Raw genomic sequence first — 72,089 nt, 5'->3', positions numbered from 1 at the left:
TTTTGAGTAGTACTGAACCAAAAATTCAGAAATTAGTAAAGAGAATGCAGTCACAAAAATGTCATTAAAATCTGTAATTTTTGTTTTTTGTTAAATAATAAAGAAATGAGTGCTATTTATAAAGTGTGCTCGTATTCTTTATCAAAGAACCCTCAATTTAGGTAAACCATTGGGGTGGTCCGGGGCAAGACAAAGTTTTGGTAAAGTGGTCCCTCATGCCAAAAAGGTTAAGAACCACTGGCCTAGTCCGATCGTCAAATGAAACACGCATTATCTACTCTCGCTAATATTGCTGGAGGGATGGGCTTGTCAAGTATCGATATAATTCTATCGATGAAGACTTATAATGTCGATATGTCTGGTGTGCTAAGCTATAAGTATTAATCGCTAAGCTATGGTATAAGCTATGGGATGGTAGTAAATACATAAGATTGATAAGATGCCTGAAATAAATAAATAAACACAATCACTGTGTCACATAATGGAATTTCTCTCCTCTACCAAATTCGGTGAGTTAATTCTCTTGTACTAAAAGTTTAGAAATAAATTCGTTTATCTATCGATATTCAGCACACCACTAACCCATATCGTTAGACTCATAAACGCGAACGGCTCATTATTTCCATATTTAACGATGATTGCACACAAGAATGGAGCAATTTCACAATATTACCACCATTCTAAATTAGAGTTTACGTCGAAAAACTTGGGCTTTCAACCGACTTTGGAATTGGTCCTTGAATGAAGTCGTTAAAAGGATGGGAAGCGATTATGTATCGATTATCTGTTATGTAGTATGGAGTAATCGTGGAGGAATTGGAAGTTAAAGTTCATTGTACTGAGGGGATTTGAAACATCTTGTAAGCATTTAGGCATTTTTTGTATGGAATTGGTTGTATATTTGAGTCGAAAACTTTTACAGGTTTTTTATTATTTAAAGTCGTTAAAGTTGTAATTCAACATCCCCAAAACGTCTGTCCTCTATCGAAGGCTTGTCTAAGCGGCTGGTTGTCATTTCTTGTGATCAAATACCTACCTTGCTCTTACCCCATTAGTATTTTTCACTAATCGTGCTTAAAATTGCACGCTTAGATAATACTAGGTCACGCGTAGTGACCACTAGGGTAACGCGGTAGGCTGTTACATAAAACACCAAATAATCTAACAAAGGTTTTATTAACAGACGCGCTAGTTGTAACATATTGTTCGGTTTTGGGGGAACTATCTCGTTCATTCGATGCAATGAAACGAATGAAGTTTTGCGTGCCTTTTCATGAATGAACTTGTGCCTGTGCTTTTTAGGTATGACATGCCAGATAGGTTAAAAATAAATAGTTACAAGTTTATTTCAATAGTTTTTTTGATACTTTGAAAAATTATATACAACTTTGAATCTATAGGTACTTGTGGAACAATATCAGATTGATTATCCAAGATATGGCATACCCTGCATTATGGCGCACTATCTACTGGACATCCTGTATTATAATTAAAGTTATTTAGTTTTCCCTTTCGTGTCGGTTTTTATATAGGTTCTCTATCTACTGCATATCCTTTTTTTTTTTAATTTTGTGAAAATTTCTATATATTCAGTAATGAAAATTGAAAAAAAATCGAAGGACACTAAAATATCCCCCTAGCTCAATCAGACGATATGTCAGGGAATGAATTGAGCTGATAGTTGCGTATGTTTTAAAAGATTGCTTCCATTGCAAACAGATCAACATCGATTGGACGATTTAAATGTTTATTTTGTGTGTTTGTTTGTTTTCTAGTTTTGGCGTTAGTTAGGCTATCTGTTGGTTTGAATACCAAAGCTTTTTCATACTGAAATTGGCTGTTTTTTTTCGGTTGTACCAATAGAAAAATGTTTTGAAACGTTTTTTTTAATACGCATATTTTTTCAGCTGTGTATGTTCGCCCGTGTTTGTCAAACCTGGCCATTCGAAAAAAATGTTTTAATAATAAATTGTACCCAATATTTCAATGCAAACTAAGCTGCATAGAAAAATGTAAATATTACTTCACATTCGAAAAAAAAACTCTCGCTTCTATTACGTTACGAAAATTCGTGTTAATAAGTTGTAATAATGTTTAGTACACTTTCTCAGTAACATGTTTATTTGTCAAATTAGCACGTCAAGTTAGACTGACAACACAAGGTATGAAATGTCATTTTAAAATACGGCACTGGACTGAACTGAAGTTCTGAAAAAGAGTTTATAAAAAGTTTTTTTTTGTCACAAAATTTGTTAAAATGAAGGCAGTATTAATTATGTTAATATTTACATTATTGTGTAAAGTGCAAGCTTCGGAAGAAAGTGAGAGTAGAAATGAGGTGGAACCCAGAGGAAAGGCCAAATATGCTTTAATAAGTGAGTACTAACATACTACTTTAATAATTAATAATAACGCCCATCGAATGAGGTCTTGATTGCCTTCAGACTCAAGTGTTTTGTTATGTATATGTCGCAGGGATATGATAAAAACGGGGATATGATCAATTCCCTAAGGGATTTGATCAAATCACGGAGGATGTTAAAATAACAACACGATTTTATCTTTTCCCTAAACAAATCTAGTGAATTGAACAAATCACTAGATTGGTTCAGTGAAATGACAAAAATAATTTTGCTTTGATATTTTAAAGGTTTATTTGGTAAGATATACCTACATAATTATGATAATCAGGTGTATGCAATACAAGGAAATATTGATATAAAAAATCACCATTACTCAGAACAATATTTTAATTTTTGAAAGAATCAACAAAAATTTCTTTAAAAAATATTTTAGTTGCGTATGATATGCCTATTTGTAATAATCACTTATTAAAACATGAAGCTGATTTGAGGCATCGTGAATAACATAAAACATTATTTTTCTTACAGGCACATCTATGACACCTACGGCTTGCCTAGTGTTTGCAAGCGCGACCCAAACAAGAACTGACAATTTTTTTGTCATTTCACTGAACCAATTTAGGGATTTGTTCAATTCACTAGATTTGTTTGGAGAAAAGATAAAATCGTGTTGTTATTTTAACATCCTCCGTGATTTGATCAAATCCCTTAGGGAATTGATCATATCCCCGTTTTTATCATATCCCTGCGACATATATAATCGTACATTTAAGGGCTTTTTTGTGACTTTATTCAACTAAATGTCAAACGTATTAATTGAAATGAAATAAATAATTTAGATAAAAACTATTATTATGCTAAAACATGTCTGAAATGACATTGAATAAAATAACGAATCTGAAATTATTCTCTATCACTATTTTAAGAATCCCGATTGGAAAAAAAAAACTATTTGTAAGGAGATACAAAGTAATACCAATCAGAAGAATCTACTTATCTCAACAAACCTCTTTTCTTATAACAAAAAGGAGTTGTATTTCTTAACCGGACTCTTTGGAAACTTATTGGAACTCGCAAGAAATTAAATGGTGTCCATTCAAAAAGTAAATAGATAAAGTTAGCTTTATATTGGTTTTGTTTACGAGTCCGTTTATCTGGCAATTAACTCTTTTATTAACTTTCTGGAATAATGTTTCTTTATTTAATTAGAAGATAAAGTGCTTAGATAAGAATTTAATTTTGATTTTCACTATAAAAAAATCACCGTACATTGCCCGTCATAATTCACATAACTCACTGGATCACGTTACGCATTAGTAATATCTACAACTTTTCATGACTCATTTCATACCAATCGCATCGACACCAGGCCAGCTGTTTACCATTCCAATCGTAACAAATAGACAGACGGGACATTCCGCGTCAATACAAACAAGAATAGTAACTCGAAGAATCACGATTTTCTTTTGTTACCTCATACTCCTGAAAGAGAAAGTTGTATGTGATAATAGGGTCTATGAATTCACATCCGTATTGTAATATATTGCGTCAGTTTCTTAGCAATTCTAACAAATGCTTTGGCGATGACTGGGAATTTCCAGTTGTATCAGGATTGCGAGATTGTTTGAAGGGGTTTTGCAGCTCTGGGAAACAAAGGAACCAAGGTCGATTTTAGTCACTAAAAGTTCTAAAAGTTCACTTCCTACCCTGCAGCCACTGTGGGAAGGGTCAACTAATGTTTTCGCAACTAATAAAGATGCATTCCTGCTTGATAGTCTGGGCCCAACCTGCCTGAGCTACTACTCGGTTTTTTTTCAAATTGACTACACCTTGCTGAGTTTGTCACCAGTTTCTTAAAAGTTTAAATAGTATTGTTCCTTTGTCAATATAGGAATCATGTCTGTGTCGGTTGTCATTGAACATCTTTGGCAGTCGTTACGGGTAGTCAGAAACCAGTAAGTCTGACGCCAGTCTAACCAACGGGTATCGGGTTGCCCGGGTAACTGGGTTGAGGAGGTCAGATAGGCAGTCGCTTCTTGTAAAGCACTGGTACTCAGCTGAATCCGGTTAGACTGGAAGCCGCCCCAACATGGTTGGGAAAAAGGCTCGGAGGATGTCTGTGTCGATAGCGAATGGAACTTTTCTTTATTTACACGCGTACCTATTGCAAGTTCCTAGATATGTAAGACCAGATCACCTCAGGGATATTTCTAGAAAAGCGTTAGTTGTATCAAAACAAAAGGTTACGTTACTATTTGTAGCTTGTAAAGCCATGTATTCACTGAGAAACAATTGTTTATAAACACTGTTTCAGAAACAAAATATACGTGTTTCTGAAACAAATAATTTTGTTTCAGAAACATATAATTTTGTTTCTGTGGACGATGTGGACGGCAGAATTTCCGAAACATTGTTGCTGTAAACATCTACGTGATGTTTCAGAAACTGTGTATCTGAAACATTGTTTCCCAGTGAATACGTGGCTTAAGGTTGTAGGTATATCTATAACAGTGTAGTTCTCCGAAAAACACAAAATACAATTAAGTCTATAGGTAGAATTAATGGACACGTATCCCGAATTCATCTCTTAATTTTTATGGTAAACAAACATCATTGTAACACGAACATTTAAATGGAAAACTAAAAGATCTGAGCTGAAGCTTATTCCTGATTCCAGTAGCGTCCAGCTTCGGTTTATACAGCGAATTAAAGTAAAAGTCTGGACCGAGAATTTAAATCTGAATCGAGAACAAATTGGAAACTTCCCTCAGTTGAAACCTTAGCCTCCCAAGATGGAAACATTTTAAGATTCTTAAAAAACTGCGCTCGTGTTGCACTTGGATTTGTGAAGTTTGCTATTACGGAAGGAACTGTTGTTAAAGTATTTAAATGTTATACTTAATGGGAGTCATTTGAGTTTAAAACATAATATTGTAGTAACATGATACACAAAAGACTTATAGCTCTATGGCACATAGCTCGATATACAAAACATCGTAAAACATTGATGGCTAAAAAAATATGTTTATAAGTCCATTTCCGCATAAATATTTATTATCATTAATTGGGCCAAATAAACCTTTTTTCCATTGTTTTTCACTTCACATTACTTTAATTCTTAAACAAACGCATACCAACAAGGTGATCGGACAAACTGACATAAGTCGCGGGTATACAATCAAAAAAGTACTTTAGGAAATCAATGAGGGGAGGCTTATGATCATTACTGAACATTCTATAGCTGAGAATGTGAAGATGATGATGTTGAATTCTAAACCTTCAAATAATACCGCCATTTCTCTCTGTTGCAGCCAACCTCGCCATAGTATTAGCAGCGAAAGTTGGACTGTATAACCTGATTGTGGCCATAGCTCTAACGGTAGCTAGCGTGAAAATACTCCTTATCATGGTATGGGCATTGACCATATACAAACATGTGCCAGACCCATACTTGCATTATAAGAGGACTGAGAATTATTCACCTTATCAAGATCAGTTTGCTCATCATAGGGAGGGATATCAGGCCTTAGATTTGATTGCTGACTTTATCAAGAAACGGCAGGGACGGTAGATTTTATTAGGTGTGTATTCATCTTTTTGGCATCACTAATAATGTTCCCTTCCACAGTTTTAACGGACTGCAAAAATGCCCTATTGATTTTAAGTAATCACAAAAATTTTACAAAGGAATACAGAACGTTTTGAAAATGATTGCTAATGTTCTAAAATGTTAAAAGAGTTATTCCTAATCTTACAGCCTTTGTAATCTTACAAAAATACCACACTGTTATGTAAATTATTAAATGAACCTTTAGCCAAAGAATTTGTGATATTCAATTGTTTACTAAACTTTTTTTTCTTTGCCCACAGTCCACTTCTTCTACGTAGTAGCAACGAAACTGATCGTCCTAAAGATGGTGTACGGAGCCCTATTCTACGTCCTCGTCACAAAAGGATGGCAATTCGTCCTCTGGTTTATCCACTACCTGAAGAAACACAAACACGACCATCACGAGTATATTGAAGACCATCATTTTGATCACTACGACCATGGTCACCATGACTACAGTTATGGACCACCCGATCATAGTTATGGACCACCCAGTCACAGTTATGGGTCATCCGATCACATTTATGGGCCATCCGATTTTAGTTATGGGTCATCCGATCACAGTTATGGGTATGCCGACCATCAGCCGTATGCTTATGATAAATATGGTGGCAGTAAAAAGAAGAAGATATATGATTCGGATGGGTCTTATGCTGTGAAAGGACATTGAAAGCAGTAGCCATAGAATAAGATATCTTTATGTACTTGTGTACCTACATTGAATGGAGTAGTCAACCACTGATGTATTAATTTTTTAAGAAGGTTTGCTATTTTACACCATGTTTTTGTAAATATTTCACTTTTAAACGAATTTGAAATCAATCTATCAAATATTTAATGCGGGATACTCAGGGCTGCCTCCTGACTGCTGAAGTAACCAGGAGATTTTGTACTTGGTGAAGAACCATTCCTAGCGTTAAGACAGATAGTAAAATATTTCAATTGATTTAGCAAGATAGACAGTTAACTGGAAATTTCTAAAAAAAAATGATAGCTTAAATTAATCATACCTACAAAATACTCGTCTTTCCAATTCTCAACAAAGTTGTAAGCCGTCACTGCAAATCACTGCAAAAATGTACCTACGCTTTGTATAAATAAGGGTTATAATATTGACGTCCTCTCATTTACAGGTAAATATACATTATCTGAGTCACGTTTAATTTTAACGACTAACGGTAACTTTCCCATCATAAAATACAAAGTTTATTTAGTGCCCCGAACATAGAGAAAACGGATCGCATTTTCCTTTCAACCGAAGCCGAGGTAAGAGCTAGTATAGAATGTTATCGGCGGACTGTGAAAGCAAAGGGAAAGCTTCTCCTCAAGTAACGGGCATTTTCTATGAAGTATTAAATGTTTTGAACTTTTCTTTCAAGAAAGGCTCTCAAACTGTATGACTTTGAGAGCTGATCCTTCTCTTTAAGTCACAGGAGACATTGGTTATGGTTGGCCATTATATGACAAAGCGTCTAGAGTAGCTCATTTATGTATATTGTTTGCATGGGTACGGTTTCACTCAAAAGTCTTAAATGAGGCTTGCTGCTCCAATGGGCAGCACGGTTCTCTTCAAATTATTGTCTCACGGAGAGGAAAAAAATTGAAACAAGTCTACCCCTAAAAGGCGGTCATATTAAATTCAGGAACGGGTGAACCGATTTGGCTGAAAATTGACATAGGAAATATCAAAGTTGAATAAGAAAATATAGGATAGACAGGTTTTAAGCTAGTGTTTTAGGATGTCAGAAAAATCGTGGATAGAAGCTAGTTAAACATGAATATTATGATTCAGTAAAAGTGTCAACCCTAGCATTATATTCCTTCATCCGCTGGGAGGGGGAGATGGTTGATGGCTCACAAGGGCATCTGAATTCGCAGCTAGCTGTAATGGAGCGGTGCCGGTGACGCTGTCATTATGACTCCCCTAATCATTGCTTGATGACTGAGGTTTGAGAGGGGGGGGGGGCTAGATAATATTCATGTAGGATACTGGAATTAGTGTCTATTTTGAAGAGTGAAAACACAACTTATTGAATTTAGCTGTTTAAACCTTTTATCAAAGAATACCTACTAGCTTCACGTGGGAACTTTACGTACTGGCAATTTAGGCATAAGGATCAGCAGTTTCCAAGATTCGACCAAACAAACAAACTCTACAACTTTGTACATTAAAGTATGGTTAGATAAGACACCTACAGAAATATGAATGGACATGGAAAATAAATATAGTGTTAAAAACATGTCGTGACACTTGAAAATTGACGTTGGAAAAGTTATAAAGTTATAATATTCACGAGTAGTCACGACGACGATTTATTGCAAAATTACAGTCAGTAATACTTTCTGAATGTACGCTTTAGTTTATGAATTTAATTGTAATATATTCCAGGCATCAATTGAGGAAAAACTTATACACGTCTCAGACATTCTAAAATCAATCTGTGTAGACACAGACTATAAATAAGTCTGGAGTCTAGTCAAAGAGTCAAACCTAGCATTTAAAATCACGCTGTCAACAATAAAAATACATTGTGGACTAACTTCAAGCTGTGCATCGACTGCAGTTTTATTGCTACAATAGCTAAATCCCGCGGTTTCATCCGCGTCTCATGGAAACTGGTCAAATATAGGCTATGTCAGCTGAAGATAGTATAGCAGCCGGCCGTGGTTTGGGAGCCTTTACAAAATAACACACAAACGCAAAAAAAATCCTCTTTATAATTCACCTAGTCCTGTGGAAACTACTTCTCAGTTCCTGGATAAAATAAAGCCTATGCTATGGATAGCTTGAAAATAGTGAAAGATTTTTTTTGGACAACGGTTGAGCAGTTTTGGAAGCCTTTAATGTACAAACAAACTTTTTTCTCTTTGTACTATTAGTTTAGAAGGATTGCATGGCTGTCGACAACTGTCGAATGATCGCACACTAGTCAACAATATATTTTACAACTGTTCCCGATTGTACTCCATTATGTTGTTTGGCTAAGTTCAATGGCGTCAATGTGTTCAAGTTTTCTAAACGACTGTACGCCACAATTTAACGAGTTTGCTACAGTTTTGTTGTTGTATGCTGTAAGGATTATAGACTTATCTGTTGCCTTCTAAGTTTCTGGTCTTAACTTAATGTTGTTATGAATTGCACGTTTGGAAACTTGATACCAGCTTATTAGTATATGATACAGCCTGTACTGGGAATTTGTGGTTAAGTATTATCGATGTGGAAATTCGATATTAATTAGCAAGTATATCATCATTTCACATAACTGTGTAGTATTATATATAGGTAAGTTAATTCTAATGTCGATGTAGCTGCCTGAACACGTTATAAGGTTCAGAAAATAAATCCCATTGTGTATGTTAAGGTGCATAATATTTACATATATTGTAAAATAATGCGTAAGCTATAAAATTCCTAACTTCCTGCATCGCGATAGAAAATAACCGAAACCCTTTTTCGTTAAATGGACTAACACTGTAAGATTATTTAAATCGGATCAATAGTTCCTGCGATTAGAGCGTTCAAAACCAAAGCACCAACTTCTTTTGATTTATGTAAGTATTTTTAAAGGTAAAAAGCGGTCCCCCGACACGACAAAATTTTGTTTAGTCTGACATGCTTTAGTTGGTACTTACGTAGTGTTTAAAGTTATTTTTTGCTTTTTATAGGGTTTAATTGCGTACTTTTTTTGGGTCGGGGTTTTTTTTTAATTTATAATTCAATTTTTTTTCTTTTATTACTATGGACATATACATATATACCTTATGGAAAATAACAAAGAACTTTTCCACAAACTAAAACCTAGTATTACAAAATTCATAGGAGTCAAACTAAGAAATCAATTATTATAATACATTTTAATAATTAAACTTTTGTCCTTTAAATATATTATTCGGAAAATTCTAGAAATTATATTTAATTAAAGACTATTTTCATGAACTCAAAATTAATGTTCATTTCGAAAGCAATGATTAAAGTCCTGATTAATTTGACAATGCAAATTGAATAAAGTTTAAAAGATTTTTAATAATAATAGAAATTATTAGCAATTTCATTCGTCTTGGCCATTTAATTTACTTTGATTACAAAGAATATTTTAACAACTTAAACATTTATATTTAAATCAATCCTTCTAAGCAAAGATTAATGCTCAATCCTTCTCCATGTGAGAGGAGGCCTGTGCCCAGCAGTGGGACGATAAAAAGGCTGTAACAGTAAACATTTATATTATTTTCTAGCAGAGTTCGTTTAATTAACTTTAGGTTGTAAATAAATTAAATGCGCAGATTTTCATTATAACGAGCTTTTGCTTTGCTTTACTGTAGCTTTATGTTTTCTCTATGTGTAGCTTTGTCAATGTTATAGGTAAAGTATTTTTTTTTTTAAATTCCTTGAGCCTTATTACCATATCACCATTATGGAGAATAACCTGCCCTTATTCCAATTGTATATGGGGTCGGCATTGTTTTTCAATAATTATGTTTATAAATGCTAATGCGTGTGAGATTATTCTTTACTACTTTTTTTTATTGCTGAAACTAGACCATTGTCAACTATACTTACTTCTATTTTTACAGACACAATTGGATCGATTTATCCAGAGAGTTCTTCCAAATCTTCCCCCTGAGAGATATTATTTACATAAAGATGTTTCATAGTTTATATTAAGAGATAAAATTATGTCTATTTTAATATGTGTCTTATTAGACGAGTGTTTCCGCATTTAAAAAGGAATAAAGAGTACCTTTTGGTCTGGTGCGACTACGTTGATAGAACAGAAAAACAATTTAACTAAAGTGGCTAGTTTTATATTATAATTGACCCAGTATTGTAATACAAACGCCCATAGCCATAAAAGCACAAAAACAACGGTAACTCTTACTTTCTTTGTTTACCATCATTATTCTAGCTCACTATAATAATTCACAAACTTTCCGTCAATGTAAAAATGAGGATGTACACCGTTAAGGTATCATCTCATCGCAGCAGAGTGCGTTACACAGATTTACACACAACATTAACATAAAGAATAGTCTTATAAAACAAAAATATGACCGCGAGAGAAATACAAACACAGACTAATAAATAACACCGTTTATTCGTGGGGCAAATGTTTCAAAACAAATACAGTTAAACTTAATATTAATAACAACTATTTTCTCCTAGTAACCTTTCGAACGATTCACAACAATATGTATTTTTGTACCGATAAATAATACTCCGTTGTAAAATTATTTTGTCGTCCGAAAAGTAAGAGCACGCTTTTAACGACTTATGTCATGTTAAAGCTTGGTTCAGTCTTAATTCACTTATTAGGGTTAGTGTTCACTCTTCTTGTTCAACTAGTGCGTAATCTAATCCGTTGCCGTCCAGTCCTTTTGATACTTCGTTGTCCTTTGACGTTTTAGGAGTAGGTTTGAGCTCCTTCTTCCTGATCTTACCCACGTGGGTTGTTGCTTCAACTAAGTCTAACTGCTCTAGAGGTGTCGCTGAAGATGTCTGTACTGGAACCTCCTTCTTCTCTGTCGTTGTTTCAGTTTTGTCCTCTGAGACGGGTTTCTCTGTCTTGTCCTGCTCGACAGGTTTTTCTTCAACCTTTTCTGGAAGTCTCACTTCAATGGGCACTTCCCTCTCAGGTGGTGGGGGAGGAAGCTCGTGTTTGGGCACACTCACAGTAAGAACACCATTTTCCTTGAGAACAGCGGTCACTTCTTCCTGCTTGCTGCCGGGTGGTAACACAAACCGCTGGACAAAGTGGTTCGCCATAAACTTCTGAGCGTCTCCCGTCTCCTTGTGCTTTCCTTCAACTATGATGTAACGGTTCTTCACTTTGATCCTCAACTCGTCTGGTTTGAATCGCCTGACGTTGAGGTTCACTCGTAATTGCTCGGCGTCTGACACAATTTGTGGTTCTTCTAGAGCTTCCTCGATGTCCAAAGCTGCTGCTGCCCTGATGAGCTGACTCCAGGGCCAGAGGTAGTGGTATGCAAGTGTGTGGGTGATGTGTTTGTCCAGAGCCGAGAAGGGATCGTCGACTCTGTGCTTCCTGGGCTCATGGCAGGCCGCGGTGGCGAGGAATGCAATGAGTATAATGTATTTCTGCATCGTTCGTTGCGTCGTGTTTGCTTTCGTAATGTACTATGGCGGTTGCAGGCGAGCGCAGGGCTTATATAGGCTTGGTTGTGTTTCGAGAATGTACGCCGCTCATTGATAACCGCAGCGGTAAAACCAGGTGCTCTCAACATTTGGAAAGTTCGACTAATGTTTCCGTGTGTGAGTTAGGTGGGTAATATGTTATCGGGTGACATTGAAATTTTATGTCTCCATGAATTGTGATAAATGTATAATAAAGTATTTTATCCATCTGCGTCATTGCTTTTTACGCCTGTTTCACTTGAGCACTTAGGTAAATGTTAGTTACTTTTCTGAAATGAAAGAGTTAATTATTATTTAGGTACTCGAAAAGATAACTTTACTTACGCTGCTCTTCTAGAAAAATCTTAGATTGCTTTGAATTCATGAAAGTATATGTTTATCTAATATGTACATAGTTTTTACATTTTCTTGTCACACTATTTCATATCTTTAATAATGTTAACACAATTCTTCCATTTTCAGCCATTCGATCGTTAACTACATAGGTACTGTTATGTTACTTGATTGAACCATAACACTATCCAGGTATTTGATAACGTTACTATTATGCAAAAAAGGTTAATAGTACAGTGACTTACACTTCTGCTGAAACTACAAAATACACACAAAGTTGTAGGTATTAATCCACTTTCATAGCAAAAAGTTGTAGTTTGCAACTCCTGCGCAGCTCGACGTGTTTACTCACGCACACAGCGGGCAATGACCGCGTCTGTGTGCGCGGTACCGTTAGCAAAACTAGCGATGCACTCACTTGTAGGTCAAGCACTTTTACTCTTACTACAAAACAAAAACAAATAACACTTTCAGATGTTTTTGTTTATTTAGTTATCAAAATAGCAACCTTTCAAGTTCAACAAAAAAGGTTTCAAGTGATTGATGATTTCTTTGCTGTCTGTACTTGTGTGGTAATTATTTATGGATTTACTCTAGAGAGTGTCACTTACTTATGTTTTGTCTGTGTAGGTACGTATAATTTGAAGGAAATTACTATAATGTACGAATGCATCTCTCATTTAATTTTGTTAACTAGTCAATCTGAATTATGTGGTGTGAAATTTTACTTTACTTAATACCTAAATAAATAAATAATTAAAAAAAATTTGCAAGAAGTATTATCATAGTCAAATGTTTTTATTTCAAACAGGCCTTTGCAGGCTCTGATAAAACGTCACACTAGTTGCACGGTTCCCAAAAGTTGGTCTCATGGAGAAAAGCCGACAAAAAACTCCACAGGCACTCTTTTTAAGAAAGTAGTACAAGGAATAATAATATCAAAAAAGCACTGTTTTCCAGGAAGGAATAAAAATATGTAACACTTAAAAAACTTAATGAGTTACGCATTATATCCATAGACATGAGAATAATATATAACCAAATCACATAGTCAATTAGTCATCCATGTTTTGCCCAACTATGATTCACAGGAGATATCATAAAATTTCTTTTTAGACGTATTTTCCTCTTCGTTAATGCGTTCTTCGAAAAACTATCTCTTCGTAATGACGTCAGTTCAGAGTCGTCTTATTTTCATAACTGTAGATAATACGAGGGGAGATCAATAAGTTCGCGGAATGAGAACGAAGGAGGTTGAAATTAAACACCAAATTATTTTTCCTTTTCAATATATTCTCCTTTAACCCTAATACATTTTTCGAATCTCTCAAATAGCTTGTTTATACCATCGAAAAAAAATGATTTGTCTTTGGCGTCAAAATAGGCCGAAATTGCCGACTTGACTTCTTCATCGTCGTCAAATTTCTTTCCACGAAGCTTTTTCTTCATTTTTGGAAATAAATAATAGTCACTGGGGGCAAGTCTAGACTGTATGGTGGGTGGTTTAATTGTTCAAGGCCGCATCGGTGAATGGCAGCCGTCGCAACATGGCACGTGTGGACGGGTGCATTGTCGTGCAAAAGGAGCACACCTTTTGACAGTTTCCCTATTCTTTTTTCCTTAATGGCTTCTTTCAATCTTTCCAGTAAAGAAGCGTAGTACTGTCCTGTTATAGTCCCAATACAAGTTTTTCTACTTTTTTGACGATTTCCGGTGTGGTGGCCCCAATTGGCCGTCCGGAGGGGGGGTCGTCTTCAATGGACTCCCTTCCTTGTTTGAAAAGACCATGCCACTTGTAAACCATGGTTTTACCAGGGGCAGAGTCCGCGTAAACCGCTAACAGCTCTTGAAAAATCGTCTGAGCGGATTTTCCTTGCTTGGTAAGGAACTTAATAACGGCACACGGTGTTCAATTTTCTCCATACTGGCTGACTTCTTCCCGATTTAGTTGTTTGCAGGTCGATAACTCAAAAGTTAATGACCCGATTAGTTTCAAACTTGGTATATATACTCTTAATGAGGTGCTTAACTAGTGCCTACCTGGACGGGCAAATTTATCCCCGCCAACCCCTCCATTCCGCGAACTTATTGACCTCCCCTCGTATATTCAGTAATGAGGTAAGTAGGACTATGGTTAAAGCTGAGGCTAATGCATGTTATATTTTAGTCTGATTGGTATGTGTTTATTTTTGACTGGATGTTTAAGAAAGTAGCAAAGTTATGTAGGTTTTGTTTCCATTTATGTTAATTTTGCATGTTTTTGTTTAAGTATTTTTATGTGTCGGTCAGTATTATTTACTTACTAGCTTCTGCCAGCGGTTTCACCCGCATCCCGTGTGAACCTCTGCACGAACCCGGATAAAAAGTAGCGTATAGCCTTCCTCGATAAATGGGCTATCTAACACCGAAAGAGTTGTTCAAATCGGACCAGTAGTTCCTGAGATTAGCGCGTTCAAACAAACAAACAAACAAACAAACTCTTCAGCTTTATAATATTAGTATAGATTTTATTTCGTCCTACTATTGTTTCTTATTTATTTTTTTCTCGACTGCCAAAAAGGTTTATATGTTTTTGAAGGTCATATATATTATTAAATACAAAAAAAAGCTTTATAGCACACTAAATTAAACCCTAATTAAAATGTTTAGTAAAAGCAACTTTTACCATCTAACAACTTTTTAACCAAATTTTACGTCCAATATCTCAGTCATATCTACCGACCAAAGAGAAATGCTTTTACCGATGTTGACCAAATAAATAAAATGTCGTAACGCCATTGGAAATGTCGCAGGTCAACGACCTTCTGGTTACGTGTGTCGTGGTGACTCAATTGTCTTGTTCGATGGAAACCCACTTTGTAAGTTTTGTTTATTTATAGAATTTGTTATGATTATTACAGGGTTTATAAATAGTGTAATTAAGATAAAAAAATCCGTACTGATACAACAACATAACTCTTTTTATCCTTGAGGAACAAGAATACTTTTTTTTTTAACAAACCTTAACCAACTGTTTTATTTTCTGATAAATATTTACAAAAATAGTCCTTTGATTGATTTCAAGTCCAAAACAGTTGGACAAGAATACTTAAGTTTTTTTGCAGATATTTTTACCAAATAGTTTTGGTAAAAATATCTGTTTTTAAACGCTAGTTGAGTAAGAAGCAATGCATTATCGACGCATTTTTATTGTTATGTAAAAAATTGGCGTTTAAAATTAGCACCTTTATGACATTTAAAATAAATCTTTCTCTTTTTTGCAAATATTATGGAATGTTTTTACTTTGGTTCTTATATAACAGTAATGCAATGTACATTAAGTATATATATAGTACATTAAGTATACATATAGTATACATATAGTATACATATAGTATACATATAGTACATTAAGTATGTATTAGAGAATTTATAGAAAAAATATTGATATCAACCAAAATTATGAGTTCTGTATTCTGTTCATGACTTCGCCAATAACATCAATGCTTTCATACCACTACTGTAAATATGTATTTTTATTTATTAAAAAAACTAACGAGCATCAAACCGGTCCACTTAACATGCTGACGCTACCGTTGCGTTAACTCATTACAGGTTTTGCCACTAAACCCTACACCGGTAAAACTTATCATTCTAATTTCAACTTTCTCTTCACACAATACGGTTTCATTTCATTTGCAATTCATAAAGGATAAACGTCCGTCTGCCTTCTGGAACACTTGAGTCAATTTTTCTAACAGAATGTCGTAATACTCCAAGACTTTTAAGATATTTTGAGTCTTAACGTATGTTGTTAAGGTTCATTTTGGCTTGGCGATGTTGAAGTATGTAAGGTACATTCTAGAGAATTCGTCCGGTTTCGCGTAGCATTTGTAAATAAACACAGACAACAGGTTGGCCGGGACTTAGGGGAGATTAGGCCGAAGTGAAACAGTTATAACGATCAGTTATGTAATTATTATAATTTCACCTGACCTTTGACGTTTTATTATGACTCGTAGAGAGTATGTAGCAATGTAGTTATTAATTGTGTTTAACAACTTAACTTTAATGGTTGGCAGGCAATAAGGTTTACATCATATCAAATGCCAATAATTTTATTGGAAACTATCTGTTGTTCAACCGCGTCTCATAGAAACTACTGCTCGTACCCGGATAAAATATAGCCGATATTACTCGGGAATAATCTAACTTCCCAACAGCGAAACAATTTTTGAATCGGTCTAGTAATTTCGGAGCCTTTAGGGTACATACATTCATGTCTTCCACGGGTTATATTGAATTTATTCTCGTCCTATTCAAATGATGGAATTTGGGACTGCATCACGGACATGTGACCTGAAAAGGTGGTTTACTGAAAACAGGATGCCATTCATAAGGATCTGTGCATATATTTATAAACTGCATTAGTTATTTGATCGACTATATACCTACCCTCCAGATGTGTCCATAGAACTCATTATTAGGCTTACCTATAACTTAGACTGAAATCATAAACGCCAAATTATTATATCACTTATCAATTTCAATGAAAATTACATCCAGCACTGTCCTAGATTTGTTTCCTCAGAATGTAAGAGTAGAATGCATATTTGATTAACCTTGAAAGTTACAGAAATAAAAATAAATATTTGTAATAAAATTATCATAGCTAATTCGGTCCATTGTTTCTAGTCCAAAGATCCAGATTCTAGCGTGTGCTCGTTAACACAGTGCTTAGATTTGTGTTACAAAGTCCAGCGAAATGTTTGCATTAATAAAATTGTGTTAATTAAAACTGGCCTTGATTAATATAACTATAATTCATGGTCTGTAAACATTGTTATTTGCATAAACGTTCTGCGTTGAACGACCGGTCTCTACGGAGCCAATAATTTGTATTTTAGCCAATAATTTGTATTTTAGTTTTGCTCTGTAAATTCGGCCTATTTAAATGGAAACTCGTAATTATAATTTTCAGTAATATTTATTTACTTTTTGTGCTATAATTGTTAAAATAGATATACAGAATACTTATGTTCTGGAATATTTTTTATGTGGAACCTACTACTCACCTTTGAGTATTAATGAACAACGAAAAAATTGCTAAAGTTATGCAAAGAAAATAGTTACGTGAAAACAGCATTAAGTATTATTTATCGGTTAAAAGATATGGTACATTAAACAAAATTGTAGTCACTTACTGTGACGATAATAGTTTTTATGGGCAACAAAGTTATACATTAAGTATATCAATGTATAAGGTGGCAAGTACAATGTTTAATGCATGGTTATTAATAGAAAACAAACATCCTAACTGAAAATGTCCTTATTTTTGTGAAGTCGGTACAAAACAAAAAGATCTATTTTTCTGTGTTAAAAGACTTGTTCACAAACATCCAAACCCAATTTTTGAAAACACTTTTAAACCTATAATTTGCCTTTTGCCTAACTCAAATAGATGTCCCAATATTTCAACTTCTCCGTAATCTTTTACCTGCATCATGTTGACATGAGAGGTCAAACTGAGGTTATCTTCAGCTCAACTCAGATCTCCCCTACACCTATCTGATTGAATAATGTCTGAAATTACAAAGTCATTTCATTGTTCCATTTTCTTTACTAGTACAGGATCCTTGGTTTTTGTGTAGTTGCTTTTATAGGTCAAAGTTCTGTATTTTGAACATTCTTCTACAATATTATTATAGATCGATGATATGATTATTGTTTCTTGTGATATCTTTCATTCATCATTAGCTTCCAATAAAAGTATATAAGTGAAAGCATTTCTTAACCAATGGACGACATACATAAAATACTCAAGGAATTTCAAACAGGACAAGTATTTCCTGAGAATCTGGGAACCAAACAAGAAAACAAACAATTCATCTCTTTAATACTAGCATAGCATAGATGTTACACACGTTATTGTATGTATTGTTTTTATTAAACAAACAAACAAACTCACTCAGTGTGTTACTATGCACGTACATAGGTATCCCTATTGTCCCCTCCTACGGGGAATGATTGAATGATTGCAGGAGACACAACTTCTAGAAACATTCGATATGCGACACATAATCTGCAGTAAGGCATCGTCCTGATACAACGCTATTCCGCGATTATAGTAGATTCTCGTGTTTTTAAAACACGTTTAACTGTTGATCCAGTCTGATATTTACCATTTTTGACAGTCGTTAGGTGTAGTCGATAGTAAGTTGGACAACTAATCTTCCCAAAGGGTATTGAGTTGCCCGGGTAAATTGAGGAGGTCAGATACGCAGTCGCTCCTTGTAAAACTTTGGCACTCAGTTGCACCCAGTTAGACTGGGAATCGACCCCAACATAGTTGGGAAAAGGCTCGAGAGATGATGAGGTGTCTTATATGACAATCGTACGACGTTGTAGCACGACACAAATATTTGTAAATCAATAGTCACCTAGTCACGTGGTAGTCGCATCACTCAATCGCGTTCTATCAAGACGATGCCTAAGACATAACAATCGTGATTTTTTGTTTACCTTTGAATATTGTGCGAGTTATGAAATAGTAATCCGATAAGACGGAATTGTGTACAAAGGTGCGCTTGTGTGAGTAGACAGTACACTACAATGATCTTGTTATGTGTATTGATTTTTTGTATCTTTCAGTAGCACAATGTGTACACACAAACAACGTTGTGAAAATATTTATGTTATGGGTACAAGAACATATTTTACAATCTTGCACAACTACGCTTGACGTTTCTTAAGCATCTGTTCCAGGTCTTTATGAAAAAACCTTGACTTTGAATTCAATAAAAAGGTCACAATATTAACAGTAACTGCAGTCTCTAGATATATATCCTATACATCCTTAAGATGCTAGCAATAATTGCAAAGAATAAAGGTCTTTTGAATATTTACGAAATCTCAGAATCATGATTACCATAACTGCAGATTATTTTCGTAACAGCATTTGGTACAATGGTCTCATGCACTATTTCTGATCACAAAATTCAATGATTCGAAGGCCATCTTTTTAACTACGAAGTATAAAAACACCTTCGTTTAATAACATTTAACTTTCGATTGGCGTTAAATGTTTTGACCAAAATGCACTAAACGCGATATTTAATACATACAGTCATCCACAAAAGTGTTTTGTTTTGTAGGTATATTTTGTAAAACTGAATGCTATTTAATTCAAACAAAAAACACTGCGTATTTAATATTTTTGTAGAATAATATTCTAATATTTCAGAGATTTATCATTGAGATTGACGGGGTTTTGTCGTGTTTTTCGCTAAACCTCAAGAGAATGGTGTAAAGCTACAAAATAAGAAAATATTTTAAAGTACAGAAGAAAGTACTTTTTGGTTCTGAATAGGTACTCGTTTATGAATTGTAAAAATCCACAAAATAACATCTTGCAGACATTATGTTTAATTTTTATACTGTTGAAGAAATAGTTCTAGACAAGTTTTTTCTTAAGTTTTTGTTTTATGTTTCACTTGGGTCTATGGCTAGAATTAGCTTGAAAAATGAATGTTTAGATAACAAATATAATATCGTTTTATTCGCGAATAAAATTTATTTGCTTCCATTAAAAGTCATTGTAGGGAATATTAAGTCCGGGAAAATTTATTTGGGTATAATATAGGTACATGAATAATTGAAGTGTGCACAAATAACATTGATTCTCAGTAAATATTATTGAAAAATGAAATATATAATGTAATCGCATTTAATACAATAATTGTAACTACAATAAACACTCGTTTCGTAGAAATTGTCAAAGCAAAAGAGTATTATAAATCATTTTTAATGAGCCATGAAATCACACAGGGCTTCTACAGACAGAAACTTTAAATCACAATATGAAAAGAATATTTGAATTGAATGTTTCTGAAACGTTGTGCACATAAATATTTTTTTAAATTCTTGGTGTAATGAAAAAAATTACACAAATTGCTGATTATGAATTTTGTAGGTAGCAAACATATTAATATTTTTTTATGATTTTTGTATAAAAAAATGGCACCTAATTCTGGCCATTTTTGACCGACTTCCCAAAAAGGCGGAGGTTCTCAATTCGGCCGGTATGTTTTTTTTTCTATGTATATACATCGATTACTCCGAGATTTTATGTTACAATTTTTCTTATAATAACTCGATATGCAACCTACAAAGGCCGCCAACTCTAACAGTTGTTACCTCGTTGTTACCAATGGTCTAATGGTCTATCGTTGAAAGCCGGCACCTCAAGAGCCTCTCGTTAGGCAGTTGGATCAAGAGCTTGATACACAAAGCGCCACTTGACACGACGCGTATTGTTACGAAAACCACTACAAATCTGGACGAGCCGATTACGAGGTGATAAAAGATTAAAAAAAAAAATCTAACAGTATATTACTGTAGGTTTATTGCAAAGAGGCATTTTATCGTATACGTAGATATTTTACCGTTGGAGCCATAATTTGGCGAATATGTTTATTTTATATTATAAAAAATATTTTTACAAAATAAAATATTAACTTAGGTACGTGTATGTTATTGTGATTTTACTTATAAATAGATTAAAATTGGTGGTTTCACGAAACCATTGAATTATTGTTGGCTGTAAAAACATAGCATATAAATAACAAAAAAAAAACAGACATAAATAATAAAAAACTAAACACTTCTCTACTCGACGGTACAGTTGGACGTGAAAGTAAATACAGTGAAAGTGCTCTTTGCTTCGAACAGTTCTGAGCTGAGATGAAAGCTGCACAGTCGAACCTAGGTATAGGCACTTTTCTTATTTCTTATTTACCATGAGTCATAACACTGAGAATCGGCGGTAAATACGTCATCTTATTTTTGGGAAAAAAAACACTGACGCGTTTTTGACCGACTTCAAAAAAGGAGGTACTCAATTCGACCGCATATTTTTTCTTGGGTAAAGATTAGTATTATGACTATTTCATGAGAAAAAATGGTATGGCTCTCAAATATGCCGTCATGAGTCATTATGTTCGGTGGCATACTCTTTTTAAATGAATTCGAAATAATAAATATGTAGATAACAAAAAAATACCTTTTTTTACATACATAAACGCTACAATTTACAAAGAACTGTTATACATCTACAATATAAGGTGAATAGGCAGAATATACCACATTTTTGTATCACAAAGTCGATGCCATTATGTTTCTGCCAAGGCCTAGCCAAAACAAACATAGGGAAAATTACAAAAGTAGTGTAAATACCGTAGTAAGTTACATAAGAACAGTATTGGAACGAAATGCCTTATCTATGTTATGGCTTACGTTTCTGCTTTCTGAACATCAATATTTTGACGTTTTGCTTTGGAAATTCTCATTTGTAAGAATACTACATACAATCTTACTATCAGCAGTATTCTACCTAAGGTTTTTTTTATCATTGTAATTTCAATAGTAAAAAAAAAACAGAATTACTGGATCATCTACATTTGGAATATTTAAGCACTAATGTACCTAATGGTGGAAAGGAACATGTTAAAAAATTGTGAAATTAAAAAAAATCGTCCAATTTAATTTAGCGTGTAGTTCATAGATGACTAGAGGCACATGTGCAAAAGATTTAAGTGTTTTCAAATGGTGCCTGGCCTACTTTACAGGGTTTTTGAGAACACCTAGTGTCCATTGATTAGGCAGTCTCCATTATACTCGAAGCTTCTTGGTCAAGGATGGTGATGATCAAGAATGTTGGAGTGATGATTATATAATAGAAGTTCACACCCGCATCTCATTTTGGAAACCTAATATGGTTGATACCTACATATAAACGTGAATTCTTGTAAATATTTCAGCCACAATGTTACAGTCCCAAGGGCAGTGTTCACTAGAATTCAATTGGAGAACTTTCCGTTTAGGTTTGTTGAAGCTGTTTTCATCTCGATATGAATCGATTCGATTCGTACCTCTGGCGGGATCGGGAATACATCGGAAGGTGACATGTGATAGCAATATTGGTTTGCTACTGGATCGGTATTCGCCAATATGTTTGATGGTTCAAATCTATGGGGTTCGTAAAGGTTTGTGGGTTTTTATGCAATTTGTTTGTAGATCTGAATGAATTCGAGAAAGCATCGATATTACCTAGGGCTAGGGCTGAATCCGGTTTGACTGGAAGCCGACCCCAACATAGTTGGGAAAAGGCTCGGAGGATGATGAGGATGATTGATATTACTTAGGGCTTACTAATTGTACTCGAGACGGATTGGCGAATTGAAATATAAAGGATACATAATTTGTGATTAATTTTAATTCAACATCGGCATAATAACCTATCACTACTATTTTGATCTCATACAGAACGAAACCAAAAATACTATATGCTAGTACATATCTATGATCTATATTTTTCTATCAACACTGTGTTACTTGATTGTTATCAAACATTATTGTATCTTCTTCTTTATCCTTTATTTACCAATTGACTGTTATTTTCTTGACTAGTTCTATTCCTCGGAGCGTATCTACAAGATCCCGAGCCAATCAATGAACCGGATCAGTAGGACTGTTCACTGAGACGTTAATATCTGTCGTCGAATTTAGGACGGATATCTTAGGATAGGTAGCACAATATTGGGATACCTACTGGCCTTGTGTGATTGTGTAACGGTGACGGAATAAAAAATAAATAGGAATTTATATTGATTTTTCAATTAAGTTTTAAACTTGGGCTTTGAAAAAGTTGCCACAGCCCTGGCTCTCAAAAGGATTAGCCAGTAAAAATATGACATTCCCTCCCACAGCAAGAGGGGTCATATTATTATGATTTTCAAGAGGTTTAACAAATAAAGGAGGTAGATTGGCAGACCATGCTTTGGTCTGTAGGCAAATGTCAAAATGTTCGGCCCATAAAACTTAAACTTTACTGACGACATTAAAGAATCTATTTCTACCAGAAACCAACATAATTCTCTCTCAAACCTTGTAATTTCCTAAAAGACAAGGCCGGCACTAGAAGTGGCCACATCGTCCCCTAAGGTCAATGGCACCATAGCCTGAAGGCTGGTCAGACAGTTTCTTGGTGCAAATGTCGCGAAAAGGTCACCTTCATTATGGGACTGTCGCCATGAGCTTCACGATGGATGGTACATAGTGTTAGAAATGAATAGAAATGCCAATGATTTGAATAATGATTTGCCAAGTTTGCATTTGTGAAAATTGATTACATAATTTACAAATGGTAAAACGAGACTCTATAGCAAAAACAACACTGTCCGTCTGTCCGTCTATCACCAAGCAGTATCTAATGAACAGTGATAATTGTATACATAGATGAAGTATTCCTGTTACCACTTTAGCAAAAATACTGAAAGCTAGAATGCTTGACCATAAATATCTATTCCTAAATATTTTATTTGCCTATACAATAAATGTTAAGTCAGAAGTAACAAAATTTAAGTACCACTGGAAGACTGACTCAAGTATTTCACAAAGGATCTAAAAATTACTGCCACAATTATTTCGGGAACGGAACCGCGATATCCAAAAATAACTTCAAGTGACACTTCAGCTGAAAATCGTCGTTTAGTTGGCAATTGAAATTCTTCGAGTGACACAAAACGGAACAGAGAAGTACCCTAAAATAATTAAATATAATTGTGAACGCAATAAAAGTAATTAGGAAAGCGAAAAGATTGTATAGTTCTATGGTAATGTTCGTATAAAGGAGCTTTGTGAATTAGCTGCTTTAGCAATCTGGAGTGGTTATTGACCTTTACCCTTTTATTATAAAAACTGCCGCAAGTAGTGGTTTAAACCCATAGATATAATATTACTAAACAAGATTGCGCACGCTCAAAATATATATTTACGAAAATGAACTCTATTTTAACGCAATAAGGTACTAAATTGGTTGCATAATACACAGAGGCAAATCCGAGCCGAGCGGGATAGTTCGAACGGAGGCTGTTTGTCTCTTTCTAACACCTTGCCAGCATAAAAAAATGTTGTGATCAAAAGTTTTGTCTTCCCAAAAAACAATTGAATCACTTATATTTTTATCTTATTTTAACAATTGTAAGTCAACAAATTAATAAAAATCGCATTAATTTATTCGTATTTATTATTAAAACATAAACAACATAAATTTTTATTTTGCTTTTTTTTATTTTCTAGCGGTAACCCTGAACATTCTTGGCGCGTAATCAGCATTTAAAATTTTGTTTATATTTTTTTGTATTAAATCAATTTAAACTGTTAAAATGGTGAAAAAGTGTTGCGTTTCTACTTGCAAAAGTGAATCCTATGGTGGTTGCAATATATCGTTCCACAGGTTAGCTAATAATAACATTTTCGTAAACCAAACAACTAGGGTGCCCATGAATTCTTGTAACGAGTCAAAATATCGGTGATGTATTTTAAAACTGTTGTACTATTGTTATAGCTTCCCAAAAAATGAAGAAAGGCGACATAAATGGCTCAGCAGTCTATATATGAAGTAGAAATACAAAAAAAAACAGTCTTCACTTCGAATCTTCCTGCTTTTATACTGCTAATTTCCGCTAATTATTAAAAGCCTTTATTAGTATCTTAAGGTCACAAACTGCGTAAGTTAAAACTTCAATACTAATCTGTGTTTAATAATCTTAGCAAATTCGGATTTGTCTCACATAGCTTAATCTCATAGTCACCCTATTAGAAAGGGACAGACAGCCTCCGTACTAACTGTTTCACTCGGCTCGTTTTTTGGGTTTATATGCGCAGTCCTGTTTACTAATATTATGTCTATGTTTAAACCAGACTGAAGTCGTCTTGGTTTGTTACGGTACTTACGATAGTCTTTACATCCTTATTTCAAAACGTAGACTAAGAGAAGACGGTTTAGTACTTCGATTTGTCTGTGGTTCAAATAATATCCACAGATTATAATCAACAAATATTTAAATCATTCGTTCAATCGTTCCGAATTCTATGCGCCGTTCCTTTTTACATTATTTTGTTAAATCTATATTGAAGAAAAATAAATAACTATGACAATAAAAAAAATATCTCTGCAGTTGAAAATATTACTTTTTATTATTTAAAGGTAATTTTATATTTCTAGTATCTTTTAACGATATATATATGATCCAATTATTCTCTTTTAAACAACTATTGAGTTTGCGCGTATAACGGAACGTCAGCGCGCGTACCCGAGTTATGTTTTGTTTTTAGGTTAGAAATAACTTGGATTATTTTCATCCCGATTTAAATGATTAAATAAGACGTTGTGCATCTAATTAGAACCTCTTCAAAATTAAGTGCACAATAACTTACACACAGAATATCGTGTGCATTAAATTACCAAAAGAAAATGAAACAACAAAAAAGTAAAAAATTATATTTTATTTCGATGTCTATTTATACAGTTAAACACACTGATACTTGTTGGACACTGTTCTTCATCACACAATCTTGTTCCCTTTCTCACCTTGGCATTTTTGTATATTTTAGCAAGCTTCCAGCCTTTTACAAACATTGCATATTATTGGCAGAGATACGGCGTGAAAAACGCCAAAATAGTCTTGAATCTGTAAATAAACAGTAGACTGTATGATAATCTGATATATTTTCGAAGTTTCATCAAAATCCGTGTGGTAGTTTATGCGTGGAACACAAAGAAACATCCATAATAAAAACTTCGACTCGTATACAATTAATTAGGATTTTTTGGCAACCTACTTGCACTGTAAAGGTTACTTACTTTATGGCGAGCCCAGTTGAGCAGCATAGGATCATCCTGGATCACCATGGATTATCATCATGCATTCAATTGACTATTATTTCGAAAAACGTAAATCGATATTTATATCGAAAATTGTCGTCAGGTAATTTGAAGAGATTTTCTCGATGACGCACTCTGTTGGGTCCCCGGACACTCTCAATAGTATTCTAACACATCCAAGTATTCCAAATCACACATATTTATATCCACTTTCGTTTTTTTTCATCACAAAACAAATAACCTCAAAAGTAAATAATGTCGGAATTTGACATTTGTCGACTAAGTACTGCAGTTAAACTAGGGGGCTCGATGGTTTATCTTTTGTACTACAGATAGTAATAGGACTTGCGATAAACTGCGTTTTGTAATAACGTTTTTTCAAGGTCGTACTTAAAGGTGGATTAAAGGTAGTACAAAAGCCGATACTTATTTGATACCGCGTTTTATAATAAGAGGGAAGTTTTAATAGGTAATATTTCTTTAAGTTTTAATTAAAAAAGGATGAGATGACAATCATTATCGTAGTAGTTAACTTAATAAATAACTAACTTACTCAATCAACATCATCATTTCCTGAGCCTTTTTCTAACTATGTTGTGGTCGGTATGTAGCTGAGTACTAGTGTTTTACAAGGACCGGCGGCCTATCTGGCCTCCTCAACCTCAATCCGGGTAAAACAATACCAATTGGTATGACTTTATAAATAAATAGTAAATAAAACTCAATAAAGACGAAAGTAAGCATAAGACTACCTGCGTTGCAATCTAGATATTTATTGTTCTGAAGAATTTCCTTTTCGCAAGAGCTAAAGTCTGCGATTAAAGACGGATTAGCAACTTAAGATTTACACTCACTAGTTCGAAAACCTTTTACTCGTGATTCTGATCTAAGCTTTTAATGTTCAGACCGAAAGAACATAGTTTTGATGAAATCTCAAATGCTTACTGGCATTACTTTCCATTGAACTTTGTTATTTCAAACTCAGGGGCAGTATTTATATTTAGGTTATCAATAAATAGCCTTCTAATGTAAATAATATACTACAATACAAATTAATATACAACATGGAACTAAGCCTTTGTCTATATTTTCTTACATCTATGGCACACCAAAGCTATATTGTTAGGGTCTAATAGTATTTCCACTAAAGACACAGGTAGGAATCAAAAATAATGTCGGACCTGACATTTAGGAACCTCGCATTATTGTATCATTATATTTAAGCACTACAAAATAGGAGGCTGCGTAGATAGTATGGAGAAATGCTTTACTCAGAGGATTTTTTTTTTAAGTAAGAGATTGTAAGAACATTTCAGTGGACTGGGAAATGTTATAGAAAATACTTTTGTAAACGAATATTAAAAACTAGCCGTTTTCCTGCGGTTTCACCCGCGTCCCGTGGGAGCTACTGCCCGCATCGGGTTAAAATATAGCCGATGTTACTCGCAGATAATATAGCTTTCTTCTAATGGTGAAAGAATATTTAAAATAGGTTCAGTAGTTTTTGAGTTTATCCATTACAACCAAACAAACAAATAAACAAAGTTTTCCTCTTTATAATATTAGTATAGATAAAGTCTTAGAATTCCAAGTGAATTACTAAAGCACCTGGCTAGTAATTTCTCATATACCCAAGTACATTTTCCATGGGACTCAAGAATATTTCCCATGGGGCTTGGGCCTTGATAACCTCACTTGTGGCCGGAAGTACCCTCTTGTCACAGGTGCATACCGGATATACCTCCCGTGGGTACTAAGGGTCAGGAGTTATGTTAGCTTATCAGTAGGCGTAAATAAATAACTAATTGTGGGTAGATTTTTAGGATAAGTTCTGGAAATAAAAATAGTAAAATATTGCTTTTCAAATGGAGTGTTGGCACGTCCTTATTGAGTAGGTACACGGAATATAGTCTAGCTAGAGCCCGAGAAAGGACATGGGCTTCTTTTTATCCGGATGCAGGAAATAGTTCCTTCAGAACGTGGGTGCAAGCTCGTAGAACAAGTAGTGTTTGATCTTCCTTAAGAGGTCAGAAAAGTAGATAACTATTCGAAACTCAAACTGTACTTACTGCAAAATTAAGTCGTAACACAAACGTGAGCCCCAATTCTAATAACAGTTATTTCTGCATATAATCGGCCAATATAGAAATAACGTTAACAACGTTATTAAGTTCTTAACGTTATCGTAGAAAACGTTTCAATCAGGCTGGTGCAATAACTGGGGATAGTAGGTGCAGTAAAATGTTTCACGTTACAACTATTATGAGGCTGTACCGTCTGTAGGGGCTCTAAGACAGCGAATAAAGCTTTGGATTTTGCTATGAAGTATTTGTTTGATCCTCCCGGTGAGAGAAGGCCTGTGCCCAACAGAGGGTCAATTATGAAGCTGATGACGATTGTATGTACTTCTTGGATGAAAAGTATAACAAATCCACAACTAGCTACTTCCCATACCGGGACCTGGGTGTAAATATTCCTATCTCCGTCCCCTGGTTTTAAGCTACCTTCCTACAGCCATCAGCTCAACAATTCCAGAATTATAAATAGTGTGATTAACTCGTATTTTTTAATTACTTTTCATAAATAAGAAACTAAGGGACAATTAAGCTTATTACCAAAAATTATCATCTGCTTAAAACAATGAAGTGAAACTATCCAATTTTCCTATATTATCGAGCATAAAGCAGTGAATACCTGTAATTTAAAATACAAACAGTTCATAAAATCTTCTATTTAGTGGTTGTACTAATAAAATAGTTAGTCAGTCAGCAATTTAGTGTAACTGTAGTTAATGATGCACGCCCCAGCTGCACGAGTTTCAATATTGCAGCCGCCATTTTGTGAAATTATGTTATTTGAGCGGATTGTTGTTGCTTTCCTTGGACGGGTGAAACTAGGGTTAAGACGGCCATCTTAAGTTAGTAGCGAAAGATAATAATAGGATCTAGGAATGAAGGTACCTACTTGTTATATTTGGTTTTAAATGACAGTTGATATTTCTAAATATATGCAACAATCAAAGAATTGGTTCAAAGTCCTACCTTCTTTAAAATTGGTAATTATGTAAATTTAGTACTTAAACTTTCAAATAAAAATGCATCTTTCAATACCAATCAGAGAGTATCAGTCGGGAGAGACAAAATAAGAATCCAGAAACAAGGCAACCAGAAATGTTTAACTGAATCGAAGACCACCTAAACAATAAAAAAATAGGTAACACCTAACATTAGCCACGGGGTTGGGGGGTTGTATATTTTATCTAGCATAAAGAACATAGCACTAAGTAAGTGCATGATGTATAGGGCATGTAAACTAAGATTAATAATGAAGAATACATACATACATCAGCAAAATGATGTACAACCAATTATCCCCAAGGACGGACAGATTGAGCCGTAAAATTTTAATTAGACACACATTATTGCGAATTTATGAGTGTACATTATATGAATGTATAAGATTAATATCATGGTGAAAGAATGATTACTGTATCCTAGCATAAAAACTGCTAGGGTTGACGTAATATTCATATTTTTAGGAAAGTCAATGAACTCTTTTTCATTCGGAATACTTATAAATTTATCAATTTTCTGAGTTTGTTTCATAGTTGTTCAACAATATCAGTTTCCTGATAAAATATTTTTTTTTTATCCCATTAAGTATTGGCATCAAAATCGGTCTAAAAACTATAAGCCTGCCCTCCGATATCGGTGACAGATTTTTTGTATGTGAAAAATAGAAGGCACTGATAGCAATAGTTCAACACACAAGTCCTACAAAAAGTTGGTCTAAAGCTTTTTTGACGTTTGTGACGTCACTTGACATGAAAATATATTGAGTGCACTGTACTATTGGAAATGGCTTTGACGTTTCGTATCAATGACGAACTACGAGAGGTCTAAAACAATCCCTCCAATATAGCTGGTTTTAGAAAATTGATTTTCTTTCCCTAGTATGCATCGGATGCATGGAAATGTCTGCTTTAAAATGAATCTACGGCTTGCTACCTACGTTTTCAAAAAAGGCGGAGTTTCTCAATTCAGCTATGACAATTCTATTTACAAATATATGCTCGAACTTACCAATACCTATATGTGAAAAGTTTGGACCTGGAGTATGTTTTCTAACAATCTTTAATAACACCATCTTTACTACAATCTATATAGGTAACTACTGTTGTTCTAAGTTCTGCTATCATGCTCGCAATTTATCTAGCTTCACATCCAATTAGCCGAAGTTGACACAACGGCCGGCTGTCACAGATACGTTTAATGTAATGTATGTATTACTATATAACTAATTATGCAGTCTTGACCGGATTGAAATAGCAACGTGGCCAATTGCTATCGGATCTAATTTATGCAGGTGTGATAATAGTAGTACTGTTCATTTAGGTATTTGTTCATTTATATGAAGATCTGACTGTCTTTTGTCATCGCATCGGTCGATCGATTAGAAGGTTAAGCAACGCTTGTCGCGGTCGGTCCGTGGATGGGCCATGACGAGTTCTTTCGTGTTTCGGAAGTCCTTAAAGTGGGTCCCGATTGTCATTTGAAAATCTTTTGCCGATGGCTTTGTGATTGACTGTCCTGTTTTGGGAAGCGAAGCGAATAAAATAGGTTCTATATTAAATATATCCTGTTTACTCACAAGGAATTAGTATACGTATTTGAAGGTATTGTTCTACTAGATACAAATGTTTTTGTCTAACAAATCCAACGTAAGGGGAAGCTTATCAACGAAATAACAACAGCCAAAGCAGACGAGATAAACAGACAGACGATAGTGTCGTTCACAATTTGACGTTATTCTACCAATTGTAGGAAACTAAGGTTGGGTATACACTTGAGTGTGAATTTACAAAAATCATTTAAACTCCACCATGATGCTGCACGTTTAAACACTACATATCGTGTCTGACTTTTGTAAACTTCAAAAAATCCTAATTTTTGGCTTACTATCAATAAATTACTTTTTATATGTCATACCTACCTGTTCACAATAGATAAACTTACCTATCTATTCACACAAAATTCAAAAACTATAGAACTTTATGAGGTTTTCACTGAAATAAAGTGTTTAATTTTCAGTAATAGATAGAGTGCATCATTCATTCGCATTCATACCACTGGTGCAGAACGGGTGTCAATTTTGAAACAACTAAATTATTATTATACTTTGAGATGGTATTGTAATGGTTAATTCTAAGCATTTGATAGAGGTATAAAATATATAACAAGCCTCAAAATGTTTTATTTACATAAAAAAAAAAAATATTTACATCACTTGTGTTGTGCGTATTGGTTTGAATAGTACACTTAATGTTAAAGAACAGTAACATTCTAAGTAAGAAATAGTGCACCCTGCAATGTAGTTTCAGTATAATAGCGTAGCATTTTCAATCCGACTTTTTATACGCTCTTGATTAAAGCAAAGAGCTAACTGCGGATCGCATTAAGCTATTCTCAAGTCGTTCAGTTTGCAAACAGCCTAACCTACCTTAAGCTCGGGAGCCTCGGCTTTACGCTAATTTGGATTCGTTCCAGTTAAGGCCAATACAGACGGTGCGTTCTGTTTCTTTTTCAGAAATAACGCGAATGAAGATAAGTTCCGCACTAATCGGGGGAGCGGGAAAAAAGGAAATTCTGCAGCTTATGTCTTTACTGTTTGTTGCTGCGTATGTGATTATGGAAATTGGAATGGGATGCGGAAGATAACGCCAATTATGTTAAATTATTTATCTAGCAATGTTCATCAATAAAATAAGATCTCTTGAATCATTATTTTAAGATTCAGGCTGAGACTTTATCAAAGTTAAAGGGATGAGAACTAGGAGCAACTTATTACCTAACCGGCTTGCGAGATATTAAACCTTAAAGTTAATTTTTTGTAAGTCTTGAGTTACCACTGAGAGTTAAAAAGTTGCCTCTAAAATAATCAATAAAACTGTGTATTTTTTACATTAAGTTATGCCTAAATCGATGTTGTAGGTAAGTACTAAAAAAGAACTCTCTAATCTAATAGGTACGTCACCTGTCAGCACACCAATCCCCTTAACAAGTTCTCATGTCAAGCGATACCTGATGAAATTAGTCCGGAACAGAACGTTTGACAAATTGCCTCCACTTTGGAAGGTCGCCAGTTCGATGCCAACTCCACTCTACCTGGGAATACAATTAATCTCAGTATTGTGTTTAAATTCTACTATTAATCCGTACGTCGGCCGAAAATTTGGGAGGCTGTAGCTTCGAAAATGAGTTTTGTTGAACATAGTTGGGAACTATGAGCATTGCGGCGAGGTTAGAATTTCAGTCTTGTACTAACTGGTTTTGTGACTAATGATGATTATTGTTTTGGTGTAAAATTGTGTAAATGCCTGTCTGAGCCTCCATTTTCATGACTGAGAGCTAATGAGCTTTTTGAATAAATCGGTATCTTCTAATAATTCTTTTGGATGTACATTCAATTTGGTTGCTTACATGATAAAAAGTGAATGATTGTGTAGTGTATTATACCTAAGCTAAAAGCAAAGTCATCATATCTATTCAAGCGTTTATTTGCGAGATCTCAAGAACAAACTACTTAACATTATTTTCCATTCTATCCCTACCGGATATCGTGTTCACATTTTTACCAAAATTTTAAACTTTACCCAAAACACTTTCTCAAGAAAAATGGCTGGAAGATAAAGCACGAAAACTATTCATATGCAAATGCTACCGTATTCTACGATAAACACGTAACAGACATGAAACTTTAAAAAAATACAAAGCGCCTGTTAAAAAGTTGTTAGCAATAAACATAGTTTACAAGTTTTCTTGCTCGCGTTCTGCAAAAGGATTTTGTTCAAAAGATGCGGAATTTGCATTCGTATTTTAGTTAACAAAGCCTTCTTGTAACGAAGGAAAAGATCTGAATGAAGATTGTTGCTTCGTTTTATTTGGGAGTTGTTTTAAATGTCTAGATCTCTATTGTTTTACATTATAGAGGTACCTACTACGAGCTTATAGTTTCAACCACGCGACAGTAATGGCCTTACTACAAAAACCTTAAACCCTGTTTTACACTTGTCTAATAAAATTTTGGCTGCAAAATGAACCATATGTCAACGTCATAATTTGACATTTTTTTAGACAAGGCATAAACTGACGTTTAAAAGTTTTTGTGGTAAGACGGTTAATGTTCACCGCAAGCGAATGAATAGCATCAAGTAGCCGTCTTCAAAGTGCCACCAATTTTGATACCATCTGTATCTGTTCTGCCGTTTTAAAGTGTAAAAACAAAGGACTGGTTGGTGTTGTCGGGTGGGTAAAAATCAATAGGTACAAAAAAGAGTTTTTCTGTTTCAAAAGGCGCGTTAAGTTTCTGGGTCCAGGTTATCCTTATGGATATTTTTGAAACCAGAAAGTGAGAGTGATTGCTGGGGTAAATATGTTTCAGATTGGTAGTCGCTTCCACCGACATAGTTAGGAAAAGGCTAGGCAGATGAATAAGAATAAACGAACTTTTTCATTGTAACTGTACGGAACGAACCCCTATTCGTGTGGTTTTTCATTCGATTGATGAATTGGAACTCGCGGTCAGGCCCGAAGTGCAAATTGGTTTTTCGCTTCGATTATTATTTTCAACCAGAGGTAGGTTTTTGTAGCTTTGCGCTACAAATGGTTGTACGGTATCATTGGTAGCAGGAATCATTGGTAAAAAATGTTTTGTTGTTATAAGGTGCCGTCTCTTATTCAAATTGAAAGACATTCTTGACGCTGCTTCGGTGTATAGCCTTTTTAAAAAGATTTTTTTTTGAGTTATGAAAAGTAAATAAAAATAACTTGCCTAGCCTTTTACCTACTAAGTTGGAAAACTATATAAAATATTAGTAGATTAACCAGTATGTGTATGGCTCGAATACACTTTGTTCGTAATATAATATTTTGGGCTATTACGAAAACAGCAAAATCAAAGACCACCAAATAGTATACCAAGCTAATCTTACACCATTATTCTACTAAATAAACCCACAAAAATATAAAGTTTTATGTTCTCAGTACAATGTATGGAATGTCCAGTTATTTTTTATTACCGGGCAGACGCATTACAAGGAATATTGACTAAAGGAACAGGGACGGAGTTGTTAAACGCAGTCCATTGAACACTGACTATGAGTTCGTTAACGAAAGTCATCGCCAAGGTTATTGGGAAGACGCAATGGAATATGAAATCGAATGGATGTAGTTAATAACTTGGTGTATTGGACGTATATCGAACAATTATCGGAGAATTAAGATGGGAGGCAGGTTATTACTGGTACAATGAGGTCTTCAAGGAACAAAGGTTGATTTTCCACACTAAAAGGTCAAAAAATCATGAGTATTTAGTACAATTTAACCCTAATATTATCCAAAAAATATTTTTATAGTCGTTTCATATTTTTTACAATTTATTCAATTTAATTTGTAGCTGATTTATGAATTTTAATCGCAACCAAAATCAAGTACCCCTTCTGAAATGAACCTTATCCAAGTTGGCACCTATCCACGCCTTAATTGGCTTCTAGAATTCAAGTAGCCTTTTGGTCAGTAACCGTTGTCTCAAATTCCTGTACCCTAGGGGTGACACGTTTGTATCCCAGTTGGAATGTTACCCGGCTTTGTCCAGATAACTGGTAAAGGGTACCGTGAAAGCCTAAGAGGTTCCGGGACATGTGAAATCAATTGGAAGGTTATTCGGCCATGAAGTCGTTGCTGTAGTGTCAAAGCTTCTAGCTTTAGTAGTTAGGCCGAGTTGGGCTGTTTAACTGTTTAGCTGTGAAGGCTGCATCGACGCTTGCAGCTCTATGTGGCATGTCTTTTTTTAAATATTTTACGTTGCCTCGTTGGGCTATAAAATAAAAATGCACGGGTAAGTTTTCAAACATTAGGTAACATTACAAATATAAACGATTCGATACAATTTAAGTTGCGCAGCAGTCGTTCCAAACGCCATTTACAACGCTTTCACACTAGGGGTTTTTGTCACTCGTTCGAGACGTTCTTTGCCGCGCGGAAAATCCGTTAGTATGATAGCGCTATTACATTGGAAATTCATTTCCAATGAAATTCTCAGAATCAACTCACTGAAATTGTTCTTAGCTTACAACAGCACTTATCTCTCTAGTGATGAACCTGTTTTTGCAACAAAATGTAATACTCGTATAACACAATGCAACAGTTCTCTAAAGTATCCTTTGATAGACTGTTTTCCTGGAACTTAGTGGCAAGAGGAAGCTTCGAGGAGACACCTCCCATGCCACGGAGTAAGGAAAGATGAGCGGAGATGCCATGATGCAGGTAGGTCAGATGCCTTGTTTTAAGGCAAACTCGTACGGTGGGCGTGACCAAACCGATCTGCTACAAGTGAACTAACGAGGCTTTCGGGTTATTTGAGACTTAACGATTTTCTGTGTAACAAAAAATTATCGGGTTCAAAGAAGGCGTATAAGGGCGAAGACAATAACGTTCCTCGTCCCCCGCACACTCGCATTTTGGCGCTCTATTTTCCTAGGGTATGGCATCTCTGCTAGTAATTCTGTTTTCCAAGGTGTCAGCTATCATAATGGGAGCTGTCGGGATCTCAAGACTTTCTGAGAACACGTTCCGAAGTTCCTTTCTATTACCTTCCAACAATTTCCTGAACTATTGCGTGTAAGTCCGAGGGAATTTATCGAGATTCCTTCAGTAAATATTTTGAGATAGATAACAGATTTTTAATTTTTTTTGGATTTGGGATTAAATGAGTTGTTTAAAAAAATTTAACGGTGTTTAAAAAACTGTGTATTGTGTTGTGTATTAAAAAAACCTATTTATGGCTATATTTTTATTTTTTTCAACCATCGAATTGAAAAGTTTTTGCTTATAGTTTCCTCACTCATGGGGAAAAAAATCATAATTTTAATTATGAATTTTTCCGAAATATACCTAAACATAATACGTATTATTATTTCCTTTTTTCTTGTTTGCAGGAATTTCGGCGAAGGTACAAGTATGGTAACCACGGTTATGGTAATGGTATCGGTTTCCATTGTTACATGTCAAGCTAGTTATGGAAGGTATGCTAGAAAATTAACCGAATTTGTCTTTTATTTTCCTCATGTTTCAACAATGACGGTGGTTATTGTGCAGTAATATGGCGACAAAATTACTGCGGAGCATCCCAGCTGCTTTCCAGGAGCCCAACGTGTCATCGTGAGTTCGGAGTGTTGGTGCTCGTGCATCTATGTGGTTTCACGTCCGCGAAAGCCTTGCTGTACTGCGCGCCATAGCGATGTGCGCATCGTCATGCTCGTTGAGTGGAAACCCGGTGAGACCGATCCATTTTTGGTTTTTTTTTGTGGTTATTTGTCATACAACATTAATAACCTTGAGAGGCACTCGTGTCTCGTTGATAAGTTGGTGACCTAGTTTTAATAAAAAAAATGAAGAGCACAATCCAGTTAAACTGACCCTAAGTTTAAAAGGCCATTTTAAGTTCTTGAGTTATTTGAAGGCGATCGCTATATTTTGAAATCTTTAACTCTTAATAGAACCTACGAGTATGCCCATGATCGCATTAGAAGGATGCCCCAAACTGAGATTCCAACTGAATTAGATTTAGTTGCTGTTGATTTGGAGAGCGATGACCCAGGCGAAGGTACTTCATCGAACTCTAATTAATGCACGCATGATAATTGTATCTGACTGATGATTGCGACTGATTTTGTTCGAATTTATTTCGCTGATTTTATTTCAAGTTAATGCTACTAATTCCATTGCAAAGTTCATTGTTCAGATGCAATTCCTACCTTACCATATCAGTGAGAAGGACTGATATCCCTTGGGTAGATCCTAGGAGTATTCCAGTGAGAAGGACTGGAATGCTTGTGTCAAAGATATCGTCATTGTGACAACTTATCAGTGACAAGGACTGATCATTTTTCATCTTTGATTGAATAAACGTTTTTGAGTTTTGAGTTCTTTTTGAGTTATCTCTTTGTACGATTACCCTAACTGATGTCGGACGATAGTGCCATCCTGATGTGTTCGCTCCGACATATACAATAAATAAACAAACAAGAAATCCGCCTCATATTCCTGCTTATACCAGCTTTGACATTTCCAATTACATCGACAATGGCTCGATAAAGGAGACGTTCAATTAGCCGTGTTCCCGGACCCCGGGATCCCGGGAACGGAGATTAAAGTGGACTGCCAGGCCAGCCGTGTTTGTCGGATTGAACAGTAGGGATGTGGTGAGGTGGGATTTTCTTTTATTTATTGATTTGTTTTGAGTTTTAATTACTGTATACGTGGTGGTTTATTTTAGATTAATTTTGTTTAGGATTGTTTTTCTTATGTACAAATTAGAAAGAAGGAAAGAAAATAAATTTTATTGCGCAATAAAAGATATATACACACGATAACGATTAGACATACACTTATGTGTATATAATAATAGAAGGGGAAAATAAATGCGTCTTAAATCGCGCAATACGGCCCTCGCTCATCATAATGCTGAGATCAAAATTCAGTATAGGTTAAAAATACAATAGAAGTTTTTTCAAATAAAGATGTCAACTTAACGAAAAGTGTAGGTAATTCAATACAGATTGATGATCACAACTAAGATAAAATTCACCAATTTATTTGAACCTTAGAATTTAAGTATTTATAATCAGATTTATCTTTTGTGCTCTTTATACCTTCTCCATCCAATCACCATACTAATTTTCCACACGCCATCCACACCCATAATCACCTAATTATCCAATCCTTACGTAAAACGGAACGTACAGTACATCTAATGACGTCACTTATCCTAAACACATTGCCGACATTACACGTTCCGTTACACCTATCTCTCACTCCAATTAGGATACTAAACGCGAGCCGTGATCAGTACCATATACTTTTCAACTTCTGTGCAACAATATACTTTATTTGCTCAGTGTAAGGTTGGTTTTTGATTGAAAGTAGGGGTGTTTAGACTAAGGATTATACGTGGAACAATGAGCGTTGTATAGGAGTATTAGTGTTAATGGTATCTGGACTGTATGTTACGAAGTGATTGCAGTGTGTTGTTCTTAGTATGGGCTTAGGAGTTCATGGTGATAGGGTATTCGAATTTGGAAGTGGAAGTAGCGTTATGAATTAATAGATTGGTCCTTAGGTCCGATTTATGGGAATGCCAGGACCAATTTAATTTTAAATTGTTCTATGATCTACATGAATCTTCAATATAGGATTCAGATTCAGTCAATATAATATTGGTAGGTAGGTGTTAATTTTATTTATCGAAATATTATTGATAAATAAAACCTTCGAAATCATGTATTTATAGTCTACCACGCACTTTTGAACTACACAATACGGTAGTAAAGTCTTATTTATCCCCATTGAAACACTGAGGCCTACATTTTCAGTGTTTCACAATTGAAAACTTTTTTGGACTAAGAATAAAAACAAATGGACAATGGACAGTTAACAGCAAGAATAGTTAATTAACTGTAAAACTAAAACAATTATGTTTTGTAGCCTTTTTAAAGGTTTTTCAATAAACGCCAAACGACATAGAAAAACTAGTTTTATATTCTTGCTGTTTTGATGTTGTCTGTTCATATAATATGACCTGAAAACTAACTGATGTCAGAAACCAGGATAAAGGACATAGGTTCCTAAAACATAGTTATAGCTTCATTATTTAAACTTTTTTATTTGTAATGCTACCTTTTTCGTGAAGCAAGTCAGCTTTAAAACGAATTTATAATATAGATCTCAGTTATAGCAAACAAATATGAACTGAAATATGGTTTCATAAAAAAATATTTGTATAGGTTTACAAATCGGCGTCTCAAGGACTTGACTTAGTTTTATTTTGTCACTTTCAGAGTAATCTAGACATGCCTCATAGTCTCAATACGTGAAAAAATCTTTCGAAAGATCCGATAAGAATAAAATAAACAAGATAAATAAAGAAGCGAAATCGTATCACCAGACTAGTGTATCAACAAATTGCTTGCTCGTGACAAAGCATTTTTCTTTCCCAGCTACAAACATCTTGACACCCCCTAGTTTCTGAGAACGTGACGAGACAGACAAACTGACGATTGATGTTCGATCCACTGCGTTTGGCGTGAACATTTTCTATAAACGACTTTTTGAATATGCGTGAGAATTTTGGGAAATTCTTTTGTGTAGTAATGTAGTTCTTTGTGACTTTTTATGTATTTTTGCTTTGTTTTGTGTTTGAAATGTCACGTACGCAAACTTGTCGACTAGAAATGGGCGCGTTTCCAACATTGTATAATTTCACTCTTTATTTACTTAGGTACATAAAAGAAGATTTTCTTAGTTATGGTTATAAAAGGAACTCTCGTATACTCCTTGAAGACCTAGGTAATGATATTAAAACTGTAACTTATGACTCAAATAATACGGTTAGACGTAAGTACTTTACAGTCACTACCACCTATCATACAGCCTATTATATACTTTACACATTACCTGGCAGTACCTACGTTTATAACCCAATTAAGCCTTGGAGTGATTTTCAGAATAGTGATTAATCAGAAACTGGTTATTTGGGTTATATCTTATATGAATAAGCATTAAGTACTGTCTTAGTTCCAGGAGTACTTAGCATACTATACATAGATATATTTAGTATACAATAGGTTAATAACTTCACCTAATACGAGCGTCTGATCTAATTACCACAAAATTGCCTTCGCCTTTTCACTATACTGGCTTCTATAATGAGAGAACTTTGGCATTTAGGCAAACCCCGGCTCAAATGCCAACAATATTTGTATACCTATACTTCTTAAAAAGGGAACTTATTACAAGATACAAGTAATTTTCATGGCCGAAGCCTAAGTTAAACAAGACATGAATTTTCTTTCATCAAAAAAGTATGTGAATGATCTTAGCAAGAATTATTATATTTAGATAATTTTTAAATTAGTTAAAAATCAACTGCACAGCCTCTCAACGCCGTGAAAGAAATAAGAAATATTTTCCACAATTCACAAAAAAATATTCTAAAAAAACACATTCATCTAAAAAGAAAATGCGCTTAAAAACCACACGGCATCCATTATTCATGAAAACGTAAATGAACTTGGACATAATAATAAAGATATAAAGTATATCTGCTAGAATCGGCTTAGGGTTATTTAAATCTCGTGTATGGCCGCAAAGCTTCTTACAAGAGTTATGAAGGCGGGCCTAGGAGACGACGATTTCAGTTGGAGTTATGACTATGTTTTGATTTCCATATATGGGTGAGTAATGCAAAAATATGGTCCCCGATTTGAGTCTTTAGGTTAAAATTAGATGCTTTCAGTGTGGAATGGCTAATCATGTAGACCTATCCGTATTTTCTTAGGAAAACGTGTAAAGTATAAATGCAAACGTCTGATAATAATTTGTTTCAATGCACAAGGGATTTTTTAGGGCTGAAAATAATAAATTATGGCAGAAAGAAAATGCCAACAAAGACAAGACTTAGAAACGTGCGTCAACCACATAAATCAAATGTATTCCCTAAATTAAATCTATACATATAATAAATCTGTAGAAAAGTAATTTTTGTACATTGAAGAAATTGACAAAAAAAATAGCCAGCATGTTAAAGGATAACTAACAGAACCCATTTCCATCATTTTTGTCATTTTTGTCTGTTTGTCTGTTTGTCTGTTTATCTGTTTATCTGTTTGTTCGTTCGGGATTCACGTAAAATCTACGAATTCAATGCAGACAATGCTTATATACAAAAATTCTACGTAACTTGGGGTATTACTTAGTTTTTGTTTCATCGAAATCGATTCACTCTATCAAAAGATATGATTAATTTTGTGAATTCAAGATGTAAAATATTACGACACGCAATCTATTTGTCAAAACTGTACATTTGAATGTTGTACTTATATTAGTTGATCGGCCTATTAATCTTTACACAGAAAATCACACCTTCATAAGTAACTTTGGAAGAAAAAAAAAATTAAAATTTTGTTTAGCCAAGGTTAAAGTAGCTCCATCTGTGGTAATCTGTGTTAAATAAAATACATAAAATTTGACAAAGGAGCGAGGTGGTAAATGACAATAAATTACCATACATTCTTTATAGAGGATTATTATTTCAACAGATGGAGTTGTTTATTTTCCGTAATTCACCATATTTTAACACGTAGTGTAATTTTTCGATAGACATTTCAATAGTGTTTGTCAGTTTGCCGTGCCACATCAAAATCCAATTACAATTATTACCTTGATGAAAGGAAAATTAATAGTTCTCAGCCAAATTTAAAACGGTGCCATCTAAATAATTTTTTGAACATTATGTCAAAAATGATGACTTTAGTATAACAATTAATTATCATTTGAAGTTACAGATGGAGTTCATATCAGGATTTTTTCATAAACATAGTTTAGGTGATCTTCACACTGCCCCGCATCACGCTGCATCTTGCGTGTCGACGCACCTACGCGCGTTCCTGCGGGAGTGCAGATCTGCATCATCGTGCGGGTTTTTCACGCACTCACGCGCGTAGGTGCGTTTTGTAAATTCACGCACAGCGAGTTCCATTTTCAAATATTCACGTCACGCCCATTCAAAATCACGCGCGGCATTGCGGGATTCAGTGTGCCATACCTTGCGTCTCGCCCCGCACCTACGCGCGGGGGTGCGTGTTTCTCCGCATGTATGTGCGTGATCCGCATGAACGCGCGTGGATGCATTTTCAGTGTGTTGGACTATGCGTGTTTTCCATACAAACGGAGATATTTCCATACAACGGAAAAAAACGCATCCACGCACTACGCTGCATCATGCGGGGCAGTGTGATAATCGCCTTAGCTTATCTTCCACTAATGTGGTGGCCTTAAAACAAATTACTTTGAGTGAGTAGTATTAAGTAGACCTTAAGTATTTTTTCTGATGCAAAATATGTAAACTTAATCCTAGAAGAAATGAGGATCTGTCTCTCGCAAGCCCTGCTAAGCGTGAGGTAGGTAGGTAATGTAGGATTCTGTAGCTTTAAGAACAAGCCCAGATACAAAGTGCAGATAAGAAATGGGAGCTTTCTCGATTTAATACCATACTCACGTAAAATGCTTTATGCGTCTGAAAACGTACAAATTACGCGTCGCATACCAGAGACATGCTTACTTTCAACTTCTGATCGCAAATACACTGGTCACGATTACGAACAGTCTCAGTAGGACCCGAGCCAAGTCTAAAAAAACACCTTTTATATAAAACTACGTTTGATGTCATTCAATCACAAAGACAGAATTGTTTTCTGTTGCAAATCCAGCATGCATTACAGGTGTGCATTGCACAAAAACTAATGGTATCCTATTCGAGAAGTCAAAAGAGTCGACCTGCCAACGTCAGCTTCTGCGCTAAGCAAGTGTTCTTAATAGTACCATCAGAATTACATTCATCGTTGAATGAGGTGAATAAATTTTCAGAAACCGCAATAACAGTAGGAGCCAAAGCATATGAGCGCTTCATAGAGCTCTGATTGGCCCCAGGTGACCAAGTCAGGTCTGATTTGTTCGTTCATCAGATCTTTGAAAGTGTTTCGGTGGATACTGTCGTCCTGTGTGACACAAAATATGGTATATAAACGTCATCCGCAAGAGCGAAATTTTCCCGGTGTGTGCGGTAGTGACGCACAGTATACAACACTTAGGCCTCTGCCTCGAATTTTGCGGGCAGCGGGGCGGCAGCGGCGGCGGCGCGGGAGCGGGGCGGGCAACGCATACCTGTTCTCGAAACTAGCGGGCAGATCGCGCGGCACTATAGCAGTGTTGTGTTCTATTGTGTTTGCTGTTCCATATGGGTGTCCTATCAAAGATGGCCGAAATAATTAGCTCTTGCACGTCCTAAGACATTTTGATAAGTCACAAAAAAAATGTATAACACTATGCCTACAATGCAGACGCCCGACGCGGCGGTCGCCGCTTGAATGGAGCGCACCGCTCATTGCCCGCCGCCGCGCCGCTCCCGCGCCGCTGTATTCGAGGGCCGGTCCATTTGATTATACGCGTAAGATCCTGCCGCTCCCGCGCCGCCGCCGCCGCCGCCCCGCTGCCCGCAAAATTCGAGGCAGAGGCCGTATGTTTCTTTCGATTTGCTGGCTCCACCAAGAAATGACAAATTGCAAGTGTACATTTTGAAAACCTTGGCAAAACTGCAGGTTTCAAGTACGAACTCGGGCGTGTGAGTAGCGCGGGCGCCGCGCGTGCGTCGCGTTTTGCTGCCCTGCGGCATTTACCTACAGCGCGCTCGCGTCGCGCACGCGCCGCTCTCCTTGACGTTTAACTGCTAAGGCGTTTAGCGGGCGGCGGGGATAGCGGGCGAAGGGGTAAGAACGCAACTCGAGCGCCGCGTGCTCGCGTGCACATGCCGCAGGGCAGCAAAACGCGACGTTCACGCAGCGCGCTCGCGACGCCCGCGCTACTCACACGCCCGAGGATCGCGCACGCCTAATGTGGGGTCAGCCTTACCATAGTGAGTAAGTGCACAGAAAATCCCCGTCATACAAGTGTTTCTTCCCAGTAGTGAAACTATCCTACCCTATGCGCCTGCTGATGATGATGACTCATTTTATCATCCATCCAGCTATTCCCCAACTATGTTGGTGTTGGGCTTCCAGTCACCGAATCTGTTTGAGTACCAATATTTTGCTTGGAGCGACTACCTATCTAGCTACCTTCAATCCAGTCAACTACACAAGACGATATCCATGGTAAGACTGACAGACTTTCTGGCTTCTGATTAGTCGCAGCAGCTGCAGAAAATGTACAAATGACAGCTTTGTCACACTCAAAGCATATAGACATAGATTATAACTGTTTCCTGTGAAAATTACTTACGCACCATACGTTATAATTTTCCAAATTGGCTGACTGGATCCAGAGATATTCACAACGTCACAAACTTTACTTCTTTTGTTTAGATAAATGGTCACATCCACAACACAACCTTGATCAATGAATCTATGCGACTGCTAAGTGCTTATCCTAATTATACTGTCACGTGAAAGAATGCACCTACGGGATAAGTAGTATTTTGACTATTCTATATTGCCCACGCAGACGAAGTTGCGGGCAACAGCTAGTCTTTAATAAACTTGCCTCACGAAAACTGCCCGCACAGAACACATGTTTTATTAAAGAGAAACACACGACCCTTGGTTGGTCCCACAAACCGTTCGCAGGTTTTTTTGTCTGACCAAAAGTATAATCTTCTTTGTGCCTAAAAACTTTTTGCCTACCACATTGGGGTAGTCTAGGATTAACAAAAGGTTTCGCAGTGTTCCAAATAAAACGTAATGTAATACGAACCGTGGTCAAAACGTTGTGTGGAATTGTAAATGTCGAATCAGCTCTTCTATTGTGTACCCACTTTTGGGATGTGATGCTTTTAAAATCTCGTGAAATTATAATGGGCTTGTTGTGTTTTGATGTTTTTCTTATTCATTGTCTGAATTACTCTGAATTCGGGAGCGGTGCTGAACCGATTGTCGATATGTTGTGAATTAAATATTTTAAATACTTTAATCTGTTTTTTTTCGTGGTTTTCACCCGCGTCCTGCTAGAATTTTTTCTTGTATCCCTTATATTGCATAAAATGCCTCTTAACCATAGTGCAGCATCACAATTTGCAGTGAAAGATTTTTTAAAATTAATTAAATATGTATTTTGGGAGCCTTTTCAATGCAAACAATCGAACCTTCCCTTTTTAGACAGTTATTTTTAGTACTGACTTAATCACAAATTATTGGTAGAAACCTCCTTGAATTTTTTTACTAATAGATTTTTAGAACGTGTCAACGTGCAAAAAACTTCATCATTGACCTCATTATTGACGCATATTATGACGTTTTAGATTTGTCATTTCGGTAACGCAAAATTTGAAAAATTTTAATGCCACGAAACGATATTCACTATGGAGGAAAATGATTCTACAAACCTAGATCTGGAGTTTAAGAGGTATTTGCAACTGTTACGGCCTTATTTAGGACAGTTGGTCGACCAAAACGTGATTAAAATCTGCGACAATTGGATACAAAGGCTTTCAGATTGTAAGGAAAATGAAAAACCTTTGCGGAATAAGTACGTTTTTGTCCTTTGTTACCAACTTGCTAGGGGGGTACTAGATTTGCCATTCTTGAACCAACCTCCAAAGGATTTGCTACCTCTATCTGACGATCTCATCAGCGAAGAATCCTCGACTGAAGTAGAGTATATGGTCATCAATTCGGACGAACCACGAACCAAAGTCATATTCGACAGCAAAAAATTAAACATCTCGGAAACAGATTGCTATTCACAAGACTTGGATAAAGTTACGGAAAGCTTGACAAGTAGCGAATTACCTATAACAATTATAAAAGACCAGTTTCCAACTCATAAACAAAATGTTTTTTGTTATACCTGTCCAGAGATATTACAGACTTATACAGAAACTGAGGAAGGCTATGAATATAGGGCTAATAATCTTGTGAAAAAATTGAGAGAGATTAAGATGCAAAACTTGCTGCTTCAAAAGGAGCTAGTAGCTTTGAAAGAAGATGCTAAAAACCAAAAACAGGAAGATTACATTTATGAGTGTATAACAAAGGTTGATAATGCTACAAGCGCGTTCATTCGAAATAATGAAAGCAACATCACTCTAAACTCTTTAAAATGCCAACTTCAAGAGATGCAAGATAATCGCAATTCTTTGATACAGAGATTAAATAACTTACAGGATCAGTTAGATCACGCAAATGAGATAAAGAAAAATGAAATAGATGAAACCGAAGCAAAGTATAAACTAGAGTTAATCAAGGTCCGAACAGCAGCGAGAGAGGAAACTAAAGAATTTTACGAGAAGAAAATAGAAGAGTTACGCGAAACCTATGAGGATACTATAAACAAAATACAGGACACCGCTACGATGAAAGTTAAAGATATAAATAAATGTAAAGATGATTTGATCGAAGAGAAGGACAAGCTCTTAGAAGCTAAAGACGCAGAAATAACGCGTTTAAAGTCTCAGGTAGAAGAGCAGAAGAATAATTTTCATTCAATGCTCAACAAATTCATGGAAAGATCTGGCGACGATATGTCAGGTGATACAATAAGGTTTAAAGCTCAGCAATTAGAAAAACGGCTTAACAAAGTGGAGAAATCTAAAGCAAAATGTACCAAAATCTATGAAGCTAAGCTAGCGCAGCTACAGAGAGAGAAACATTTAGCTGAATGTTCATTGCAGCTGCAGTTAGTAAGACAGAGGGCTCAGGTTGTGAATGAATTGACTGATGAAAACCAAGCTGAATTGAACACCTCTCTGGACAAACTCGAGACCAAGTATAAAGAGATAGTTGCTAACGTTCAAGCAACGGCGATACAGAGGAGGATGCAGGATCAGCTCGCACTGGAGTCCATATTCCAAGCAGCGAGCGGCATCCACGATCAGGTTCCTGCACAATTTAACCCCATCCCAAAAGCATCACGCAACCAAAACCAAAGTTACAACAGTGAACTTTCAACTCTAATGCGCGGTAATAAAGTTGGAAATGTACTTGTTGGGGGTAACAATAACAAGTCTTTTGGTGAGGAAAGTATGGTGGGTGGATTTTGTCTCAATGGTGAAAGAATGGGGGAACTATTCGAAAGGGTTTACATTCCTCAGAGGGACAACGGGGAGGCTAAGTGAAACTATTTAAATGTACCTCGTTAATGCAATTAAAACAAAATGTTTGTGGTCTGTTTATTAAATTTTCAGAATGTTCAGTTGTTGTTTTGTTCTAAATGGTTGGGTAATTTGTGAAGTATTTGCAGGTGTTGAAGTCATTTGTAGACTGACCAAAGGAATTAGAGTAATCACTTTGGTTCTCATTTATACCAAAATGCTTTATTGCGTGATTCGACGCCATGTTCTAAGCATTGCAAACGATTTTAAAGACATTAGGTAGTTATTTGTTCAATACACATTATTACCAAAGTTCATGATCGAACTAATGAAGAAGAATGCTATTTTAAACACTACATTAGTTTTTCATTTTTTGTTTTTCAAAAGCGCACACTTTTATAATATTCCTGTGATATGCTGAAATTAGTCCCATTCCACTTTGTCGGCTGCTACTTCCTACCTCCTAAATTATTCTCAATACTAACCCCCAAATTAGCAATATAAAGCATATTATTATGCACGAACAAGAACATACTGCCTTATAAACCTCTTGGGTTGCACCTAATTTTCTCCATTAGGCTCGCGGTCGTGTTGGCTTGCGGTCATTATATCTTACACATAAGATACCTTTCGTTATTAATTATTTATTATAGGTATCTACATAATGTTTATTACTATTTATGGTCGGTATTTGCCTTGCTAATATGGTGGTTTTGTGTGGTAGAAACATTTATGTGGTAGAATCGTTGAGCATGTTTGAATTTGATCATTAGCTGTTTTCAGCGATTTAACCTGAAGAAGGACGCTAGGCTACTTTTCATTAGGGTGTATGACAGAGAAAAACGCGTGGAACCGCGGGGAATAGCTAGTTAATTATTATTTAAAATCAATTGAGAGATGTAAAAGTTAATTAAATTAAATCAAATAAAACTGAAAATCGTATCGTGAAGTAGTAAAGATAAGTTTAATTAGCTTCCGTGGGATATAATACTTAAAACTTTTATGTATGAACTTAATCTACTAGGACAAAGCTATTAGTCTATGACGAAACATAAAATATAAGTGTGCACCTTTTTTTAAAAGAAAGCAGTATATTCAGTTGCTAAAGTTTCATCTTTTGTAATAAAAACAGTGTTTTTTTTTGTCAGGTTTGTACATTATTTGGCCTCTATCAAATAACTATCATTTTTCATCACGAAGGATTTAATCTGTTTTTAACATATTAAACCTGGACTTAAACAGTGTATAAAATGAACGTCAATTCAAATTATTACCACTAATTAACCATAACACTTAAACACACATTTAATTCATAATCTGCACCAAAACATACTCCCAGTATGGTACCCAGTTCCAATAATAAGCCTAGTATAAAAATAGCTATTATTTATTTACGGAACGGTTCCTTGGTTCCGGCACGTTAGCCAGCTAATCCATTAAGTCAACAGGAGCCTTGTTTGCTTGCACTCGAATAATCGTATGCAAGCCTTCGATTAATGTACAAGGGTTGACTGGTGAAATGTTTCGTGGTGTACCTACAAAATTTTTGAAAAAGGGTATTTAATTGCCACAAATTGATATAAAAAAGGATTTATTTCTATTGATGTTGCATATTTCTTTTCTGCAATTTATTGTTAAAGGTATTTTGGTACCTTAATTTGTAATTTCTAGGATCAAGACTGTAAGTATTAAGCTATTTGAGAAAAAATATATAGAAAAATATATGAAATATATTATGTTACAGCCTTTTTTTTTTATCGTCCTACTGCTGGGCACAGGCCTCCTCTCACACGGAGAAGGATTGAGCATTAATCACCACGCTTGCTCAATGCGGGTTGGTGATTTCAGACTTTACAGTCCAGGTTTCCTCAAGATGTTTTCCTTCACCTTTTTATCAGCCATTGGTGTCCAAGATATACTTAGAAAGTACATACAAACTTAGAAAAGTTGCATTGGTACTTGCCTGACCTGGAATCGAACTATACTATACTGGAATGAAATATATACCTTAATTTAATGGCAGGAAGCTTTGATAAGCGCTACATCCGAGATAAGTCTTTCTGCTCTAGAGAACAGAAAAAAAAGGTTAGGAAAATGTATTTTTTTTATGTAGGTACTTGAATAAAATATCAGTGATACCAGCCCTACTTTAAAGCCAATAACTGAAACACTACAAAACGTACAGGGCATTGTTTTCTATTATTTGCTGAAAGCTCTGCACTGTTTGCTTGTGTCTCTCTATTATAAAGTTATGTATAGGTACGCATTATAAAATTGTACAATAATTTTAATAATTTATTTATTGTTAATAATTTGACGCATGAAGACAATCGTGTTTCATTTCTGTTTGTGACATTTTGAAGACTAACAAATTTTAATTACGATAGCTTAAATAAGGATAACCTACAGTCAAAAAAGTTAAAACTTTTGGCAAAGTGAAAACGTGACAGACAGACAAAGTGTACAATCATACAAAATTTAAATCTTTTGATAACCAGCTTCTGAAATAGCGCCTACCTCTATTCTGATTGTAACTACATACGAGTTACGAACACTCAACGTTGCTGTAATATTTTTGATAGGCACACTTATGCTAGAACTTATAACTTACTTGATGCGAAAGTAATTCTGAATGTGCATCTGTCTTTCAAGCCAAAACTTCTGAAATGATTTAAATTAAACTAAAAAGGGCCATTATGTAGGCCACTTTTTATCTAGGTGCAGAAAGTACATAGTTCCATCAGAAATGTGGGTGCAACGCGGAGAGCAGGTAGTTCATGAACACTTGTGAAGTTTTTGCATTGTGTTAGTGAAAACTGTGCAATGAATTCAGTTTTGTTAAATTGTATTTTGTTCTATGCTTAAGTATTTGTCAACATTTTCTAAACGATGCTTTTGTTAAAAAGTATCTTATTTTATCAGTATCATCACTTCGAGTTTCCATGTATTCTTTAATATTTTTTTCGAATTTCAGGAACGAATGGGCCGATTTGAAAATGTTTTCAGAGATCATTCGCTACTTTTTACATTGTGTGGAATAGGCGAATTTACTGGCAGATCCTTGTCTTTTTATGGTTATGTTATTAAACAATACCTATTAATATTTTGCTTGCACATGCGGAAAGTATTTTATGTTATATTGTTCACGAGTTGAATGCTATCGAAGTCATTGTTAAGTAACGCGCTTAAGAATTCATATTTATCTAAATTCTTATAATGCTTATTATGGATGCCTTATTTTATTGTTGAGATAACTGTGGTTGTTACTATTCAATACCTTATGAGCAGCGGATATACAAGGTGTTGATTTGCATTTGTGCCATACTTCAGGAGGAGGTCATAAAATACGTAAATACTCGATTGGAATTACAGTGGACGGGAAATAGCTAATATGTACTGCTTTTTTTGTCATTGTAATGTCGTAGTATTTCAGAATTAATCCAATTTTATGAATGAAAATTATGAATGATCGTTGCGTATGCTTTGTGTTTGCGTTTGTGTGAAGGCACAGCACGGTTTTAAGGCCAGTAACACACGCGCCAAGTTCAAATACGGCTAGATGACATTGGCGGAATTCCGAAAAAAAAAATAAAAAAAAATTACGTACCAATTTTTTTGTTGATTTGGGTCGAGAATCATTAGCATAATTACGTCCTTGACTATGGCACGGATGCAAATCAACAGCTTGTATAATACTTACGCAGGGCGGTAAGATATGAGAAGTAAAAAGGCTGCTGATAATATCACTGGCTCTATATTCTTTCAGTGTTAGATAGCCCATTTATACGCATATAGGCTACTTTTTATCCGAATGCGCGAAGTTTCCACGGAACGCCGGTGAAGTTTTTATATACCTTAGCTTAATGTTAGGTAATATTGTGAATACTGAATTGCCACTTAAAGTGCCTATTATCCTTAAAGTTATTATCCTTCTTCTTACAGTATGAATTCATGATGTTTCATGATTAAATAAATAAAATTTACCTTTGCCAAGTATCAACTATATTTGTTTCCAATATCATGAAAATCAGGCTCAGTAAAGCTAATTTGTTGCCTACCAATTTGGCTTTCACATGTTAAATAGAAATACGAGTAAGTATGGAAAACTCCATCCATTACGCTATTGGTGTAAAGATGTAAGTAACACATAGATTTGTCAAGTTGTAATACTTCAAGTACCGCATTAGCACCTAGAATGTTCTGCCAATAAATAACAGAACTTATACATTATTCAAGATTTATTTATTGACTTTCTTTAGATGTGTAAGTGTTCGTAAATCTATTAGCTAAATAACAATAATAATGATAGCGTCCAAGGCCGATTTCGGCCACGGCGGCTGTTCTAGTATAAGGAGATCAGCCAGCTGTGCAGGACATCCTAATAGTGCAGAAGCATTTGCGCAGACACAAGTGCACTCACTATTCCTTCACTCTCATAACCCGATGGAGGACCGACATTAACGTACTCTCTGATGCACGGGTGAATCAATCACCAACGTCCAGACAACGGGCTGCTTTGTGAAAGTTTCTAAAACCCACAAAGCGATTTCGGCCCGACCCGGGAATCAAACTCGATATCTCGTGCACAGTAGTCACGCTTGCGACCACTACATCAACGAATCAGTCAACTACAGATATTCAGTAAATAACAGAAACCTATTGCTTAAGTAGCCATTCGGATTTATTCAGTCTCCAATTTGATCATTATATGACTTGGATTATTATAATTCTTATCACGTAGGTAAACAATATCGGTATATCTGACCTTGTGAAGATCAAATGTGATTGGAAACAATATGGAAAATACATCGCGAGCATTTTTTGTGGTTAAAGCTATAATTGAATATTGCATGTTAAAGTTTTTATTGTTTTTGTTTTGTATGTAGAGTCATTTGTATTTTACTTTATCCTTAAATATTATTTTCTTTAAGGATAATGAAAATTGCGGTAGAGAGTATGCAGCTAGTCTTCTCAACCCTGATATCTGGGTACCACGATACCCTTTTTTTGAGAAGGTAAATCATCAGATGATCCTTTCAGCTGTAGCTATAGCGAGAAAAAGTGTCAACTTTTTACTCACAACTAAAACTCACATTTGTTTGTTCATTGTAACTCTTTTGCACAATTCCGCAGCTCCGGCAGAGACCCAATAACACCTACGGCTGACTACAACTACATCCAATTTTTTTTTATTTTTTTTTTATAATCGCAGTAGGAATATTCCTTTTCAATATAATCTTAAGCAAATCGCAAATCGAATAGTGATAATCGATTTACATACGCCAGTCACGAAGCTTAACTTCTAAGAATAGTTGTTTGTGGTATATTATCTTAATTACTAAGTCTATTCATCGATCACGTTTCTATTAGGTACCTTACCTAACTATAACCTAAACTTTTGTTTACTTTGTGTGGTTTAGGTATCGTAACGTAATCACTTTATTTTAGAGTGTGCGATTCTTAATCGTTTCAAACAAGAAATATCATTTAGGTACATCGGTGATCTGACTGTGGAAGTTGCATCAAAATCGGTCCAGCAATTTCAGAGATCCCTAACAAACAAACTTACAAAGGGACGGATTAAAAAAAATGTTTTAATATAATATGTACCGTGTTAATGTCCATATATTAATACACAAGCATATATGCACTTTACTTTTATTTATTTGTGTAGATCATACTTTGAAATTGTGACTTGAATCAAACTGAATTTAAAACCAACGCTCTCTAGATATGTTTTCTTACCTAGCAGACGAAATTGTCAACTTATTGAACAATACAATAAGTTACCACAAACAATAATATAATAAGTTACATAAAGAATAGCAATAACTCACATAGGTACAGACATAACCACATGTAGGTATTATTACATAACTGGAATCTGCGTCAAACAACGTAGAACATAATATTTACAAACGAACAGACGGACTGATCATAATTTATCAGTGAACATTATAGCATTTGCATTAAATTGGTATGCCTAACCGTCCTGTGCTGTGCATACAAAGTACCTCAATATTTGTGTAAGTTATTGGTGTTATGGGTACTGCGTATGTAGTAGTTAAGTATTATTATTGAGAAGTGACCGACTGGTTAAGGTATCACATCTTCTGGCTAGCCTTTTCCCAACTATGTTGGAGTTGGTTTTCAGTCTACTTCTTCCAAATGGGAATCAGTGTTTTACATGGAGCAACCGTCTAACTAACTGTGGGTTCTGGCCACCCGTAACGACTGCCAAAGTTGTTCAAAGAGCTGGGATCAATCAAATATATAGCATGTCTTCCGAAATACAGATGAACTCGTCACGAAGCAATCGCGTTACACGTTGCTTAACCCATGGCACTTATTACTTTGCCATAACCTTCAATAGAAATGACTATTGTTCATCAATATAAATTAGCATTTGAACAATTATAACTGTAAAGAACATGCATTATCAAACAATAACATCTATAATGTACTCTATTCTATTAAAACTGTTACATGAACTACAAACATTTATAGAAAATACAAGAAAATTATCCACAACTTAAGATACCTATTCAATCACACAAAGGAATAAAAAACAAAACTTAGTACCCATTTAGTACCTAACAATACGGATCAAAGAGTAAGTTACCTAGTGACGTAGATGGGTTTATTCATTCCATGCAAGTAATAATAAGCCATGTATGCAATTGAATTATGTACCTTTGTACGAATGAATCATGGTAGTCACATGAATAATTCTAGAATATTGTTGTCATGAAGAATTAGGATCATTTGTGGTTCATGGTTTAGTAGTTCTTAGTGATAAGGGCCATCTAAAGATTATATTTTTGATGCTTCCCTAACACTCTTTATTAGTGAGGCTCAGTTTCAACTCAACCACTTGCCTGTTTTGTTGCCCAAATAGTTGCAAGTAATACGTTGTGTATTGATCTGGGTTTAGGAAAAAAATACTTTCATGACTTATCAGGGGGATCTCAAATAAATGTTGTCCTCCTCTTCTTTATAGAGTCATTTTATAATTTTTATTAAACGGTTTTATTTAGCTCACCTCGTTTGTTTTATTCATTCTTGGGTCAAATTTAGTAATTCAAATTTCACCCTCTTCCTGCTAACCGATTAATCTGAAATTTTGTATACACCTTTAATTCCGATGACAATACAATATAGCAATATCAAATTGGCTGTAAATCCAATATGGCCGCCGGCACAAAATGGCGGATAACGTAGATTTTATCAATCCCATCAATATGGGTATCAAATGAAAGGGCTCAACAAGCAGAATACAATATACTATAAAAAATTTAAATCCAAGATGGCGACCGCTACAAAATGGCGGATAACGTAGGTTTTATCAATCCCATCAATATGGGTATCAAATGAAAGTTCTCAACCAGTAGAATACAATGTACTATATAAAATTAAAATCCAATATGGCGGCCTCTACAAAATGGCGGATAACTTGGGTTTTATAAATCCCATCAACATGGGTATCAAATGAAAGGTCTCAACAAGTAGAATACAATTTACTATGCAAAATTGAAATCTAAGATGGCGGATAACGTAGGTTTTATCAATCCCATCAATATGGGTATCAAATGAAAGGGCTCAACAAGCAGAATACAATATACTATAAAAAATGAAATCCAAGATGGCGGCCGCTACAAAATGGCGGATAACAATTTTTTATCAATCCCATCAACATGGGTATCAAATGAAAGGTCTCAACAAGTGGAATACAATTTACTATGCAAAATTGAAATCCAAGATGGCGGCCTCTACCAAATGGCTGATAACAATTTTTTATCAATCCCACCAATATGGGTATCAAATGAAAGGGCTTCACAAGGAGAAAACTGTCAGTAACTCCAGCGGGGCCCAACAGGGCCAAGGCCTGCCTGGGCTGCGAGATTGTTCGAAAGAGTTACCGCGGCCCTGGTACATATAAGGCCTAAGGTTGTTAAAAAAAAAGTATCTGGAAGGGCTATGTATTGAGGAATTAGATTGTAATAAATTGTCAGGTAAGAGACCGTGTAATAATGATGCACTAAATGAATTAGATAGAATGAGGAATATTCGGTAGGCATTTTCATTAAATACTAAAAACTAGAAAATAAAAAATCGGTAAAAAAACTTTTAAGTTAAACGGTTTTATCTTATGTGCACTGAAAACTAGAAAATAAAAAAATAGTTACTTACCTGTCAACCTACGTAGGTGGTCCCGGTCATATTAAACTAAAATAAAAACGTGGGGCCCATTAACTATTGCTGTAGTACTTTCTTCTAGAGGTATAATAGGTGTGGATTGCATCGACTTACTATAATCGTAACTGGAGATTTTGACAATCAATAATCAGCCGTAGCGGCTTCACCAGCGAACGCCGAGCTCATGATCTACCAAAGTATAAAGATATGCTTTGCCATAGGTAGGATTTCACAGGGGCCCCACGTTTTTATTTTAGTTTAATATGACCGGGACCACCTACGTAGGTTGACAGGTAAGTAACTATTTTTTTATTTTCTAGTTTTCAGTGCACATAAGATAAAACCGTTTAACTTAAAAGTTTTTTATAAAATATGTATTTTTGTATGTATGTATTATCTTTTGCTTTATATATATATGTGTATAATTTATATATCTTTACTATGTCCTTTTACACAGTCTATCTACTTCTCTTTATTCTAACTCTCCTACTACGGGTCTGCTGGAAGAGATTTCGATTTAGAAATAAGCAGTACCTTTGTAATATTTTATGCTATGTCTACTTCTTTTATATTTTCATTGTGTACATAAATTGTTAAATAAATAAAATTATCATTTGTTGATATTGCCCTTATGATAATTCTGTAAACGAAACTTCTCATTATCTATTTCCATTCATTACCTTGTTAGCCCAATAAAAGTAAATTTGACCTCAAATTATCAGTTTTCGAAACTGACCTTTATTCCGATGGCGTGGCAACTATTCAAAATTACATTACCATAGCATATAATCCAATTTACTTCGATAATAATGTTCGCGACTACAATGACTGCATGAAGCATTAATATCCTTTGGGAGGAAAGTCAGTTTTGACTGATAAGATCACGTATTGGACTAGAGTTAACTAGAATTTAGGTACAAAGATGGAATTATGAACAGTCCAGATCCTCAAGATAAATGAGATAGTTCAGGAATTGAACTGGGACTTAGTTGCAACTTCTCATTACAATGCTGGTAATACGCAGTGTTTTCAGGGCAAATATAGTTAGAGAACCTCGTTTTACACAACGTAGTATAATACTCTTTGAATCAATATTCAAATTAGAAAAAATATTGATGAAGAATTGGTTTCATAAGGCCTATGTTGACCAATACATGTCCTATGGCTGAGCCGATGATGATGATGGAATCCATAAGAGCAGAAAATAAAACAAAAAGCAAAATAAATGTATTATTAAATAAAAGTATAATTAGATAACAATCTGATATCATCGTGATTTCCTTACCACTATTCCTGGAAGGACCGCGTATATTTTCAAACATAAATGCGCGTCGTGCCAAGTTTATCATTACTTACATACGTAGGTAACTTCGTGAGGCAGTTTATACTTAGATCTATACATACATACACATGTTTCTTGCCCTGACTGGTTTATCAACCAGTTGGTTAACTTCAAAGTTGAAATTTTGGGGAGTTCATGCTTTTTCACCGTAAGCATCTACTGTTTCTAAGGGATTTTTGTTGCGTGTTTAATATTTATCCCTAGATTTGAGAAGATAATATCAGAAACTTAAATACCAAATAAGGAATGGATGAATAACATGAAAGACGAAAATAATGTCGTTTGATAGATGATGACAGATGATAGAAGATGATGTCAGAAAGAGAAGAATGAAAGGAGAAGTTATGTCGCGTCCACCTCGAGTAGGTAAAATTGGGATAAAGACACGGGAGACAGGAAAGAAAAGGGGAATGATTTATCCTTGCTGGTGATGATACTGGAGGCGAAATATGGATATTTTTGCACATAATTATACTCACACAAATACTGTGACAAAATTCAGCGAACTTGATAAAATATAAACAATTACCTACAATTACTCAATGTGTGTGACCAAGTGTTACAGGAAATATGACGTCAGATAAATATATTTGCCAAATAATTTGTTCAGCTGATTTAACGATGTGCAATAACTTTCTGGAAATTACTTAAATAGATCATGTATTCAGTTGAACAAATAACACTACAGTGATATTAGCAGTTCGAATAGATAAAAGATACCTTCCAAGTTGTTACTTGCTAGTTTACCTAAATTAATATTTTAATATTCTATGTCTTTTTATGTGAACCTTAAGGTGAGATTCACATAGTGTGCTACGCGAAATGTGTCTTCTGTGTGTCTTTCGAGAAAACTGTGCGTGAACAATTTTAGTGGATTCTCGCGACTAGGTACACAGATGTGATCATCGACCTTACGTCAGGCTCTTAGTAGATTTAAAACCAATTAGCATGATGGATAAATATTTGCGTTGGATCTCCAATACTTGGTTCTCTTATATACTTCTGAATAGGTTACTTCTGCATATCATGGTAGTTTTCCTGTACCTATATGTATTATAGGTAAGTACTCATGTAGGTTGTTCCAAGTTCAAGGATTGCCACTTAGCAGGCTTACAAAAAAAGTTTAGGAAAATTTTACGGAGCATCAAAATAATAACAACTGGTTAACATGTTGGTGTAACGTGTTCTGTTTTAATGGGCTAGTTTTTATTTACAGTGTATTCTATGATAAATGAGTTTAATGTACCTTTAAACAGACCTTCATTTGAATTATTTCAAATGTTAAAAATACGAAAGAAACGCTATCCGACTGGTGTTTACATCAAAATTATCATCAATAATTTCATCGATTTAAACGACAGATAGTTTAGAGCCTGAGAAAGGATATAAATATCCTTTTTCCTATACGCGTGGACCAGTTAATTAGTAGCTAGAAAGAGGAACTAACACTTTAAATCTGCAGACTTGATAGTACATTTCAGCTTAACATGTCCATTCAACATTTTTAGAAGTACTAGGTACTAGCTTCTAACTAGCTCAAAATACGGCCATTCTGAATTCAGTATACAGACACATTTAGGCACAACATTTACGTGATGTAAAGGATTATTATGTTTCCCAAATTAGGTTCGTCATTGTCATGTGTATTGTTCAAAAATAGCCTTGGCCCACACCGGGATGCGGGTACCTACATACATACGTTATCAAAGTGTTCATGTATGCATTGAAGAGTTATAAAGGTAAATTTAATGTTCCAGAAATATTACACGTAATACCAAGTACGTATGTGTATATCATAACCATGTTACTGAGATGTGGGCTTTAGTTTATCCCACTGCTGTTTTGTAATGACCGGTTTAAGACATTAGTCAAAAGATACATTTGTCAAAATGGTAATTAATCATCAGTGAAATAAAATCTTATACAATAAGCATAAATTGGTTTTGGGTTGGATTTTCCTTAAGTAAAATACTAAATTAAATAACTACACATTCAAAGAAAAAATCGTATATGATGGGAGATTGCTTTACACAAAAGGTAACTAAAAACTTAACTGATGGCAATGTTTTAAAATTGAAACACACAAGTCATTTATCTCTCTAGATACCCAAACAAACTCTGTCAACATCAGCAAGACTTTGTATCATTTTCTTCACCTGACTGGTACAACGTCTGGCAAAAACAAACACCGATCGCTTCCGATATTTTCTTTCCATCTACACTCGAACACGGAGATAATAAGATTGTACCTGTGTTTATGATTGTACTTACTTCATACTGTACAATGTATTGTGTGTATGACTGTACCTGCTTGTTGCGTACATTGTGTTGTTAGAGATGTTTCATTGTTTCAGATGAGTGGTAAATCATTGATGAAAACTGAAATTCAGTTTTGTATGTAAGACTTGGTTGCTAAGATAACTTGTCATTGTAAATACTATGTGAAGATGAAGTAACATAGTATTTACAATGACAACTTAGGGTCCGTTCAGACAGACCGGGTCGGAGAGCATCGGCGCGCATTATCTAGACACACGGCAGTGTGTCCGCCAAGTTCGAGCAAAAAAAGCGACACACCGGCCGTGGGTTATATTACACGAACCATTTCGGGCCAAATTCGACCCCCCTGTAACTCAAAATCTATTTTATTCACGCATATCAAATTTCTAGTATCTGTTGAGACCCCCTCACTTATCTAAAATACAAAATTTCACTAATATACCTATTGTAAGTCTTGAGATATTGACGTCAGAAAATCGCTATTTTTATTATACACTCACTGATTGACTGACTGACTGACTGACTGACTGACTCACTCATCAAAAACCTAGACCACTTCCAATGGTCGTATTGACTTGAAATTTGGCATGGAGGTAGGTCTTTATGTCAAGGTAAAGGGAAAAATCTGAAAATGGCCAAGTGTGAGTCGGTTTCAAAATAATGAAGGTGTTTTATACCCGGTGTAAATTTATACCACTAAGGAACTAAAACGAACTAAATTTATCTATATTTATATAATATATCTTCGAATGGTACAAAGGTTTGTATTTAGTCAAAGTAAAGTAAAAATCTGAAAACGGCCAAGTGTGAATCTCTTTCGAAAATAACGAATGTGTAACTTTGATCTACGAACATAATATGTGATAACATGTCATGTCAGTCAGTTGGTAAATCTAGTCCATTTAGTTAATCTACTTCATTTCTTTGTAAGAAACATAGTGCATATTAAAAAATCTAAAAGATAGTATAAATGAGACATTTCTTTAACTAACTTCATCATAAGAAAAAAATAAATAAACAACCTTACAAAAATAAATGAAATCCCACCCAAAACAAAAATGTGAAAGACTGCCAAGTTCGATAATATGGGAATGCTTCGCCTATAAAAGAAGTGAGATTTGAATAAGTACCAAGTTCCATACACATACCTCAGTTAAAAATAGTTAGTTTTTAATGATGATTACTTGGCAAGTTTTACTAGAAAATTAAATACTTGATTCATTGCGTTTAGTAGGTTTATAACAAGATGTATGAAAACTTGCCATGTAACATCATTAAAAAGTAACTATTTTTAACTGAGGTATGTGTATGGAACTTGGTACTTATTCAAATCTCACTTCTTTTATAGGCGAAGCATTCCCATATTATCGAACTTGGCAGTCTTTCACATTTTTGTTTTGGGTGGGATTCTTTTCACACAGACCGGAGCCGATCGGCTGCGCGAGCATTAAAGAGCATGCAAACGGAGCCAAACGTCAAGAAAAAATACACGATCGGAGCCGGTCGACTCCTCTTATTATTTCACACCGAGCGCATTCGAGCATTCTCAATGACAAAAGCAGAGCGCATACAAAAATAAACCTTACTTCAAATACTAAGTACTCAATTTTCAACGTGTTAAGAATTTGCTCTGCTCTCCGACCCGGTCTATCTGAACGGACCCTTATCATTGACTTTCAATACTTATGACATACCTACTGACATCTACTTTTGGTTTTGTACCTATACAAAAATACGTTACCGGGATATTCCAATGGGTAAATCGTAATTGTCAGAAAAGTATGGTAGGTACTAATTTCTTATTTATTACTCACACAGTCCTATTTGTGAGTTTTACACGATGACAAAATAAGAGGGAAAACCCGCCATGAAAATAGAAATAAATGTTTATAAAGTTAATTTTCATTGTAGCGTCAAATCAATTTGTCACTACATTTTTAGAACTCAAGTGTAAATAAATAAAACGTATGTTTACATTATACATGTTAGTTTCATTAGTATTTGTGACATTCTAGAAAATACCTACTGCCATTTTGTTAAATGTGATTGATAACCATAAGGAGTAATGTAAGATATCCATAGTTAATTGTTAATTAACTTTCACGTGTCAAAACGGTCAACAACTCACAGTAATTTAAACGTTAATTATAAAGAACTAGAAATCAACTAGATTACTAAAATTGACTCTAAACATTCTCATTTAGAATCCGATCAATCTAGATCCTTCATACACTGCAAACTTTTAGTCGGCCGATATTTTATTCGGCTTCATAAATCAATGCGCATATTACAACGATCAGATCTGCAAGTGTCAGACCGGCTAAAAAGTTTGATTGCATTTACAATTCAAAATAAACTGTATGCCAACTATCGGCCTACAATTTAGTTTGCAGTACACGGAGGCTGTAACAGACACACAAAACAACTAATAACACAGGCTAATCAAACTTCTCGGGTAGTTCGCAAAACTTACTGATTGCTTCATTTCGGACTAGACTAGGTTCAACTGCAGACAACTGTGTCTGACAATTGCTATGAAGTCTGCTCAAATTAAATGACAAACTTATTAAATGGACGCTAATTTAAACTGGATGTTTGTTAATTTAGGGGTCGTATGTCTTTGAGGAGGTTAAATGTCAAAATGACTTTTGAAGGTCATCACCATCATCCTCCTGAAGTTATCAAATTTTTTTTTGGGATCGGCGCAGCATGTTTTCAAATTTCATATTTTGCAGTCAAATTAAAAGTAAGATATTTTCAAGCCATGTTGTCTGACACACAATGTCAATGATGATCTTCTTACAGCTATGTATGAAAATGGTAGGTATAGCTACAACCGGAGTGGAGTCCCGACAGATTATAATGCCCACTTCAGCATGGCATTGTAGTTACATCAAAAGCTAGGTTCTTAGAAAATTCAGAGGCCAATACAATTATTGTTAGATAGAGCACGTTCCGCCGAAATAACTTTCTGAGTTCCAAACAATAAATATGTTCTCAAAGTGAATAGGTTACTTCTAGGCAAGCGTGCTCCACATTCGATCATATCAGGTGAGATATCGGTCCAACCAAGGTAGCCATAGAAATCTGTAGTTCACATAAGGTGTTATAAACTTGTCTTTTAATTTACTTGGACTTTCACTAAGGGCGAGTTGCATTGCACCATTTAACTACTGTCGCTCCTTGTAAAACACTGGCACACAGCTGCATCTGGTTAGGCTGGAAGCCGACCCCAACATAGTTGGGAAAATACTAGAAAAACGATGATAAATTGTGCAACTTACTGTTATACTTCAGAACTGTTCGATATTGTAATATATATAACATTCATAATATTATGAATTGTGCACATAACTGCGTCGGTAATAATACCTGTTTTACTACAGAAACTTGAGCGATTCAATACAATGTCACTATCTATAGACAATATTGTTTACGGTTCAACCATTGTTTTCATTGGTTAATTGTAGTACGCGATCAAATTGACATAATAAGCAATGTCTGAGGTTTAAAACTGAAGTTGAAATTATAATTAGAAAACAGCATTATAATTTGAAAACTATTATGAACTTTAAAAAACGTCGATCTATTATAATATGTTTGAATTAATTTGAGATTGAACATTAGACATGAGAGTTTGTAGTGAATCTAATAACTACATGTAATTTTAAATATAATCACAACACTTCTTCTACAGTCTAATGTCTAAACTTAAGATTAATTATAAGTCACCTGTGGACTCACAGTCTAATTTAAGATATATTCAGATGAACGAACATAGTACAATCCTAAATAAGTCTACCTGTCTGTCTGTCTGCAGGTCGGGCTATTACGACAAAACTACTGAACCGATTTTAATGAAATGTAAACACAGATAGCCTAAAGCTGGAAAAAAGACTTCTTTTTACCTGGGTTTATGAAGTAGTTACCTTCAAGAAGCGCGTGGAACCACAAAATAGAGACAGCTTATTTACATTACATTTAGGTACAAATATCGAAAGTTAAAGTCACATTTGAAGCAGAGGTACCTAATAATTAGTGATATATTATACCTTAGGGATTCCTGTTCAAAGTCACGTATCAATCCTTAAAGTGACCTCATAACGAGGTTCAATCAAGTCGTTTGTATTCTTGTCAGTGAAGGAGTATTGATATTATAACAAACAAAAGGGTTAGGTAGAGATATATATCTTACCCGTGGCATATAGATTCTAAACTAACATACATACCCATGCATGTATAAATGCGGATGTGATTTATTTGTTTGATCTGTTGATGCTTTGAAAACTCTGAACATTTTGGATAAGTATGGCGTCCACGGCCGATTTCGGCCACGGCGGCTGTTCTCATTTAAGGAGATCAGCCAGCTGCGCAGGACATATTATAGTGCACGAGCATTTGCGCAGACACAAGTGCACTCCCTACTCCTTCACTCTCATAGCCCGATGGGACGGTAATCCGACACGACCGGAGAGAGATCAGGCGCAGGACCGACATTTACGTGCTCTCCGATGCACGGGTGTATCAATCACCAGCTTCCAGGCTCCGGGCTGCTTTGTGAAAGTCTTCTAAAACCCACAAAGCGATTTCGGCCCGACTCGGGAATCGAACCCGAGACCTCGTGCTCAGCAGCCGCACTTGCGACAGCTAGACCAACGAGGCAGTTTTGGATAAGTATTAAGATGGTAGCGGTACTTTTTGATCAGAATTTCCAAGATTTATAAGGAAGGCTTTTTAATGTGTTCCTTCCTTTCCTAACTATGTTCCTTCTAGAGCCCTTTGTATACCAGGGTCGCGGTAACACTTTGGAACAATCCCGCAGTCTACCTAGAAATTTATTAAATACCTAGAGGCAGTAATTTGGTACAAAATAATTAGCTCATAATTATCGGCAAATAGCATAAAATTAGCGAGCATGAAGTGAAATGCACTAATTATTTAATATTGTTCTCGTTAATCAACCGTAATAAGCTGTTAATGAGTTTGTTTATTGTATTGTTATGTAGGATTAACAAATTATCCAACAACAAATATAGGTATTTTTACCCGCTATTGCTGTGTTATCCATTTTAATGTTGAATTAAATTAGAAGAAAACGCAGGTCAAAAAGTCTACGCACTAATACCGGGAGCTACTACGTGAATTTAAAAAAAGTTTTTAGTTTTAAGTAAATGGCTCATGTCTCTCTACTGCACAATCGGTATTATAGTATCTTTAAACCTTATGTGTAGAGCAGTTCAACGAGACAGGGATGAAACCGCTAGAGGAAGCTAGTTTAATATGATTATTGATTTTAGATACGAGGATATGGCCTCTGATGCCTAGGTAAGTTTTAATAACATTATTGACAAAAGCAGTTTATTTATAGACACGTTTTGCCTTCACTATTTCATATTTAAACCTGGTTTGCCTTCAAGGAACGAAGGCTTAATTCATGCGTATTATAGAAACAAAAATAAAGATATAAAAACTTTTGTATTGAAAAGGCGCTGATGTTTATTTAAACAATTGACATAACGAGGTTTTCTTAGACCTTACCTATATCAAGAAGGTTTTTTTCCATTGATAAAGGTCCAGAACAGAGGAATGAATAGGTAGGTACCTATAAATTCATAACAGAACATATTATAGAAGCATATTTATATTTTTTATTTATACTTTCGAATAAATAAAAGAAGCAACTTAGTACTGTAAAACTAAATATATGTATATTGTACTAGCTATACACAATCGGTAAGGTAAGTCTAAAACCATGAAAAGCAGGATTTAAACTTTTTTGAAAGCTACCTTCATAAATACCTATAGGATACCTCATAAAGCCAAACAATAAAGCCTTTTCCACCACAGAGAGTAAATCCTTCAAATACATCGAGTCGATGTCGAATACATTACGACGTTAACTTAGAGCATTTGACTAGCCGGACCCGTCAGAAGCACAAACATCTATATGAAAATGTACGCCAATTTAAACAATGATGGCTCACTCAGGCATTTTCCACAATATCCTTACGCACGCAAACGCTACAATTATTTTCAAACACAAGCATTCACTTGACACATGTAACGTATGAGTAATGCTCCACTGACTGCTGCTCCACTTGCCTTGTTCATTGTTCATTCTTGGGTCGAGCCGTTCGAGTTTTTATTCTCGTGACTGCTAGGGCTCGTAAAGTGTCCCCGACTGATACCTAGTAGCAACCTTCGTGAAGACACTATGTCAGTGGCCGAAAGGTGGATTTGAGAAAATTCTGACTTTACCGCTATTTAGGTGATTAAACTTTACTCAAAACGAAGAAAAAGGGGTAGGCAAAGCATGTCCGGTTGGTTAAACGCTCTAAGTTCAACAAAGAACCGCCCTTGAACTTGAACGCAGACTTAAGAACGGAATACAAAAGGCAGCGAAGTCTCACGAAACAAATATTTAAGTAGTGCTCCGTTTGGACAGCCTCTGAGGAAGGAAATCCTTCTTTGTTGTGTCTATAAAGAATTAAATGTTGGGCTATTGAGACGGTCTTGCTCGTGTCAATATTGCTCTACGCTTTATGTACTTTTCTGTACTTTATTTACTTGACGTAATATCTTCAGGAAAAATATTTTATACTCATACTTTGTAATTAATAGTAGGTAGGTATATATTATTTTCTACTTATGAAGAATATTATGGGTCAACGAATAATGATAAAAAAACTTTGAAGTATGTAGTTTCGTAATCGGAAATAACTAAAAATATATTTTCAGTATTACAAATCAAATTGCATGAGAAAAATGCGAATATAATGATTGCAGGAAAAATGCCTCATATTATTAAACGGTTATGCGTAATTTACAGTGAATAAGCATGAACTGAGTCATTTAGACTCGAAGGTATAAAGTCAATTTGAGTCACGCCTGAAGAAATGTTCATAATGCGTTGTTCTTAAAGAAAATTCTAGTGTTATCTTACACATAGCTTGAATTTCTTTCATTGCGTATGTTTTGAAATTCCATATTTTAATTAGGTAGTTTAGTTGGTGGCCGATAACTAATTTAAATGTGATATTAAGTTAATGTGACCTATTTTCAATAATTTATGTTTAGCTAACTTTCTTACTTGGGTACTCAAAATATTATGTCAAATTAGAGAAACCTACTCAGACTTTTAAAATATCTTTAGTGCAATAAAAACAAGATGTTCCTGCTATTCCTAGACCAGGTAGACTTAGTCCTCTTTTTAGTATCTTCTTGGTCACCTTTTCGTTTTCATTTGTGTACTTACCTTCTATACAGAAGTTCTTGATAGGTTGACCCTCGATGTATGGAACAGCGGTATGGACAGGGCAATTTGCCAATTTTTTATACATGTCCATACCAGAGATCCATTTAATCCATATTTTGAGGGATGCCCTGTATATGACAACTCTATAAAATACAAACATCCGAATTGAGAACTCCTACTTTTTTGGAAGTCCGTTAAAACAGTAATGTTTACACTTCACAGCTTCATTCATGACAAAGTTATGTGACCGGATGAAATAAAAACAGAAGTATGTTAATAGTTGAAGATTAATAGTTAATTAAAATGCATGAAGTTATTAAGTCAAGGGGCTGATTTAAGTGCCTAAGAACAATGGTAAGTAAAGTATCAACGGTTATCTGACGTAGGGAAATATATGTCATCATCTGCCTAGCCTTTTCCTAACTATGTTGGTGTCAGCTTCCAGTCTAGCTAGATGCAGCTGAGTACCAGTGTCTTACATGCAGAGACTGCATTTCACACCTTCTCCCCTAAGTTACCCAATATATCTGTTCCGGTAGATTATAATACCAGGTTTTTGCTAATTGCGTAAATACAGGTAAATAAAAACCTGACATTATAATGTAATAAATATATAGGATTAAGCAGCCAGTCGTGTTTGTTTATAAGTAAACTAAGATTAAATTAAGTATTGTCAGCCAACAAGACAATGCTGAAAGGCTCTTGGGTTCTTTTCTAGTGGGATGCGATGAGGAAGATATATTTTTCAATGAAAATATTATTATATATTTCTTGGCATTAGCTAAGGCTTTGTTTTCAGTCGTAAGGCTTCAAATATCAATATGTATTGTATCATCAGAAGAAGCCACAAAAGTAAGCCTTGTGGCTAAATATAAACATTGTTTCGTAACCTCTATGATTCGGTTACTTAATTAGGGTAAAAATAGGCCGAATAATAAATTATCAGTTATTATCTTATATTTATTATGTATGACAGGTATATAAACGCTTCAAATATTAAAATATCCTCTACACATTTTTTGTTACGTTGTTGTCATTTCACATAAGAAATAAGAAAATCAAAATTGTTGTTATCAATACAACAAAACTTTGGTAGCTCAATATTTATAAATGGTATGTTCTATCTTAAACTTTTACAGAAATATTTATTTTACCAATAATGAAAAATGTCACGCATAGTCGTTTATTAATTCCTAATAATTTTCACAAAATCCTGCTGACACGCACATAGTGCGACGTGACATCGGAAGCAGTCAATACATGCTTGATTCATTGTTACGTGTTAAATGAGCTAATTTCGCTAAGATCAGTCTAGAAGCCGGCCTTACAAGGTCGCGCCTAATCACAAAGAGTTACGTCAAAACAGACACGCTAGACGAATCAAACTATTCTGCCTACACAGCGCATTATTCCATTAGGTAGGTACCAGCTCAGTTTTATGACTGTAATTGTATCTGAAGTTACAATTGCGCATTTTTTCTTACTGAATAGGCACTGACACAGATTGTTGGATTGTTACATTCTTCAACAATACTCTTCTTATAACATTTTTACCTGAAACAAAGAAGCATCCCACTTATTATGTAAATGTTGATCTAATGTGCGTTCGACCCATTTATGTTTCCAAACTTCAACGTGAATCAAAGGTAAACTCAATCCGTCTGCAAGCTGTTTCTACCTATTGCCGTATTTACATTACAAGTCTATCGTCACCGGCAGCGATGCGCTTACGCACCCCCCTGTCCCCACCACCTCTATATAGCCTCCGCGACCCGCGGCGGGCTCAGTTCTTGTTGCATCACCAACGAGTGCACGCGTCAAAATGTTTTCGCCGCGATTGTTTGCGGTACTCGCTATCCTTGCGACGGCCGCCGCCGTGCCGGCTACCGACCGGCCGGTGCCCAAGCCGGTCACCACGATAACCGACGACGACATTAGCGAACCTTACGACAACCCGTGGTTTAGCTTCCCTCTCTTTGGAAATCTCTTCGCGCCTCTGTGGAAATTGTTCCCCACTTTCGCCGACATCGGACCCAGAATCACCGCTGACGACGACAAGTTCCAAGTTGTTGTGAATGTTAAGGACTTCAAGAAAGAAAACCTGAAGGTCAAGGTCGATGGTGGCTTCATCTTCGTCCAGGGCTCTCACGAGGCTAAACAGGACGACCATGACATCTTCGCCAGCCAGTTCTTCCACACCTACGCATTGCCGGTCAACTCCAGCAGCGCTGATGTTACTGCCGAGTTAACGAGTGATGGAAACCTTGTAGTCACAGCCCCCATCACGAACAGCAGCGAAAAATCTTCAAAGGTGGACAGAGAAGTTACTATTGTTGAGACAGGCAAGCCATTTAAACCAGAAGAGGTTGAAAAGGCGACAACTCTGCCTCCCGCGACCACAGTAGCTGAGGACGAGGAAAGGAAAGAGCCAACGACCCCCTCTGAAGGAAAGGAAGAAGTAACCGAGAAAGATAATGTAATCCCTCACGGAAGCGACGCTGCAGTATAAAGTGATAAATTAGATTAAGTATTTAATTATAAATTAGTATTATAATAAAATATTTTTTTGTATTTTCTTGAGTGTTTGCTGTTGGTTTGGTATGCGTTGAGCGAACGTTTAATGGTCCCTGCGTGCACTGAATGCGGTATGTGGCGACGTGTGCTGTGACTATGAAACAATGGAGGTTAGTCTTTGTTATTTTGTCTTTCAACCTGTACTGGAACGACATTCCGGTTCTCCTGAACCTGATTTTTTGCCCTTTTTGTAACGTAGAGTAAAAAAAAATATATCCCCTTACGTTCGAAGTTCTTAGTACAAAAGTAGTGGTTCTAGAAAGTTACCGGCCTAGCGTTTGCCGGCATATTTTCTTCCGCATTTTCCAGTGGAGTCGGTTTTGAATATTTTTTATTTTTGTTCTAGTCCTAGTCCCTCCTAGCTTTCTAGTAATTTCTGATATTTATTATTTATTCTTAGGTTCTTATTGTTATGACTTCTATACGCATATAAAAAAAACATTATTGGTTTGATTAACACTAATTCTTTTGTAGAGTTATTTAGCTCACAAGAATCATTAGGGCATAATGTCTCCTAAACTACTTTCTAAATTATATCAATTTATCACCTTACTGAGTCACTTTCAATTATTGAAGACTGAAATAAAATTAGTAGGTATATTATACATTTTAGGTAGGGATTATTCGAAACAGTTACCACAGTCCAGGTACACAAAGGGCTTCAGAAAGGAAAATGGTGTGTAAGTAAATAATACCTAACACTATTACATAAGCATTTCACGTAAATAGGTAAGGCAGGTAACACCTAAAACCAGTGATTTTGGTACCTAAACCTAAACCAAACATGTAGTTGAATAACAAATAGCAATAACAATTGAATCATAGGCGTGCCGTAACAAGAATCACAAATTGGAATCGAAACAATGATTATTGTGAAAGCAGGCTGGCCTTTATTAAAAAATGGGGAAAATTATATAAGATGGAAATAGAAAAATGTTATGTGAAAATGGTGAGTTGTAATTTTTTTGCATGTTCGTAAGTATGAGTATTGATTTGAGCTGGATAAAACGTCAATGACGCTGCTATAAATATAAGGCATGTCTATTGTTTTTTTTTTTACATTCTTCATTATGTAAGTATTAGCTTCAGCCGTTTAGCAGTGATTTCACACGCGTCCTGAAGGAACCATTTCACAGAAATGTATAAAATGTAAGTCTTATTCCCATATTGTATTGGTAGGATAAGTTAAACATAAGATACCACAGGCACTATGTTAAATAATAATAATAAATTACAAGAAAAATTTCATGATAGCATACATTTTTTATCCGTATATAAACATAAACAAAGGTGGACGATGTTTACTAAAGGTACAAGAGGCATTGAGCAAGAGAGATATTACTTCACACGTAATGCAGTAATTTCTAGAAAAATCAATGACCGATAGAAAAGTACAATATGTTAATTCCCATGACAATTCAATATTATTGTTGGTTTGTGATTCTGTTTCGATAAAACGGCTTTACCGGGTGTATTGAAATTTCGATTAGGACTTGAGAGGAAGCCTCTTTTTACGAGGGGGCTGGTGAAATCGCAGTTGAAAACATGAAAAAATACTTAAGTATGAAAGGTGGGAAGTTATTCCAATTATTTTCATTAGCTCATACCTTGTAAGGTCAGTTGTAATAGGTAGGTCAAACCTACTTATGATTGGATAGTTTGTACTTATTCAATCATTCTTTTTGTATGGCAGCATGCAACTCTGCACTACGTCAAGCCTGTTAATGTGTACACCTACGTTCAGCAAAATAAAACATGATCCTGATTATAAAAATTCAGTTAAAAAAATACCAAATCAAACATCATAGCATTGCCCACTAATGACGAGAAAGCTGCTAACATGAATGACATTGCTGACAATAACCATTGTGCCATACAATATGAACTGAAATACTCCCTGATCGCAATCATTCGACGCAATTCATTTATAGCTATTAAATAACCGTGACTATCATTTATATTGATACCCGTTACGCGTTAGCGTTACATCAACAATCAGTATTAGTTGTGGTAGGTACTTTCTCAGCTTAGCCAAGGTAATGCCAGAAAAGTGAAACAATACACACACAATTTTAAAGTTAACAGTTGTTTTAAGAAAGCGGATGTTTATGTTGTCGTTGAGCATGAAAATAAGATTAGCTGTTCCCCGCTGTTCCATCCGTGCTCAGCAGACTAGGCTACTAAATTGACCTGACCGGAAGTTAAGTTTGAGAGTAATCGTAAATCCAATCAATCTTTCTAGTCGGCCTTGATCTTTGTAATGTGCGTACTTGTACCCCGATTCAATCATCGGCCGACTAAAAGTTTGCAGTTTGCGGAGCGCCTCATGAATGGTGTAGCAAGGTGATGTTTTTGAAAATTAAAAAGACATCCTAAGCAAAATACAAGAACAAATTTAGATCATCAGGAAGACCTGCAAATTACGTTTTTTATTCTTTTCAATAATATTCGAGATAATTCCTCACAGAGCAAGGAAAACTGTAGAGTGTGCTTTATTATGAATTCTATTGTACTAGTAATTGTTTTCGTATAATACACAATAGCTTTTGTTATGTTAGCGTCTTCTTGAAGGATAATGCGAATGGCTAATGGGTCTTCAGTTGTTTTCAGTGATGGCTAGGGTTTTGTTCGTCTGTTGAAGTATTAATCCAGTGGAACTGTGCTTAAATACCAGAATAATTGAATGAGATATCCATTAATATTGGTATTTAGAGCATTAATTAACTGGATTATATCTAGGAGCTCGTGGTTAAGAACCAGCCGCATTAGTTGTTAGAACTTAAAATTAAGCAACGCTTACCTCTGTTGGTTCGTGTTTGGGAGATCTTGTCATGATGAGTTCCTCCGTGTTTAGGAAGGTGCATACTTCATCATTTGGCTTCTAATTTCCAGAACGCCATGGTAAATTACTTCGTCAATTCAACTCAAACTGATCTAAAGGAAGTCATAGAAATAGCAGTTCTTCTTATACACAAACATAAACCCATAAATCTGTCTACACCAAGGCTATGATTTAAACATCTAGATTAGTTTAACATTAAAATTTAATTGGGCCTCGATTGGATCTGATTATATATGATAAAAATACTGGTTTTATATTAATAAACTTGTTCAGAAATGAATCATCTTAGCATTTTAGCAACTCATCAAAAATCACAAAACGAATATGTCAAACTTTTATTTTTCTCAATTAAGTTATGTTCTGGATGTCAATGTCAAGTAGAGATCAAAATAAGTTGATTTCATCACAAAACGTGACTGGATTAACTAAACATTTAACATTTAGGTATTATTGGTTTTATTTAAATGTCTAAGAAACATCAGCCGTGTTTTAGATCCGGGTGACAGTTGCATCTTTTGTGCCTCAGAAGGAATGTGAGTGCAATCAAAACAATTTATGATTTTGGCAATTTATGATTTCTTTATGCTATTAAGAAATTAACTTTAGGTCTGTTTTTGTATTGTGTTCAGAAATACCTATTTCTAAAATAATAAATTATTTATGACGATATTTTTTTGATGACTTCAACGTCTTCTACGTTGTTTCTACTCTATTTCACTACTATTATACAAATATTAT

The 72,089-nt window shown here is 35.2% G+C and overlaps 4 protein-coding genes across 4 annotated transcripts; 3 read left to right on the top strand and 1 right to left on the bottom strand.

The window, feature by feature from the left end:
• The first annotated feature begins 2,257 nt into the window (after positions 1 to 2,257).
• Positions 2,258 to 6,643, top strand: LOC124629609. The gene is made up of 2 exons (XM_047163100.1): positions 2,258 to 2,375; positions 6,234 to 6,643. Exons 1-2 carry the CDS (start codon positions 2,258 to 2,260, stop codon positions 6,641 to 6,643), a joined length of 528 nt encoding a protein of 175 aa, XP_047019056.1.
• Positions 6,644 to 11,050: 4,407 nt separating this feature from the next.
• On the bottom strand, positions 11,051 to 12,107 carry LOC124634624 (protein lethal(2)essential for life-like). The gene has a single exon (XM_047170279.1). The coding sequence runs from the start codon at positions 12,074 to 12,076 to the stop codon at positions 11,297 to 11,299; it is 780 nt and encodes a 259-aa protein (XP_047026235.1). The 5' UTR covers positions 12,077 to 12,107; the 3' UTR covers positions 11,051 to 11,296.
• Positions 12,108 to 45,131: 33,024 nt separating this feature from the next.
• Positions 45,132 to 46,886, top strand: LOC124634642 (cingulin-like). The gene has a single exon (XM_047170301.1). The coding sequence runs from the start codon at positions 45,132 to 45,134 to the stop codon at positions 46,884 to 46,886; it is 1,755 nt and encodes a 584-aa protein (XP_047026257.1).
• A 20,821-nt stretch (positions 46,887 to 67,707) lies between these two features.
• LOC124632287 (alpha-crystallin A chain-like) lies at positions 67,708 to 68,510 on the top strand. Its single transcript, XM_047167068.1, has one exon. It carries the CDS (start codon positions 67,758 to 67,760, stop codon positions 68,442 to 68,444), a length of 687 nt encoding a protein of 228 aa, XP_047023024.1. The 5' UTR covers positions 67,708 to 67,757; the 3' UTR covers positions 68,445 to 68,510.
• The last annotated feature ends 3,579 nt before the right edge of the window (positions 68,511 to 72,089 follow it).

This window comes from Helicoverpa zea, chromosome 1 (genome assembly GCF_022581195.2).
Source record: "Helicoverpa zea isolate HzStark_Cry1AcR chromosome 1, ilHelZeax1.1, whole genome shotgun sequence".
NCBI lineage: Eukaryota > Metazoa > Arthropoda > Insecta > Lepidoptera > Noctuidae > Helicoverpa > Helicoverpa zea.
The sequence above is the reverse complement of the archived record's forward strand: the minus strand, read 5'-3'. Positions and strand labels throughout refer to the sequence as shown.

What these genes read in the sequence shown, in the direction of transcription:
- LOC124629609 (XM_047163100.1), top strand. Translation starts at nt 2,258, where the DNA reads ATGAAGGCAGTATTAATTATGTTAATATTTACATTATTGTGTAAAGTG. An exon ending in GGCCAAATATGCTTTAATAA is followed by an intron (nt 2,376 to 6,233) that starts GTGAGTACTAAC and finishes CTTTGCCCACAG; the next exon opens with TCCACTTCTTCTACGTAGTA.
- LOC124634624 (XM_047170279.1), bottom strand. Translation starts at nt 12,076, where the DNA reads ATGCAGAAATACATTATACTCATTGCATTCCTCGCCACCGCGGCCTGC.
- LOC124634642 (XM_047170301.1), top strand. Translation starts at nt 45,132, where the DNA reads ATGGAGGAAAATGATTCTACAAACCTAGATCTGGAGTTTAAGAGGTAT.
- LOC124632287 (XM_047167068.1), top strand. Translation starts at nt 67,758, where the DNA reads ATGTTTTCGCCGCGATTGTTTGCGGTACTCGCTATCCTTGCGACGGCC.